Here is a 72089-nt window from a genome sequence, read left to right as displayed (position 1 = left end):
AATAAGGATTGCCATTGTAAAGGGCTCTAAAAACGAAATTACAGCATTCTATATTTATCCTTTCTCAATGGTTTGCTGATAAAATTTATGATTTTCTCAAGTCAGAAAACATGCTCTAACTGCCTGTGTGGCAAGTCTCACCTGTTCTTCCTGCCCCATTCATCATTGTCGGCCAGAATAATTCCACAGTCAGAATAGGGCTGACAGTGGCACAGATGATGTACAAGGAGGCTGTTCTCCTCTTTCCTCTCCTATAAATTCATCTGTCCTGTTGTTTTAAGGACAACTATTTTCTTTCACAGGAGAGCAAAATATCAGAAGCATTACCATCTGAAAATTAGTTTTGTATAATCTTTTTATCATAATTTAAAAAATTTAAATTAAAATATCCAAATTAAAAATATCCATTCTATGCCAATACTAATTTAAGTTTAATTTATTTTTTTCCTGGAAAGAAGATAGGTCACTGAAAAAGGAAGGGCCTCTATAATTAATGTCCCTGATTTGATTAATTTGGTTTTAAATGTCTTTCCTTTTGATATCTCAATCAACTTCTGCCATATTTGTGTTTCCTAAGACTTTTGATATCATTGTTTCCTTCCATCTTCTTTTTATTGGGTAATCTTGTCATACTAGGTTCTAAGTAATTTACTTAGTTTGTTGTGACTGTCTTCCTTTCCAAACAACAGGATGAAAAACCTCATCTCTGGGTCCCCTGAGTAGACTAATCTGATTTTTAAAAAAATAATCAACCATAAATCTGACCTCAGACACTGACTAGATATGTGACCCTGGGCAAGTCACCATTTTCCCCTGTTTTCCCATCTACAAAAAGATCTAGAGAAGAGAACGGTAAACCACTCCAGTATCTCTTCCAAGAAAACCCGAAATGAGGTCAGAGAGTCAGATAGAGCTGAAAATGACTGAAACATATTCAAGGAAGCATTTTAAGTTGTTTGGATCTTAAATAAGATAGCTTCATTCTTGTAAATACTTCAAGGTTTTAATTTATTTATTAGGTCATTATCATGGGAACCATTCTATTGGGGTAGATTGTACCCTTAAAGCTGAAAGGGATGTCAGAGGCCATCTAGAGTCCTCACACGAATGACAACATTGTATAATGAATAAAATGCTTGGGATCAGGAAAATCTGAGTATAAAACATACATTTTAAAGTTTTTTTTTTTTTTTATGAGATCTAGAGCAAGTCAATGAACCTTGCTTACATCTGTTTTCCTTATTCACAAATTGGGGACAATAATAGAAAATACTGCTTTGCATTGTAGGGAGGATCAAATGAGATAATATATGTTAAATAATTTGTCTGGGCAGCTGGGTGATTCAGAGGATTGGGAGCCAGAGGTGCTAGGTTTAAATCTGAACTTGGACACTTGCTAGCTGCATGATCCTGGACAAGTCACTTAACCCCCATCGCCTAGCCCTTACCATTCTCTCTTCTGCCTTGGAACCAATATACAGTACTAATGCTAAGATAGAAAATAAAGGATTTTAAAAATAAATAATTTGTCAATTTAAAGCCCTATATGAATTTACTTACTACAGCCAGTTGTGGAGAGAACACTGACCTTGAGGTCCCAGATCTAATTTCATTCCCTAGTCCTGCCATTTTTTGAAAATGCGACATTGGTAAAGTTACTTACTTTTAAATTAATAGATGCAGTTATGGTGGAGAGATGGACACAAAGTGTTGTTGACGCCTGAAATGACCAAGATATAGCCTTAGTTGGAATATTAGATCCCAGGGAAGTTTTGGAGGAGAGACAGACAGACAGACAGACAGAGACAGAGAGATAGACATGGATGGTAGTAGTCTCTCGGTAACCGAGGATGACGATTGTCTTTGTGCTTTTTCATCTATGGTGTATAGATGAGTGTGTACAAAGACACTTGTGTGTGAGGGAGATTTAAGTGGAAAAGTCGATGCACAGAGACAGTCCCACTCTCTCAACGTTGGAAGCCTGGGTCCAGTGGCACGAAAAATTGTTACACCTGGAGACTTCCTCAGCTGCATTGGATGGCCTTGTTGTCTTTTGTGCTCCAACATGCCCTAAGCACTCCACAGTGCTTTGCTGCGTCGCCATCTCAGCTGTTGAACCTTCTTATTGGTTTCTTCCGTCTGTTCCACTGAAGCAGTCTTCACATGCTGGGTGAGCAAAGCCCTACTTCACCAGGGGTCGACGACCCAATGGCTACCCTCACAAGGTTTAGCCGGCCTGTCGAAGCAGTTGCCCGGGGTGTGGCCGCTGCTGCATGCTAGCAGCTACTGGGAGACACAAGTGAGAACTGGGTGTCAGGTGGGGGTCAGTGGCTGGAGAGCTGCCCTAAGAGGGCATGACAAGGCCTCCATACCAGAGATACTACCCCTCCCTGAGCACCAAGACATATGCACACAGTGAACACAGAATGTGACAGAGAGACAGTGATATAGGAAGAAAGAAACAGTGACACCGCGAAATAGAGAGAGTGACATGTGGGCACAGGTAGAAATAGAGACAGAGAGACAAAGATATAGAAAGAGACTAATACCAAGACAAAATGAGAGGCATGGAAAGTAATTGAATCTATTAATTTGAAAATATTCAGGTCATAAAATAATCCTTTCTTCATTTCAGACATTGTTCAACTTATAATTTAAAAAGTTAACAAAATTGGAAAAGTGGTCTGTTCTGTATTTATTTGAAATTTCTTAAATGATTCCCAATAAAATCTCATAAATCTCATCTGCCTTTACTGTGAATGTCCCAGTTCACTTCTTCAGCCTAAGGGAATCTGAGATGAATAAATGTAGCTCATATTGAATTGATTGAATACTGGAATATCTTCTGCTAATGTATTTACCTGTTGCATAATTTAAAAGAAAAAGCCATTGCAATTTTTGAAGACATCTGTGTAGATTAGTTTATGTTAACAATGTCTCTAGTCAAAAATGCTCAAGACGTGTCCTAGTAGTAACACCAGCTAACATTTATATAATTTTAAGATTCTAAAAATTTAATCTTATATATTATCTCATTGAACACATCAGAAAATACATGTAGAACTAAAAGATTTTTACATTATCTAGTCCATCTCCCTCATTTTATAAATGTAGAACCTGTGGCCTAAGGAGTGTTGGCAAACCTTTTAAAGATTATGTGCCCAAACTACACTTTAAAGCTGCCTATAAGTCCTTCGCCATTACACCGGATAGCAGGGTAAGGAAGTTATCCCATTGGGCTACAGGATAGAGGGGCAGGGCTTGAAAATATCATCAGGCATAATGGAGAACAGGAACCCCCCCCCCCTCCATGTCAGTAAGGCACGTATGCCACATTTTTGCCAACATGAGCTTAAGGCTATATTGATCATGATGAATAGGTGTCTCATTCAATATCATATAGGGAGGAAGAGGTGGAAGTTGGACATAAGTCCTTGAAATCCAAAGTGTCATTTCTGCTGACCCTTGGTTCCCACACAGAATCTTCCCTTGACTCCTTCAAAGTCTTCTGAGACTGCAAATAAGGGGTAAATTTAGTGTAACTTTGGAGAAATTGGTGGGTTAATGACTTTTTTAGTAATTAAATACAAGTTAAACAAGGAATTATTTCCTTATATTACTATATGCTAACTGGGGATGGTGTGATATGTAGTATAAAGAGAATTATTGTAGAAGTCATGAAACCTGGATTTTAGCCCTATTTTTGACAGAAACTAATTGTAATAAATGGGACAATGTGGTTAAATTCTCAGCTCTCTAGGAAACAATCTGATTATGAGTTATAAAGAAGGTGCTGACATATATTGGCAGTGGCAGCTTTCTCGGAGTTCCTACTGTCAGTCAAATCGAACGTCCAGCCATAATCCTTATCCATATGTTACTATAAGTATCCATACTCAGAAAATTCAGAATTTCAACCTTGTCTGTCATATGTGAACACTAAAAATCCAATCATCATGAATTTCCATGAATGGGGGAAAAACCCTCCTAACCTGAAAATGAATATCCTAATGCTTAACTGGGGTAGGCTTAAGGGCATGCTGAAGTCAACTGTAACTGGTCCAAGAGCCAGCTTTAAAATTTTCAGTGTAAGAAGGGCGGGGTCAAGATGGCATTGTAGAGGCAGAGAAAGTTCAGACTTCTGACAACCTTTCCTTACCAATCACAAACTGAATACTCCTAGGGGACTTAAAATCAAACCTAACAACAAGACAGAGTGAAGGAACCCTCCTGCAGGACTCAATTCAAATGATATGCACCCCAAAATCCAGAATAGGAGAACACTCGGGTTTAAGGGTAAGGAAGAAGGAATGTCTCAGGACCCCTCCCCCACCTAGAGTGCTAAGCCTCCAGCAGCAAACTGGAAACTCTGGGCAGGCAAAGGCACTGGTCTGGAGGGAGTACCTTGTAGACAAAGCTGTGCCTGGCTCAGAGTGTGGAACACAGGTGGTGGGGAAGCAATTAGAGAAGGAGCACAGAGCTGGAAGCCTAGTTGCAGCATCAGAGACCCTCCATATCTCTCCTCCTTTCAGGAGGTTTTGGCCTCAGGGCACATCCAGCCCAAATTTAGCTGGACTTAATTCCATTAAAACTTAAGAGGGCAGGGAAGCTCAAGCTCCAACACCCCTCCCCCACAGACTTTACTGAGAGATTTGCTGACAAAGTTCTAAGAGGGAACACTGACAGAAAAGCCCCAAACCAAAAAACAAATAAATGAGAGGAGCAAGAATGCAGACAACTGCAGGGAGTAACGAAGGGGGTAAATATGAGCAAACAACAGAAAAAGAAAAAAAATTAGGAAAAAAATCGATATCTTCTGTACAGGCAATGAACAAAGAGCAAACAGAACAGAGAAGGAGGGAACACCAAACAATAAAACAGAAAGCCCACTGAAATCGGTACAGGCTTTGGAAGAACTCAAAATACAACTCAAAACACATTTAAAGAGGCTGAAGTCAACTGGAAAAAGAACTTAAAAACTAGGATAAGTCATCTGGAAACAGAAAACAGTGTCTTGAAAGCCAAAATCAATCAGCTTGAAAATGAGGCAAAGGAGATAAAAGATCAGAAGGAGAAGGTTGACCAAAAAACCAGGGATGAAATCCAGTCTTTAAGAACCAGAATACAGCAGTTAGAAACAAATGACTTCACAAGACTGCAGGACACTATAAAACAAAATGAAAAGAATGAAAAAATTGAGGAAAATATGAAGCATCTCATTCACAAAACAGAAGATTTAGAAAATCGTTCCAGGAGACAACTTAACAATCATTGGTCTACTGGAAGACCATGACAAAAGAGAAAGGCTGGACATGATACTACAGGAAATTATCCAAGAAAACTGCCCAGATATTCTAGAACAAGAAGGAAAAGTGGAGATTGGAAGAATCAACAGATCACCTCCTGTACTTAATCCCCAAATGACAATAACCAGGAATGTTATAGCCAAATTCAAGAACTATCAGACCAAGGAAAAAAAAAATATTACAAGCTGCTAAGAAGAAGTCATTCAGATACCATGGAACCACAGTGAGGATAATACAGTATCTGGCTACACTGACACTGAAGAACCAAAAGGCATGGAATATTATATTCCAGAAAGCAAGGGAACTAGGTTTACAACCAAGAATCAACTACCCAGCAAAATTGACCATATTTTTGTAGGGGAAAGTATGGTCATTTAACAAAATAGAAGAATTCCAAGCATTTGTAATGAAAAGACCAGACTTGAACACAAGCAGAGAAGTCAAGAGAATCATCAAAAGGTAATTAAGAAAGGGAAAAAAGAAAAAAAAGGAAAGAATAAACTAGATGGCTTTTAAGATCCCTTCCACCACTAAGATTCTGATTCATGCCAGGCAAGGATTTGGTATTTGTAGCAGAGTGACACTTCTAATTCTAATACTCCCTCCTTAGCCACTGCCAAAATATTTTCAATGAAAGTACTTACATTTTCAGAAGAATACCTTTCAGACTTTAGAAATTTAAAAGCCACAAGATTAAGCCTGGCTTCCCTTCCTATACTCAGCCTGTGCTTTCAGTGATACCCTTGGTGCACCCCTGAAAAGTGTACGTAAGTCTCTCTGGATGTCTACCTCTATACAATTTGGAAAATTCAGTTCATGTTTGCACAGTAAAAACTACAATGTGGATAGTACTTAGGCAGCATCTTCCCCCAAGTTCAAAAACAGGAAAATGATAAAAAAAATAGTTCTGTCATATTTTATTCCTCAACTCAACATATTTGGGGTTCATATAAAATTCCTCTCTAAATTTTTAAGGTATCTGCATGTCTCAGGCTTATAAAAGGCCAATAATTTACATGTGTCCTTCTACTCAATCATATAGCAAACCTGATCATTGCTTGAACTGGTTCAATAAAGGGAATTCCTTAAAGAGTCTAATGCTAAGGAAAGGATATGATTGAGGGATTCTTAATCTGGGTTCTCTAAAAAGATTTTAGGGGATGGGTCTATGAACTAGGATGGAAAAGAAGTTATATGCTTGTTTTTATTCTCCTCTAGCTCTGATTTAGCATTTCCTTCAATTATTTTTTAAAATACATTATTCTGAGAATTCCATAGACTCCATTTGATTGTCAGAAGGATCGATGACACAAAAAATGTAAGAGCTCCTTATATAATGCAAGCATTAATCCAAGTAAATCAAGCTTCCTAATGCAAAACAAAATCTCAAAGTAAGCATTTATTTTTGAAAAATTGACAAAGACTCTGAATGGAGAATTTTTTGCTTTGTTTAGTATTTAGATTTACAAAGGTGATTAAAATATTAGGAATGCCGAGTTATACCTCAAAAGAGTTTCCTACTGTACATTTTTCAGAGAGCTGGCAGGAAACCCCTGGATAGTTGTCCAGTGATAGATGTAGTCAAAAGGCACTACAATTCTAATCAGCTTCTTGCTCTGATGGTCCATGTATCTGAATGTAAGTTCAGGGTGGTTTTCTTTTCTTTGTTTTTACTTTATTTGTACCATGTTCTAGTCTAGTATCTAAGCAAACTTTAGTAATGTTTGTTTGAGTGAATGAATATGCTTCAAAAACATCAGCAGAGGCATCGGATGAGAGTTTATGAAAAGTATGATATATGTAAAGAATAATTTAAGGTAATTGATCAATCCCAGAGAAGTATTTCTATTAATTTCCCCTAATATTGTGTCTGTTAATCTCATTTTTTAATGAAATGGGTTTTCAGCAGAGGTTGATTAAATTATACCAATATGGCATATGCATGTTTCTATACATAATTATATATGGATGTAAATATTTGTCACGTATATAACATTTTAAAGTTTTCAAGGTGATTTATGAATATTATCTTATTTTGTGTTTGTAACAAGCACAAGAGGAAGTTGCTATTATTTTCCCTATTTTTTAGATAACAAAAATGAGGCAGACAAAATTTAAATCATTTTCCCACACCTGGTAAGTAAGTGTTTAAGGCTTGCTTATAGTTCCCTTAACTTAGACATATCCTCATGTGGATATTCCTTCACGTAATTTGGCCAACTACCCTCATGAAAATTACCATATTGGACAGTCCCATAGGAATATGAAGCTTAAGTAAGTTACTCTTGGCTCACAGCCCATTACATGGAATATCATGTCATCACAGACTGAAGTATAATGGCTTCAAGCAAAATGGAGTTCGACATAAACTCAATGTGTTCAATTCTCACTTCACTCGTTCTGAATCATTTGTTCATTTGTACCTTGCATATTGAATTAAGTTCAATTAATATAAATGAGATTTATTCAGTTACATGTCTAATAATCATCATGGACACATTAATTCACCATTACATTTAGATTATGGTTAATATAATTAATAGATCAGGCACAGATTATTGCCCGATATATGAGTCTGGGACTAGCTCCCTTAATACATTTTTGGGAGAGATGAAATTGAGAGACACAGAGACAGAGAGATAGGGAGAAAGAGACAGAAAAGAAAATAGTAAGAGGGGTCATATTTTGTATTGGAAAGATATAACTTTGGAGGCAGGAAAATCTGAATCCTATACTTCATTGTGTCCCTGAACAAGTGATTTAAACTCTTGGTGCTCCAAGAATAGAACTTGTAGAGAAATTACTCACCCGCAATGTCAGAAGCACTTTCCTTCTCTGGGATTTATTTTCACCAGTGAAATCACACTTTGTATTGTATATCACCATTAAAAAATACATGTGTGTGGAGAGATGCGCATATACATATGTGTACATAGATGCCAGTATATGTGCATGGATGCAGGCTAGCTTGTATCTCTCCCTACATCTATTGGTAGATAACCATAATTTACAAATAAATAAATAAATATATATATATATATATATACACACATATATATATAGAGAGAGAGAAAGAGACAGAGACAGAGAGAGAGAGAGAGAGAGAGACAGAAAGAGAGAGACAGAGAGACAGAGAGACAGAGAGAGGCAGAGAGGAGAGACAGAGAGAGAGAGAGAGAGGCCTGTGTGTAGATACTTGACTTGCATTCACATGTATATATATAAACAATTAAAATGCAGATATACCCCAAAATATAAATAACGTGTAATATACATGTTTACATATTGGCATGTTTATAGATGCGTATGTGTATGTATTGTCTGAGTGTTGACTAGTTTAATGCTTTTCCCTAAAACATGGAGATATTATGTATGAGACTTGCTGTGTGACATTGTGGGTCAGTCCTACCTCTGTGGACTTCAATTTCCTTATTTGAAAAATGAAAAATTGAAAAAAAATTTTGAAAAAAATTCGACTAGATCCCACTTAAGAATCATTCATCTTCAGTCCAAGCCGAGCTAATTTTCTTTTTCCCTGTGTTGTCTCTCCTTTGCCAGTAACAAATACAGTTAAGCAGGGAGAAAATGCTAACGTATCCAACAGCATTGCCATCTATTCCCTCTTTCAGATCTAGTTTAAGCCCTTTCCCTCCAGAACCCCTCCATGGCCCCATCATTCTAGGCACTCCTCTTAGGTGTATCCAAGTGAACTCACTGAGGATTTCCTGAGATGGCTGCTGAGTTTGGAAAGGCGAAGTAGGGGACGCATGAGCTTTTTTGATGATGTGGGATTTGATAGATTTCAGAGGGTCTCTTGTGCATCCGAAAAGGCTTGGAAAGCACGTTCCAGTTTTGTAGGCTTCATCTAGGTCTAACTATTGCTTTTAAGGCTGAACTAATTGCCAGGACTGGGCACTAAGTGATGCATTATCCCAGGCCCCTTAGCTGCAATTAGGACAATTCATCTGGATGCAGTCAGCAAGTATGTCAGGAAAGAGAAAATAACTCTGGCAGAAAGAATTAGAGTCTCTGGGAAGGTCTCAAAATGAGACCAGGCCACACGAAGCCCGTTAAATCAGCAAACAAAATGCCACATGTGAAATACCTGACATGCTGGCACAGTTCAGGACGATCCAGAGACCGATAAAGCAGTCCAGATTAGAGAGCTGTTCCCACATTCACCAAGGCCGAGAATGATGGATTCAATTAGCCAGCTCTACTGAAAAGTTGCAAACACCTGCGGGGAAATATGTTTTATTCAATCTAACAGCAAGTACCCATCTAATAAGAAGTAATTATTTCTCCCTTTCCAAATCCTTATTTTCCTTTGAGACTCATCTAAAGGTCCCTCCTTACATGACATCTTCTCTGACTAACCTGTTGTTCAGCTAAGTGCTCTCTTCTTCCTCAAATGACCTCATCTTTACTTAATCAATGAGTGTGCTCTGTTCCATCCTTCCAGGAGAGTGCGAGTTTCTAGAGGACAAACACTAGTTTAATTTTGACCTCGGAATCCCAGTGACTGGTGACTAAAAGGAGTCAGAGACAGCCAACTTGACTGCTAACAGAAAGACATGAAATGAGGAGAATGAATAGAAAACATTTGTACAAAAAAATAGTAAGTTTTGCTCTGAGCAGCTTTGTATTACATACCAAAACCATAGGGCTGTGCTGAGCAAAGTCATTAGTGCTGTCCATTTTAAAAGATGAAAAAAACTGAATCTGATTGATGGCTTAACATACATGATAAATGGCCAGGGGAGGGAAAAGGAAGTTTCTTACTTGATCCACATAACAACTCCAGAAAGAGGATGATATTATCATCCCCATTTTAGAGTTGAAGAAATTGAGGCAGACAGGGGCTAGTTGACTTATCAAAGGTCAAACAGCCAGAAAATATATAAATCCAATTTTGAACTCCTCAAGTCTTCCTTACTCCAGACTTAGCACTCTATCCATCACAATGCCTAGCTAACTGCCTCTGAAAACTTATCCCTGCTTGTCACTTCCAGGTGAAATATCAGGCAAGAAATGTACTCTACACCTAAGTTAGTTCAACTAGAAAATAAAGATATGGGTTGAGTTTAACTTCCAGAATCTCTTCAAGATCCAAGTCCGTGATCTTAAGAGAATGATTGAAAAGTTATGGAATTGGGATTTGAACGAGCACGATTCTTCGCTGTATAATCTCTCCATGTAGGTTTCATACACCATTCTATCAGTTTTGCTAGTTGAGTATTTTTCCTGCTTTCTGATATTTTTTGTGGTTGTTGTTTATTAATTTTCAGTAATATCTGACTCTCCATGCACCCTCTTAGAGTTTTCTTAGCAAAGTTACTGGAGTGGATTGCCATTTCCTTCTCCAGATCATTTTACAGATGAGGAAAGTGAGGCAAATGGGTTTAAGTAACTTGCCCAGGGTCACATAGCTAGTAAGTTTTTGAGACCATGAATTGAAAGGTTTTCCTGATTCCAACCAAAGTTGATACTCTATTTACTGTGACACCCAGCTATTCCTTCTTAAAACTTTAGTTCTCCCAATTTTTATGAGAAGTAAGAAAATTCTTTAAGTGGCACACTTTAACATGGTTTATGCTAAAGTAGAGTTGATATTTACTCTTCCATTTGGTTTAACAGCAGGGATTCAAAGTCAGTTTTAAACTTTTGTTAGCTTCATATAGGCAGAAAGCCTCTGAAAAGTCCATCAATGTAGAATTGATCTAGGGAACAACACAATGACAGGATACTTCATTACCATATGGAATAACAGAAATTATGGCATTTAATTTTTAACCATTTAAGTAAATTATGGCTCAGGAGAGAAAAACATCCTACCAGGAAAAAAATAGTTATAACATCTAAAAATATGGCACTTAAAAATAAGGTCTCCTTTTATTAGATTAAATCTTATTAGATGAAGTCTTTTTAAAAACCAAAAGATGCAATCACAATGTCAAGATCCCCTTTGGATTATGCTCATTTTCCTAGTGGTTTTTAGTCTTTTAAGTAGAGAAAAAAAGGGAAAATAAATCTGCAATCCAGCTCTCCCCACAGAGTAGTTGATTACTCTCATTTCAACCAATGTCAAATAACATCTTCCCATTCTATGCCTCCTCTCCTGAAATGGAGTTCATTGATATCTCAACCATGTACCATGGTAAAATAAGATTTTGAGAAGATTTTGGAGTCTTTTGTTACTGGTTGGTTTGTGAAAATGCCCACTGATGATGGTGAAAGATGAATATTTGGGGATGAATGATCTGTCTCTTGTTTCATCTCCTTCTGATGACTTATCTCTTTAGGCCACTAAGCTGGGGCGTATGGAACAAAACTTTTCATAAATTCAGCTTTAAAAACCTGCAATTTTTGTCAAGATAAGAGTTGATCCAAATAACTATGGAAGAAAAATTTCCTTTGATTTCATTTTTTGATTTTGTTTGGTTTTAAAATTTAGGCATGTCCTAGACCAGAAGAGCTACAAATAACTTTAGGTATCAACTAGGCCAGACAAGATGATTTCCAAGTTATTGTTTTGTGTTTTTCTGTCCTAGATTCTTTTGGCAATGTGACAAATTCTATGGATAATTGTTCAAAGTAATAGTTTGGAAATGATATGATAATATCTAACATGTTTGTAATGCTTTAGAAATTATAAAACATACATCATCTCACTTAACTGGCATTAAAATTACTTTGGATTAGGTGCTATCGTTACCCTATTTTTGAAAACGAGGAAGCTGAGTGTGGAAAAAGTTAAAATAGTATGCCCAGGATCCTACCTGGACTATGTCTAAGACTGGATTTTAAATTAGATCTTCTAGATTCCCAGTTCAAAACTCTAATCCACTATACCTCCTAGGTTGCTTAACTTGGAATTAAAAAAAAAAAACTATATCAATTATATTGAAATGTAATAAACAACATAAACATCTTTATAGGGTCCTGTGAAATTTATCTCTAGAAACCATGGAGACTATAGAACCCAGTTTAAACACTCGTTATGTTAAGGGCACTATATAAATAATATTTGTTTATTATTTACAAATACAATATATATTCACACACATATATGGCAGACAGATAGAGACCCTACCATTGTGATATGATGTAAATTTGAGATATGAAGTCAGAAGGTATGAGACTGATTTCTGGATTTGCAAATTGGTTGATCTTGTCTTTACTTTCCTCATCTATAAATTAGAAATGCTTTATTGGAATAATGGTCATCAAAGTGTGGGACTGGTAGATGGGAAGAATATTGCCACACACCAAGGATTTTATTATCAAACCACAAAAGGGATGGGAGAATGTCTCATATCCCACTATTTCCATAATTTTTGACTTATCTATGATATAATCACATTTAATCTCTTCTTAATTCCTAGGACCAGAGAGCTAAAGAAATCTTTGAGATCATCTAGTCCAATGGTCTCCTGAATGGTTTTATATCAAGTGTTACCTCTTTCCAATCTATCTTCCACTCAGTTATCAAAATGATTTCCCCAAAGTATAGGACTGGCCATATCACTACTCTACTCATTGAATTCCAGCGACTTACTGTTATTTGTAACGGCAACGTCTTCGACAGGCCGGTTAAACCTTGTGAGGGTAGCCATCAGGTCGTAGACACCTGGTGAACTAAGGCTTTGCTCACCTAGCATGTGAAGACTGCTTCAGTGGAACAGACGGAAGAAACCAATAAGAAGGTTCAACTGCTGAGATGGCGACGCAGCAAAGCACTGTGGAGTGCTTAGGGCGTGTTGGAGCACAAAAGACAACAAGGCCATCCAATGCAGCTGAGGAAGTCTCCAGGTGTAACGATTTTTCATGCCATTGGACCCAGGCTTCCAATGCCAAGAGAGTGGGACTGTTTCTGTGCATTGACTTTTCCACTTAAATCTTCACGCACAAGTGTCTTTGTACACACTCATCTATACACCGTAGATGAAAATGCACATAGACAATTGTCATTCTAGGTTACCAAGAGACTACTACTACTATACTGTTATTTGTAGAGTGAAGTGCTATTTCATTTCCTCCCACATTTTCTAAATTGAACAATTTTGCATAATATTCTATAATTATTCATTTATATCTAATTCCTAAATAAACCAACATCCATAGACTGGGGGTATTATATCCCCAATCCTTTTTTTTTCTTCATAATTAATGATAATAAAAAAATATGGAAACCATTGGACTAGAGCATCTTAACTATTTCCCTTGATCTATTTTCCTAGGAACTGAGAGGAATTGACTTTTCTTATATAACACTACTAGACAGCAGAAGAACCATGTTTTGGCCTACTTTTCATTTTGGCACTTTATATTTGTACCTGGAAATGCTATCAAGAATAGCAGCCTTTCAGAAGGAACCCACATGTTCCAAACAATTTATAGCAGCTTTCTTTGTGAATTAGAAATTGAGGGATCTCCATCAATTGGAGAATGTCTGTACAAATTGTGGTATATGATTGCGATAGAATGCTACTGAGCCAGAAGAAGTTATGAGTTGGCTAATTAAAAAAAATCTTGTAAAGAACTAGGAAGAGAAATGAACAGCAAAATGAATAGAAGCAAGTGAACATCATACACAGCTACATAATTAATGCTGAAAGAATAAATTTAGAATGTTGCCTCCAGAAAATGAACCAAAATTTGTAAATATAAAAGACTTAATTCATGTGAGCCTCTGCCTCCTGATGATACCTTCTATGATGCAGGATGAGTGAGAAGGAAGTGGGACACTTTGGGATAAGTTCTATAAATAAATGAGTGAACAAATCAACAAATATACAAGTGAATAAAGAAAGAAGAGAATGGGATATCCAGAAGGAAACACAAGCAAGAATGGTTTGAATGGAATTTATATTGTAGGTATGAGGAAAATAGCTAAACATATAACAGATTTGTCATTTTATTTATGTACAATCTTCTCTTTCTTTGTATTTGAAAATGCTTGATTTACCCGGTTTTGTAAAATTTGTAATTAAATAAAATTACAAATTATATATATATATATATATGTACATATATATATATATATATATATATAAATTTATATAGAGTTAGCCTTTTCCCTTTTGATAAAATATGGGAGATCATGTGGTTGATATAAGAAAAACTTCATTTGGAACCCTAGAATGAATTCAAATACTCTCTATTATTTTTTACATGTGGACAAAAATCACAAATATAAGAGAAATCCCATGATGCTCAGTTTTCAAAGTATCTTTTATCAGCCACTGATCAAAACAATTTGAATACAAAGATTGTGAAATAAAAATGAAATCTTTGACAAAATAGTATAGTTCTTGGCACATGAAACTATCTTAACTCAGTAACAGCTTCTTTCCATTGTAAAAGATAGTATATTTCAGAGGTGGCACTTCAACCCATGTCTTGGTCTTCATCAAAGAGGCAGGTAGGTGGAACAGTAGACTGAGCAGTTGGTTTGAAATCAGGAAGTTTCATCTTCATAAGTTTCAATGAGTCATCAGATACCAGCTCTGTGTGACTCTGGGAAAGTCACTTAATCTCTATTTTCCTTATTTATTCATCTGTAGAAAATGATGAACTGCTCTGGTATTAAAACTGCCAATTGGGGTAATAAATTGTCAGACCCGATTAAAACAACTCATTGACAATGACAACTTTATCCTTTATGCTTGACGTCTATCTCCTATGTTAGAAGAATATGTCAGGTGTTTTAAAGGATACTGTGTTGGAGTCAGGACTAAAATTAGGCTTCATATACTTTCTGGATGCTTGATCCTAAAAAATCCTAAAAAAGGTTGCTACCTCAGGGTTATCGTGTATGTAATCATTCTTATTTCCCACAAATCTCATGAGGATAAAATAATATTTTAAATGTTTTTGTAAGGCTGAAAGTACTAGATAAAAGTGACTTTTTCATAATACCAATGGCATAGCGAAGAAATAACTCAATATCAATTTAATCGATGATTTTAGTCAAACTATTTTACCTAGAATTATGGGACTAGGCCCTGAGTTCCTGCTCACTTGTCCACAAAACAGAGACAATGCTATCTTCTTTAGCTATATCAGAGATTGATTGCAAGGATCAGCTATGATAATGGATACCAAAGTCGAGTCAAATTTTCCTATTGTCATTATCCATTTTTATTCCTAGCACTTGGGAATTTGAAGTCACCCACTATTTCTTGATTTGGTGATCCTTTTCTTTTTAAATGACATTTATTACTGAAAGCATATTAAAATCAATGATTCCAAGATAAGTTTTAGATATGTTCATTATATCAGTATCAAAACCTTATCCAGCCATTTATTAAAGTTGACATGGAAAAGTCAAGTCACAAATTCTAGGAAATTAATATTTAAACTCCTAAAATTATTTTTCTTTTTTCGGTAGGCAAAGGACACTTATTCTAAAAGGATTTGTCAGGATTCAACCAGAAAGAGAAAGAAATTATTTGTTCTATATATGGAAATTTATTTCTCTTTTTGTTTCATAATTCTGATCTATGAATCACAGTTTTATCTGCCTTTTAATTTTAAAGAATATATTAATCATAGCTAATTATAGCTAACCTTTGTACAGTACTTGGTATGTGCCAGACATTGTGCTAAGGACTTTATAATTATCATCTCATTTTATCATCACAAGAACCCTGAGAGATTGGTGCTCTTATTATCCTAATTTTACTGATGGGGAAACTGAGGCAAATGTGTTAATTGACTTGCCCAGGGTCACATAGCTACTAAGTTTTGGGGACTAGAATTAAACTTAGGTCTTGCTGACTCCAAGCCCAGAACTCTAAAAGAAATGAAACCTTTGCCAAATGTAAACTGTTCAATGAGCCAAGCATACTTTTCCAATTTTGCTTCAGAGAAATTCAACTAGGCAAATTGAACTATAATTTCATCCATTTGGGAATTCCAATCAGTAAGGCAAATTTTAACCCATTCAGATCTAGTGTATTTCCTTGCAAATCTTAACCATGGTTCCCAAAGGTTTTTAATGGAAAATCCTCTTAGTAGTCTAGAAACCCTCCTTTATGTCTTCCAGTATTGAGGAGATACCAGTGAATCCTCTGATAGTCTTGTTCTGGCCATGTGAGTAGATCATCTTTTCTTCTCATAAAATTCCTCAGTGAGATCCTTTATTCCTCTATTGGTGGTATCTTATGGCCTCTTCACACCCATCATGGTCTATTGACCTCATATTTAATTAGTTGACAGTCTGGTGTTCTCCATTTCATTTCCTTATATATGCATCAATAATCTATAATGGGCAACTATTGAATAAATTGATCTTGGCTTTCCTGGAGAAATGGTTAGAAAGGAAGATGAGAAAATAATTAAGCATTTATTTTGTGCCAGACATTGTGCTATGCACCTAGGACAATATATATGTGCAAGATGAAAGCTAGCTCCTGTCCTTTTGGATTATACATCCTAGTGGGGAAAAAATATGGAGAAGGGAAATAAGGAGTGTCGGACACAGGGGATGAAGGTAATCAGTGTTGGGGAACTGTTTTGAAGTCCAGAAATCAGGAGGAAGACCACAAAGTGAATGAAAAATTACCTTTTGTTCATCTGCAAAATAGAAGCCCCAGAAAGAACTCATTAGTGAGAGAAGGGAGTAGACCTTGCAGAAGAATATTCTAGGTTGAAACAATCATAAAGTTCTGTATTCCCGTAAAAGAGTTTTGTAATCTTGGAAGATTATTTAGGTGACAATTTAAAGTGAAATTGCATATATTTTATATTTGTTTTGCATATGTGTATAGTCATATATTTTATCCCCCCATTATGATATTAGCTGCTTGATGGGAGATTTGCTTCTTACTCACATAGAAATGTTTTAATGTTTGCAATGCTCTTCTCATTGCCCCTAAGCATCTCTCTCCTTTGAGCCTTACAACAATCTTGTGAAATAGGAACTGTGAGTTTCTCCATCTTGGAGATTATTTTTTAAATGAGGGTTAGGAAGTTTGTATTGATTTCCCAAAGTTTTATAAGAATATGAGGAAGATATGCATGTCTTATAAAAAAAAAGTCTGTCAGTCTATCCAACATGTTGTGCTGGAAACTTACATTTATAATTTGTCCAAGTTTTAAAAGATGTTTTTAAAAAGCTGATATCATTCTACAATCAGACAAAGGGAACATTTTCATTTTGGCAAAAAATACATTATCAACCCGGGTATCTATTTTAATTTGCAAAAGAAGCATTTCATAGCTTCATTCTCCCTAGAAACAAAAGAACACCTGAAATTAGAAGTGGGCAGATGAAAACAAGAATAAATTCTTAGTAAATCATTTGTTGGAAATAATCAATGTTTTCTTTTGCTTGATTTTTTAATTAATAAAAAACTTTTTGGACTTAGCTGGAAATTTTTATTTAAATAATTGGTTTTTTTAAGCACCAGGTAATTTTTTATGATATTTAAGCAAGTTTCCTTCATTTATTCAATTCTAAGCCTCAATCACTATTTAAATATATCTTTCTTTGATGATATATGCTAAATAAATTATTGTTCTAGTCATCTCGGTACACACTATCATTTGGGATATGACATTTCTGACTTTTATTGCATGTTCTTCCTTACTTTGCTACTTGGATCCCATTTGAATAATCCTCAAACTCTTCCCAGTACAAAAGTCTAACTTTTCAACAAATGTCAACAAATGTGTCCATTGAAAGATTCTATTTCAACAGAAATTTCAGAATGTTATAGTCTGGGATGAATCAAAATGGCAGACACTGGGATACTGGAAAATTGAATTCTGGCTATTAGTAAGCAGCACTGTGGTTCAATAGGGGGAAAATTACTAATCAATTACTAAATAAAGATTACTAATCCAGGAAATAGAACAAAGATAAGAATATCCAGATCTGAGGAGGAAAGAAGGTGATCATATGAACATATTGAGAGCCAATAAATCTAATAAACTTTTATTAATTGTCTGCTTCATGTGTGGTACTGTGGTAAATGCTGGGGATATAATTAAATAAAAGACACTGTTTCCCCTCAAGATTTTTATAATTTAATGGAGAAGACCACACACCAAACATGGCAGAGAAAGAGATTGTATGACTCTAGGGAATACCAAATACAGGGGAACCTTCTTCTGAGAAGTTGGAAAAAAGAGGCAGTGCTGAAAATGCACAGTGGAGTGAGTGCAAAAATGCAATTTTTACCCTCTTTAAGGAATGCTTTGGTATTTGGGAGGAGCTTGGTATATTATCCTACAGCTCCCTGGCTATACATTCATATTTCTTTGTTCCTTTAGCTTTCAGTACAGTTCTTGGCACATAGTAAATTGGATCATAGAAGCTTTTTGATTGATTGTGTTTATCAGTTTGGTTACATTATTGTTGTCTTCATTCTATCCATTTTCATTCTCATCATCTTCCTTTAAATTCAGTAAAACCAGAGAATCTGCTTTCAAAAAATGACTCGGAATAAAATTCCTAAACCTGGATATTGACAATGCTAATGAAGCTTCCACTACTTAAGTCTTTCATGGTCTAACATCACAGTGTCAATTATTCCTTCTTATATATACAGAATTAATCACTAAAAATTTTTTATCCTGAAAGGGTAAGGCAAGTTTGATTATTGATCAATAACCTCATTTTTTCAGACAGAAGCTTTTTAAAACTATTACTTACAAACTCTCACATTTAATGATCATGAGAAGCACATTTTTCCACTCAGTATTCAGAATTCCCTCTTTAAGCTCCTCAAAGGTAAAAACATCTTCATGCTAGTCCTTGAATCCTGAGGACCTAGCATTGCCAGGTACACAGTAGGATCATAATAAATCCTTGCCTAATTGAAATTTATAGAATTGGAAATAACAATTGACTAGGAAGCAGGTCAGGCATCACCCAGACCCTCCAGACCCTTCAACTTTGCAATAGACCTGCATTATCTCCAGTAATTCACTTCATTGTCCTGGACCTCAATTTCCGTATCTAAGAAGCGACCTATACAATTTCTTGCCTCTAAAACTCTTGAGTCCATTTGATAGTTATGATTAACTTTAGGCTGAACGTGCTTAAGACTTTTTTTTTTCATCTTTCCATTCAATGAGCCTTCCATCTATCTGTTAACACTTCAGAGCCAAACTATTTAATGTAATGTCATAGAACACAGTTCTAATTGGTGGTTGTTTTCTGAACACCATTATTGCCATTATGTATATGGTCTATTGTCTATTGATGTTTTTATTTTTTTTTTGAGGTTTGTATAGTTCTTTATTTTTTTTTAAATATATTTTATTTGATCATTTCCAAGCATTATTCGTTAAAGACATAGATAATTTTCTTTTCCTCCCCCCCCCCACCCCCCATAGCCAACGCGTAAGTCCACTGGGCATTAGATGTTTTCTTGATTTGAACCCATTGCTTTGTTGATAGTATTTGCATTAGAGTGTTCATTTAGAGTCCATCCTCTGTCATGTCCCCTCAACCTCTGTATTCAGGCAGTTGCTTTTTCTCGGCGTTTCCACTCCCATAGTTTATCCTTTCCTTATGAATGGTGTTTTTTTCTCCTGGATCCCTGCAAGTTGTTCAGGGACATTACACCGCCACTAATGGAGAAGTCCATTACGTTCGATTATACCACAGTGTATTAGTCTCTGTGTACAATGTTCTCCTGGTTCTGCTCCTCTCGCTCTGCATCACTTCCTGGAGGTTGTTCCAGTCTCCATGGAACTTCTCCACTTTATTATTCCTTTTAGCACAATAGTATTCCATCACCAACATATACCACAGTTTGTTCAGCCATTCCCCAATTGATGGGCATCCCCTCGTTTTCCAGTTTTGGGCCACCACAAAGAGCGCAGCTATGAATATTTTTGTACAAGTCTTTGGGTCCATTATCTCTTTGGGGTACAGACCCAGCAGTGCTATGGCTGGGTCAAAGGGTAGATATTCTTTTAGCACCCTTTGGGCATAGTTCCAAATTGCCCTCCAGAATGGTTGGATCAGTTCACAGCTCCACCAGCAACGAATTAATGTCCCTATTTTGCCACATCCCCTCCAGCATTCATTACTTTCCTTTGCTGTTATGTTAGCCAATCTGCTAGGTGTGAGGTGATACCTCAGAGTTGTTTTGATTTGCATCTCTCTGATTATAAGAGATGTAGAACACTTCTTCATGTGCTTGTTAATAGTTTTGATTTCTTTATCTGAGAACTGCCTATCCATTTCCCTTGCCCATTTATCAATTGGAGAATGGCTTGATTTTTTGTACAATTGATTTAGCTCATTATAAATATGAGTAATTAAACCTTTGTCAGAGGTTTCTATGAAGATTTTTTCCCAATTTGTTGTTTCCCTTCTGATTTTAGTTATATTGGTTTTGTTTGTACAAAAGCTTTTTAGTTTGATGTAGTCAAAATTATTTATTTTACATTTTGTGATTCTTTCTATATCTTGCTTGGTTTTAAAGCCTTTCCCCTCCCAAAGGTCTGATATGTATACTATTCTATGTTTACCCAATTTACTTATGGTTTCCTTCTTTATGTTTAAGTCACTCACCCATTTTGAATTTATCTTGGTGTAGGGTGTGAGGTGTTGATCTATTCCTAGTCTCTCCCACACTGTCTTCCAATTTTCCCAGCAGTTTTTATCGAATAGTGGATTTTTGTCCCAAAAGCTGGGATCTTTGGGTTTATCGTATACTGTCTTGCTGAGGTCGTTTTCCCCCAGTCTATTCCACTGATCTTCCTTTCTGTTTCTTAGCCAGTACCAAATTGTTTTGATGACTGCTGCTTTGTAATATAGTTTGAGGTCTGGGACTGCAAGGCCCCCATCATATGTGTTTTTTTTCATTATTTCCCTGGATATCCTTGATCTTTTGTTCTTCCAAATGAACTTTGTTATGGTTTTTTCTAAATCAGTGAAGAAGTATTTTGGTAGTTCAATGGGTATGGCACTAAATAGATAAATAAGTTTGGGTAGGATGGTCATTTTTATTATATTGGCTCATCCTATCCATGAGCAGTTAATGTTTTTCCATTTGTTCAAGTCTAGTTTTAGTTGTGTGGCGAGTGTTTTGTAGTTGTGTTCATATAGTTCCTGTGTTTGTCTTGGGAGATAGATTCCTAGGTATTTTATTTTGTCTAAGGTGATTTTGAATAGGATTTCTCTTTCTAGTTCTTGCTGCTGAGCTGTGTTGGAGATATATAGAAAAGCTGATGATTTATGTGGGTTTATTTTGTATCCTGCAACTTTGCTAAAGTTGTTGATTATTTCAATTAGCTTTTTGGTTGAATCTCTAGGATTCTTTAAGTAGACCATCATGTCATCCGCAAAGAGTGATAACTTGGTCTCCTCCTTGCCTATTTTGATGCCTTCAATTCCTTTATCTTCTCTAATTGCTACTGCTAGTGTTTCTAGTACAATGTCAAATAGTAGAGGTGGTAATGGGCATCCTTGTTTCACTCCTGATCTTATTGGAAATGCATCTAGTTTATCCCCATTGCAGATGATATTAGCTGTTGGTTTTAGATATATACTGTTTATTATTTTTAGGAATGACCCTTCTATTCCTATGCTTTCTAGTGTTTTTAATAGGAATGGGTGTTATATTTTATCAAAGGCTTTTTCTGCATCTATTGAGATAATCATGTGGTTCTTGCTAGTTTGCTTGTTGATGTGGTCAATTATGTGGATCGTTTTCCTAATGTTGAACCAGCCCTGCATCCCAGGTATGAATCCTACTTGATCATGGTGAATGATCCTTCTGATCACGTGCTGGAGTCTTTTTGCTAGTATCCTATTTAAGATTTTTGCATCTATATTCATTAGGGAGATTGGCCTATAGTTTTCTTTCTCTGTTTTTGACCTGCCTGGTTTTGGAATCAGTACCATGTTTGTGTCGTAAAAAGAGTTTGGTAGAACTCCCTCTTTGCTTATTATGTCAAATAGTTTGTGTAGTATTGGGATTAACTGTTCTCTGAATGTTTGATAGAATTCACAGGTGAATCCATCAGGCCCTGGGGATTTTTTCTTAGGAAGTTCTTTGATGGCTTGTTGGATTTCAATTTCTGATATGGGATTATTTAGGAATTCTATTTCCTCTTCTGTTAGTCTAGGCAGTTTGTATTTTTGTATATATTCATCCATTTCTCCTAAATTGGTGTATTTATTGCCATATAATTGGGCAAAGTAATTTCTAATGATTGCCTTAATTTCCTCTTCATCAGAGGTGCTGTCCCCCTTTTCATCTTTAATGCTGTGAATTTGCTTTTCTTCCTTCCTTTTTTTAATTAGATTGACCAGTACCTTGTCTATTTTGTTTGTTTTTTCAAAGTACCAGCTTCTTGTCTCATTTATTAAATCAATAGTTCTATCACTTTCGATTTTATTAATTTCTCCCTTAATTTTTAGGATTTCTAATTTGGTTTTCTGCTGGGGGTTTTTAATTTGATCGCTTTCCAGTTTTTTCATTTGCATTTCCAATTGATTGATCTCTGCTCTCCCTTGTTTGTTAATATAAGCATTCAGGGATATGAATTTACCTCTGATTACTGCTTTGGCTGCATCCCAAAAGGTTTGAAAGGATGTTTCGCCATTGTCATTTTCCTCGATGAAATTATTAATTGTTTCTATGATTTCTTCCTTAACTAAACGGTTTTGGAGTATCATATTGTTTAATTTCCAATTGGTTTTAGATTTGGTTTTCCATGTACCATTACTAATCATTATTTTTATTGCCTTGTGATCTGAGAAGGCTGCATTCATTATTTCTGCTTTTCTGCATTTGTGTGCTATGTTTCTGTGACCTAATGTATGGTCAATTTTTGTGAATGTGCCATGTGGTGCTGAGAAGAAGGTGTATTCCTCTTTATCCCTATTTATTTTTCTCCATATATCTATTAATTCTAATTTTTCTAAGATTTCATTCACTTCTTTTACCTCTTTCTTATTTATTTTTTGATTTGATTTATCTAAATTTGATAATGGTTGGTTTAAGTCTCCCACTAGTATGGTTTTATTGTCTATTTCTTCCTTCAATTCTCCTAGTTTCTCCATTAGAAATTTGGGTGCTATATTATTTGGTGCATACATATTGATTAATGATATTTCCTCATTGTCTATAGTCCCTTTTAACAAAACATTATTACCTTCCCTATCCCTTTTGATCAGGTCTATTTTTGCATTGGCTTTATCGGATATCATGATTACCACTCCTGCCTTCTTTCTATCAGTTGAAGCCCAGAAGGTCTTACTCCATCCTTTAATTCTGACCTTGTGGGTGTCAACCCACCTCATGTGTGTTTCTTGAAGACAACATATGGTAGGGTTTTGGATTCTAATCCATTCTGCTATTCGTCTACGTTTTATGGGTGAGTTCATCCCATTCACGTTCAAAGTTATGATTGTCATTTGTGGACTCCCTGGCATTTTGATTGCCTTCCCTAATTCTAACCTATTCTTCTTCGGCTCTACCTTTTAGTCCAGTGATTTACTTTGAAACAGTCCCCCTTGTCCCCTCCCTTGATGTTTCCCTTTTTAGTCCCTCCCTTTTTCTTCCCTCCCCTTCCCCCCTCTCTTTCCCTCCCTTTTTGTTCTCCCTCTCCCCCTCCCCCCTTGGTTTTCCCTTCTCCTTACCCTTGTTGGGTAAGATAGGATTCAAGATCCCAATGGATCTGGATGTTTTTCCCTCTCAGAGTTGATTTCCCTGAGATTGAGGTTTAAGTAAACCCCCCCCCTCTCTTCCTCTCCTTCTTATAGGAGTTTTCTTCCCCTCCCCTTCCCATATGAATCTTTGTGTGAGAATGATTATTCTATTTGGTCTTTCTTTACCCCCTATTTATATATTACATTTTCCCCACATATTAGTATACATAGGTTGATATAAATGTAGTCCTTATAGAAGAGAGTTTGAGTAAAAGAAGAAGATAACATTTTCCCCTTTCCTTAATATTTACCTTTTCATGTATTCCTTGCTCTTTGATTTTCGGTATCAAACTTTCCACAGAGCTCTGGTCTTTTCTTTGCAAAAAGTTGGAAGTCTTCTATTTTGTTGAATGCCCATACTTTCCCTTGGAAGTATATAGTCAGTTTTGCTGGGTAGCTGATTCTTGGTTGGAGACCCAGCTCTCTTGCCTTTCTGAAGATCATGTTCCATGCCTTACGATCATTCAGAGTAGAACTTGCAAGGTCTTGTGTGACCCTGATTGGCATTCCTTTATATCTAAATTGTCTTTTTCTGGCTTCCTGTAGGATTTTTTCTTTTGTTTGATAGCTTTGGAATTTGGCAATTACATTCCTGGGAGTTGTCTTTTGGGGGTTTAGTGTAGAAGGTGTTCTGTGAGCTCTGTCAGTGGCTGTATTGCCCCCTTGTTCTAGAATCTCTGGGCAATTTTCTTTGATTATATCTTGTATCACCATGTCCAGTTTGGTGTTTATTTCTGGCTTTTCTGGGAGTCCAATTATTCTTAAATTATCCCTTCTCCCCCTATTTTCCAGATCTATCACCTTGTCGGTGAGATATTTTATGTTCTCTTCTAATTTCTTGGTATTTTGGCTTTGCTTTATTGATTCTTGCTCTTTTACAGGATCGTTGTCTTCCAGCTGCCTGATTCTGGCCTTTAAAGCCTGGTTTTCTTTTACAGTTTGGTCAAACTGGTTTTGTAGATGCGTGAATTTCTTTTGCATTATTTCCAACTTTTCCTCCCAGAAGGCTTCCATCTTTTTGGTCATTTCTGATTCAAATTCTTCATAGGTTTGTGGAGAGTTTCCATTTCCTTTGGAAGGTTTTGGAGCATTTTCTTTTATATTATCTTCTATCTGCTCTGTATTTTGTATTTTGGCTCCATAGAATGTGTCCAAAGTCGCCCCTTTCTTCTTATTTTTCTTGGTATTTTGGGGCTTCTGTGCTTCTGTGGAGTTTTCCATCTCTGAATGTGGAGGATTGGCTTTTCTTGTCTCTGTCTGGTGTTCAGAAGCTTTAGTCCTGGGCAGATGGTTCTATGACTTTCCCTGGGTTAAACTGAATATGCCTCACTGGAACTGGAATGGAAGGGTCGGACCACGTTGCTTTCAGGAAGTTGCCTTCAGAATTGCTGGCCGTGAGGCTGTTTCTTCGGCCTGCGGGGGGATGGGCTGCAGCTAACCCAAGCTCCCAGAGCAAGGACTTTCACTGAGACTTGGATAGCAGGATCCAGCCCGTGAGGCTGTCTTGCCCGCCCTGAGGGTTGCTGTTGTTTTGACCAGCTCTCTGCAGCGGAAGCCCCAGGCAGTAACTTTCACTGGGACTGTAGAAGGCCCTGAGGGTTCTGCTCTCTGAGCCCAGCCGGCAGGGCTGCGGCTTCTGGGAGCCTTGGACTCTGCGCTCCTACCCCTGAGGTCCGAGGGATCTCGGGTTCTGGCTTTTGAGGGGAGCCGTACCTTTTGAACCCGGTCCAGGTCCAGGAGGAGGGTTCCCAGGGTCTGTGCTGTTGATCGTTTTGAATTTCGGCGCCTTAGGAGCTTATAGTTTGAGATTGGTCGGGAAGGTTTTTCCGGAGATCTGAACTTGAGCTTTCTCTAAGCCGCCATCTTAACCGGAAGTCCCGTCTATTGATGTTTTTATACAAATTTGTGTGTCTCTCCATGATCCTTAGAGACAGCCTACTAGGACAGAGGATAAAGTCTAGAATCAGGAGGACCAGAAGTAATATCTGGCCTTAGATACTTACTAGCTCTGTGACAATGGACAAAGCAACCTCTCTACTCTTCACCTCCCTCAACTCTATAATGGGAATGATTAAAACACTTACCTCCCAGGGTTACTAGGAAGATCAAGTAAACAAATATTTGCAAAACATTTAGACCAGTACCTGGCATATAGTTGATATTCTATTAAAATGGCATATAGCACTGGGCCTACAGTCAGGGAGACATGTGTTCAAATCCAGCCTTAGATATTTCCTAGCTGAAAGACCTTTGTAAGTCACTTTACCTTCAAGAAGTGGGTGAAATATAAAACCCAGTGGAATTGTGCATTAGCTAGGGGAGAGGGTTTAGGAGAGGAGAGGGGAAGAACATGATTCTTGTAACCATGGAAATATATTATAAATTAACTAATCAAATAAAATTTTACAAAAAATAAAAAATAAAATAAAAGCTATGTGACCACCAAAAAAAAAAAAAAAAGAATCATGTGAAAATCAAATGAAATAATCATTATAAAGTGTTTAGCACAATGGCTGGTATGTAGTGAATATATAATCATGACCGCTTGTTATGAATTGCTCATGTGGATTTCTTGATGACACTTTCTCAAATGAATGGATCAATGCAGAACATCACCTGATCAATCACCATTAGAGTTTTTCTTATGGTGTTACATCAAAACTGTTTGTTTGTTTCAAAACATTTTTTTATCATCTCAAGAAAAAGTATTACAAATCTAATCCTTTTGGTGAGTAAGGGGGTGTTAAAAGTTAAAAAAAATGGTGAGCAAAGGGTAGCAAAATACAATTGTCATTTGGAAATTTAATTAGAAATATGCCAATATATTTAAAAATTGAAAGGATCTTTCAAATGTTTTTGTTTTTTTGGTAAATTTGTAGCATTATTTGTTCTGATGCTATTAAAGGTTAAAACTTCACTAACACTGTGAGGACATACTATATAGGATGTCTGAAAAGGCAAGAAGGAGACAGGTTATGAAGGTTTTAAAATCTCAGGGTATTTTCTATATAATCCTGGAAGTAATAAGGAGACACTGTATGTTATTGATTTGGGGAATGATGTGGTCAGAGAAAAAAAATTTCTAGGAAAGTCACTTCTGTGGAAGCATACCTTTGTTCCTGTGGGGGCGGGTTGGAGGGACACAGTTATTACACTGGTGACTTTGATAGTTTACTTCTCTAAAATATAGTGTTGCTCAGAGTTCTGGAAGAAGAGATTATAAAAGTTGACTCAAAGTCATGAGGCAAGAGCTGCTCATAAGAAAATGGAATTCAATAGAACACTGGAATGAAGAAATTATAGTATGAATGCCTCAGTGATTTACATCCAGAGAAATTGAGAACTCTTAGGCTTATAAGAAGTTAAGTATAGGCATTGGAACTCCTCTGTGATTGTGGAACAAATATAATATCCTGGATTATAGACAGAATATGAGAATTTGATTACTAGGCATACATTATGGTGGAGTTATTGGTAGAGAAGAGTCAGAATCAACTGAAAAATATGAAGGAAAAGACAGATTTCAGAATGTTGTTAAAGAGAAAACATAACATTTTGGATTGTCACATTTAGGCAGACAGATTGGCTTCATGGAGTGCTTTCTAGTGTCATAACCTATAATCAAGAAGAAAAAGCAGTACAGAAAAAAATTGTTTTCTCTTTAATTTTGTTCTGAAAAGATACAGTATGCTTCCGTTCATGGTCAGTTATTGTAAAGTGCTGAAGGAACATAAAAGGACTTCGAGAGGATTTTGGCAAACTTTGGGATCAAAGTTGAGTTCCATTCCATTAATATCAACAACAAAAATACAAAATGACAATAATGATGATGATGATGATGTTGATGATGATGATGATGATCAGTGCCTTCTATGTGCCAGACATGGTGCTAAAATATATGGATAAAAAGTAAGGAAAATAAAGATTGTTTCTGTCCAAGAGGCTTGGAGTCTTGAGCAAGCAGAGCTGCTAATGGAAAATGGAGGATTCTTGGTATATTCAGATGACAGATCTCTATAAAGATAGGCTTTGGGAAGCACTTGATACTCCATTTCCAGAGATGACTGAGTGACATGAGACGGCACTAAATATCAAAAACAAAGTCAACCAGCACTTTATGACATTTCATATGACCAGCTGATTCTGGATGACTCATGATGTTTCAGGGAGCTGAAACTCATTTGTCCAGCAAACTTAACTAAATGCAAGTAGATCTCCCCCCGCCCTCATACACACACGTATACATCACACAATTGTATCATACATTTATAACAAAGTATATAAGTTAATTATTTGTATTTTTAATTCAAAATGTCATTGTGCCATTATATAGAATCCAAGTCCTGAGGTTCACAACTTTTTTTCTTTAGCTTCATTTTCATTATGCTCAGCCCAGTAAACTAAAGAAATGTAGCTGCTTTGGAATGGATGAGGTTGTGAAGGACTTTGAAGGAATGTGTAGATGTAAACTCCATAGAGGAGAAGTCTTAGGAGAGACAAAGTATCCTTCTTTCCCTTTTGGAAGAATTTCATTTGGAGGAAAGATAGAAATTGTTACTGGTGCCTCCAGAGAGCAGATAGTAGATCACTGGATGTATGATGCCAAGAAGCTAGTTTAAGCTTAGTGTTAATAAGCACTTCCTAATAATTCAAGTTATTCAAAGGTGGAAAGGACTACTCTCTCACATATATTTAAGCAATGGCTGAATGACCACTTGTAAGGAAGGCATATTGTATATTGGACTTACTTTTCCAGGTATGTGTTTATCACGGCAGCCCTTGTAGTCCCTCTCCAAGGCTTGAGAATCAGAGATTGTGTGACTATTTGTGTCTTGAAATGTCTCGCAATATTAATCTGAAATCTAAGGCCTTCTCAGCCCACAAAGACAGAATCGATCCCTACAAGGCTGATTCATCACTTGTAGTGGATTTCACCGGTAGTTTTGTATTCTCAACTGTATGGCTATTTAGTTTAGGTCACAAATTCCTCTATCGACGTGTTTATGCCTTAGGTGGTTCAGCTCTTCATTCACTCACAGAATGCAGGGGTGCATATTTTTATGCAATTTGAAAAGGATGCAGATTAGGGAACGTTCAAGATCATGTGAAACAGGGGCAAGCTTCCAGTCAATTAATAAACCAAACAACAGATATTTATTCCATGTTTGCTTTCCTCTAGGGCTGTGCTGGGTAATGGGGATATGAACACAAAAGGAACTCAGCTCTGTCCTCAAGGAGCTTCCATTCTACCCTGAAAACATGGCAAAATATGTAATACATTAACTCAAAATTATGTAAAAAATAAATACAATTTATATTTTCTCTTGGAAGGAATGTATGAGCACTTGGGGGATATGGAAAGACTTCATGTGCAAGGGGGCATTTGGGATAAGATTTGGGGAAGTGGAGATGAGAAGAGCAAACATTTGAGGGATGAGGAATAACAAGTGCAAAGCCGTAAAGAAGAGTCAGAGTTTCCTGTGTGAGGGAAAGAAAGAAAATGTAAAGGGGATAGACAATAGATTATAGGCAGGAAGGAAATGTGGATCTAGATGCGAAAGGTCTTTGAATGCTAAACAAAGGAGTTTCTTTTTGAGGGAATAGGAAGACACTAGAGCTTATTGAACTGTGAAGCGAATGGTCAGACTTGGGCTTAAAGAATATTGTTTTGGCAGGCTTCTGGTCCAAGAGTTTCAGTTTAATATACTAAAAAGAAATCATAAATAGGATGATTAAGACTTTTCTTCATTCAAGAAATTTCTCTAGGTAGAGTGAAGATGAAAATTTACATAACACTGATCATACTCTCAGGGAATTTACAAACTGTTCAGGGAAATATGAAAGGACATGGGCAATTTATCAGAGGGAGACCTGTGCCAAGGAACAATTCATGCAAAACCAAGGAGGACTTTGAGAAGGGAGAGATCACATTCATTGTTTGTATGTTTTGGATTAAGGCAAAACATCTCGAGGAAAAAAAAGAAAAGATAGCTCCTGAAACATGCTTTTAAAGAGCAGAAAAACAGCAACAGATGGAGAAGGGAATGGCCTTTGGGTTGCCATAGTGAGGCCATTGTCCATAAAGAACTGATCATAAGATTAGGGTGGCCTGAATTCAAATCTTACCTCAGAAACTTAGCAGTTCTGGTGCTTTAGGCAAGCTATTGTCATTTCTCTGTTCCTCATTTTCTTCACCTCTAAAAGAAAGAGATTGGACTAGAAGTGAAGGTCCCCTCCAGTTCTAAATGGATGTTGGATAACATTAATTCACTAAATCCATGAAGGAAGTGAGGGTCAATATGGATTAAGTGATTTGTAAAAGGTTACATAATGAATTGTTGATAAATGATTTCCCTAAAATCACAGAAGTAGTAAGTCTATGGAAATTGGGTCTGAATCAAGGTTTTTGGAGATCAAGCTTGAAACTTTCCATTGTTCCAGTCTGACTAGAATAGAACAAATGGAGATTTTGGGGAAGTTTATACAAACAAAAATCATATAAACCACTCCTCCTTTCTGCTTTAAAATTCTGTAATATTCTATGGCAGAGGCTAAAAAGAGAAAAGTCATCCATATAAATGAATTATTTTGACACCAAGTGAACTATTGGCAGCTTGAGTTCTCTAAGTGTTTGGTTCTCTCTCCCACCACCACCCCACGGTCTGTGCAAGGCCATTTTCCCAGATTCTCTACCACTTCAACACATAGGTATTCTGATAATGGGTCTTCAGGAGGTGCTAAATATGGCTTTCATACATTTAGGATCCCTCTGAGCTGACTGGGGGCTTGGGCCCTCTTTCAGGTCATCTAATGTCAAACCTGGGGAACTCCATGCCAACCCATGCCCCTTTTTATCTCTTTTCTCCTTGTGCCAATCAGATATTTTATGAGTTTTATTAGACTACAAAATTTCAATAGCAATATAAACAGAATTAAATCTGCTTTATTTAATCTTCATGGCAACCTTATGGAACAAATGATCAGTGGAGAAATGATGCTAAATGACAGTCACATCCACCATTCAAAATCCTGCTTCTTTACTTGCATGGCATCATTTGATCCTCAGAGAAATTCTGCATGTGATGCTCTATAGTCAACATTGTGCCATTTGGAGAAATAAAAATCAGACACCAGAGATATTAGGTGGCTTGCTATAGCTGTCTGCATGGCATCCCTGCCTCACCTCCTCTATTTCAGCCCATTTCTGCCTTCAGCTATAAAACTGATCTCCATAAAACACATCTGACCATTTCACCCCCTCCTCTAGTTCCTTATCTCCTCCAATAACAAATGTGAAGTGATGTTTAGCTTTTCAATCTTTTACCCATAATATAAATAAATATAAATAAATAAACATGAATCATTTCCTGCTTTCGATGACTTTTACATGCTTTTATTTTAGCTTTCCATGTACTCTCTGACACTAGGCATCTCCTTGGCCCTTGAATAGGATACTCCATTGATGGACTCTGCCTTTTTATTGGCTGCCCCATGCCATACCTTAGATTATACCTCTGCAAAATGGATTCCTTTTCCTTCTGAGAGTAACTACACCCATGTATAATACTAATTAGTCTGTTCTTTCTGAGATTATATCCCACTTGTGATAGATTAGAGAGCTACAAATGTAAATTGTTGTTGCATGTTTTACCCACACACACACACACACCATTTGACTATGAGCTCTTTTGAGAAAAGTGGCTATTCTTTCCTCTCCTTAAATCCTCAGTGCTTATCATAGGTGACACATTGAAATGTGTTAATAAATGTTTGTGTTTCACTTGACTTACCCAGAGCCATAGTTAGTGAGTGGCAAAGACAGGATTTGAAACAAGTCTCTACTCTAGTCCATTATCCAAATGCATGCCAAAATTCTTTTTATTCTAAGGTTAACTATGCAGGCCTTAATGAACTAGATTTAATAGGCCAGAAGAACTCCATTAGACATAGCTGGAATGGCTAGAGAAGTCCTTCTTTTTATAGGAAATGATAGGAATTAAAACAGTTAGTTGCTACTATCTTCTGATTTGCAACTCACATTTGTGCCCCTGGGCCATACAAAGTTTGAAGGCATATCTTCATTGCTGGTCACCATTTGTAGAAAGTAAATGTAAAAAGACAGAATGTCCAGAGGAGGGAAATCAGGATATTGAAGGACATTGAGTCCTTTCTATATGAAGATGGGCTAAAGAAATTAGGAGTATTTAGATTAAAAAAATGATATGAAGGAGTAAAATGTTACCTGTGTTAGAATGATATTTAAAATTTCAATATCCCATATTCTTCACTTCTCAGAGCTTTAGTCCCTTACTACAACCTGCAGATTGCACATTTCAATCAGTCACCTGGAAAGATCTCAAACTCAACATATCCAAAACAGAACCCATTTTCCTTTCTTCCAAACACAACTCTCTTCCAAAGTTTCCTCTTTCTCTTGAAATTACCAACATTGTTATGGTCTACTATGTTTGCGAACTTATTCTCCACTCCTCAAACTACATGTTCATTTAGTTGCCAAATATCAGCGTTTCTCCTTCTATAACATCCCTCACAGCTGACACCTTCTGTCAGCTGAAGCTGTGATCATCTTAGCTCATGCCTTCATCAGCTCTCTCCTACATAGGTTATAATAACAATTTTATAATTGATTGTGCATAATTTCCCTTCCTCCTATTTTTTGTCCACATAATTTACAAAAGAGCTTTTCTTAAATATTGATCTGTCACTCTCCAGCTCAATGAATATCAGTGGCTCCATATTGCTTCTAGGATTTAATATAACTCCTTTCTTTACCACTTAAAACATTTTCCTCTCCAACATTCTGCCATATAGGGAAATTTGTCTTTTCTATTTTTCAAATATGGTGCTCATCTCACATTTCCCTTTCTTTACACTGGCTTTCTTTTATGACTAGGATTTTTGTCTTCCTTATTTCTGTGTCCTATAAATCTTCTCTTCCTTTAAAATTCAGTATAAGCAAAAATGTCCAGATGAAGGTTTTCCTGATCCATCCAACTCTGATAGCTTTCTGAACCACTTTGCATTCATTCACATATGTTTCCTTCATATTTATTTATACATACTTATTTATGCTTTTGTTGCAACCCTAACTCTCATTTGAATGTAAGCTCCTTGGGAATAATGATTATTTCATTTCCTGTAATTATTTTTCCCGCACCCAAAATAGTTGCCTGGGACATAGTTAACACAAAGATGTTCCTCCTGGAGTGAATGATCTCTTTTCAGCCCTCAAGGATGAACTGGTAGCTGTTGGAGAGTGCTCAAATCAGGCTGATGTAAAAAAAATCCTCACAATTAGAACTTTTATCAAAATAGAATGAATTATCTGATAGATAGGTGGTCTCCTTTCCCATGAAGCCTCTGGTAATGCCTAGATCATCAGCGATCAGTTATGATATAGAGGAAAATAGGTTGAAATTCTCTCTCTCTCTCTCTCTCTCTCTCTCTCTCTCTCACACACACACACACACACACACACACACACACACAGATACACATACACCTATAATACTGTATGAACTAATCACAGCAAAAGACAATTTAAATTTTGTATTTTTCCTACATCGTGGTGTAGGGCCTAGAACAAAGCTCGTGATCATTACATGTTTCTTACATGTCTCTTGAACTAGACTCTACTGCATGTAGTGAAACCCAGGACATAAGACATGGTTTGCCCAAGAGTATAGATTATATGAATGATAGATTTAGCATTTGAATTCATACCCACTTGTGTTACATTACAAGTATCATATTATTCTTCTGACCATTTCTCTTGGCAGAAAACAATCTTAAAAGTCCTATGTGAGATACTCATGGGATTTCATACATGTCTAAATTTGGCATTCTCCAAACCAGTCTCAATATGGAAAATTGTGATATGGCCCAGTCTACCTTTTTTCCCACTTTAGGTTTTCCTATTGGATTATTTTGAAGTTACCTCTTTCAAATATTTAATTACTTCCTTGATACCTTACTGAGTTCACTAAGAATTATCCAGTTATTCCCCAAATGATGAAGGTGGGAGGCCTGAACTCAAGCTGCTGAATCAGGCCATCCACTTAACACATATTCCCTCAAACACAAATTTCATCTGAAGCCTAGGATTGGCTTCAGACAATGTTGTAGAGATATTCAATTAAAGAATTATTGAAAAGTAGCTACTTTAAAAATCGTAAAGAAGCCAACCATCAGACAATCATGGTGGATGGGGTTAGGATAGATGAGGGTACCTGAATTACAATGTGGCTTATGAACAGATTGTAGCACCATCGACATGGTCTTCACGGTGAGGCAAATGCAGGAAAAATGCCTTGAGTAGAACCTGAGTCTCTACATTGTCTTCATAGACCTGACAAAGGCATTCCACACAGCGAAAAGGGACGCATTGTGGGTAATCCTCAGCAAGCTCGGTTGCCCAGCAAAATTCATCAAACAGATCCAGCTCTTTCATGTCGACATGACAGGGGAAGTCCAATCTGGTGGAGAGACTTCTGATCGCTTCAACATCTCCAATGGCATGAAACAAGGCTGTGTCCTCGCTCCAGTACTATTCAACCTATTTTTCACCCAAGTATTGTGACATGCTGTGATGGATCTAGACCTGGGCGTCTACATCAAATACCAACTGGATGGCTCACTATTCGACCTTCGCCACCTGACTGTAAAAACAAAGACAACAGAGAGACTCATCCTGGAAGCTCTCTTCGCAGATGACTGTGCTCTCATGGCCCACCAAGAAAATCATCTCCAAACCATTGTGGACAGGTTCTCTAAAGCAACAAAACTGTTTGGCCTAACTATCAGCCTCAGAAAAACAGAGGTGCTGTTCCAACCTGCACCAGGGAGGCCAACTAACCAGCCATGCATTACAATTGATGGCACACAGCTTTCTAACATCAACACTTTCAAGTACCTGGGCAGCACCATCACCAACGATGGGTCCTTAGACCACGAGATTAATGCCAGGATCCAAAAGGCCAGCCAGGCACTCGAGTGGCTGTGCTCCAAAGTCCTCCAACACAGCGGTGTAAGCACTGGGATGAAGCTCAAAGTGTATAACGCAGTGGTCCTCAGCTCGCTCCTGTACGGTTGGGAGACATGGACACTGTACCAGAAGCACATGAAGCAGCTGGAGCAATTCCACCAACGCTCCCTCCGGTCAATAATGAGGATACGATGGCAGGACCGAATCACCAATCAGGAAGTCCTCAACAGAGCCACCTCCACCAGCATCAAAGTCATGGTCCTCAAAACCCAGCTACGATGGTCTGGACACGTCATCTGCATGGACCCACAGCGAATATCAAGACAGGTATTCTATGGTGAACTGTCCGCTGGATTCAGGAAACAAGGCCGACCAAAGAGAAGATTCAAGGATCAGCTAAAGTCCAACTTGAAGTGGGCTGGCATCACACCAAAGCAACTAGAACTCGCTGCCTCTGACAGAAGCAGCTGATGAACCCACATTAACCATGCCGCCGCCACCTTTGAAGATGAACGATGTCAACGTCTTGCCGCTGCACGTGAACGCCGACACCAGGCCACAACTGCACCTCCCATAACAACTGGCATCCCATGCCCCATGTGCCACAAACTCTGTGCCTCAGCCTTTGGACTCCAAAGCCACATGAGGGTACACCGTAGATGAAACTGCACAAAGACAATAGTCATTCTAGATCACCGAGAGACTGCCACTAACTAATATATATATGTGTGTGTGTGTGTGTGTGTGTGTGTGTGTGTGTGTGTGTGTGATCCGTCACCTATCATGAGAGTTACATTCCAGAGACCCCCACAAGAGGTGAAAATCTGAGAATTAGCAGTGTTATATTTATTTTATTATTTATATATAATGTGAGTCTTTATAAACCCTTCCCACTCTCCCATAAACCTTTTTCCACACTCTTGTTAACCTACTGTTCCTGAGGCAATCATCACTCAGGATACAAACCATAGTGATGTGGTGGGTCACCTTTTATTCCATCAACCAATAATGTGCCATGATAAGTGTAACTCCACAATACAGAAATATATATATATATATATGTATATATATATATATAACCCATGATACAGTGAATCCCAGTTAATTGAACTGTGATATAGTGAGGGATGACTGTCTTTATATATATATATATATATATATATATATATATATATATATATATATATATATATATATATATAGAGAGAGAGAGAGAGAGAGAGAGAGAGAGAGAGAGAGAGAGAGAGAGAGAGAGAGAGAGAACACTAATAGTCACCTCTTCTTCCTTTACACAGTGCCAAAAGTCGTTGCTAATTTTTTTTTTGGTCAAACTCTGAGGAAGGACATAGGCATTTGTGAACCAGTACCTTTAGTAATCTTTGGAGAATGTAACTATAACTAAGAATGACCCCAATGAAGAGGCTAATTCCTAAGCTATGGTACAATGATATTTACTGAGATCTTTTAGTTTGTCTTTTTTTTTTCCCTTGATGTTTTAAAAATAAAACAGAGATTATCAAAGTCAAAATGTCACAGAATCTAAAAATATGTTAAAGGTTTAATAATAATAAAAATTTAGAAACACTTTACCTATGTAGTCTCAATTTATCTTCATGATAATTCTGTGATATAGATATGATTATTATTCAACTAAGTTTTCAGATTAAATGAATGAAGGTGAGAGATCTGAAATGACTTGGCTAGGTTCACTTAGCTATCACAAGTCAAAGTCCAGATTAGAATTTAGGTCTCCTTAGTTGGAGGCTCAAAATTTCAGCAACTAATCCACCTACCTTGAAGCCCATACCTAAACTCCAATCTTTTATAAAGATCCTAAAGAGTGGGTGGTTGAAGAGCCACAATAAAAAAGAACCCATTGACTCCCAAGACAACTCCCTCAATTCCTGGGCATCCCCATGTATTTAAGAATTCCCACCCACAGTCTTGGCAAATTCTGCTTCTCTGTAATGTCTGCCATTTAGTTCTATTTCTGACTTGGAATTGTGGCATAAGAGTAAGCAACATGGTCCAGTGGGAAAATAGCTGTATTTGGAATGGGTGAGTGGAAGGGAATGGGATAATCTTGTATTTAACACTAACCCTGTGTCAGGCACTGTGCTAAACCCTTTGCAAATATTTAATTTAATCCTTTAAATGGTCCTATAAAGCAAATATTGTTATTTCTCTATTTTACATTTCAAGAAACCCAGATTGAAAGATAAACTATTTGCCAGGGTCATTCAGAAACCAAGTGTTTAAACCTGAGTGAACTCCAGTCTTTCTAACCCTGGGCCCAGTGTTCTATAGACTGGGTACCTAGCTTCCCCTAAGAGGACCAGGTTGAATTTCTTGCTTATTCCCTTGCTACATGTATAACTTCCACAATCACTCCATTCTTTTGTCCTCTGTTTCCTTATTTTTTAAAAAAGGAACAATGGGGACAAATAACCTTGAGTATTAATTTCATGGCTGTGCCTAACATATTTTCTCTTCTATATAATAGTCTCTCAGATAGGTACAGGCAGCTATCATATCCCTCTGGATCCCCCTCTTCCTGAGTGCCTACAACCATTCTTGCAAAGTCATAATCTTGAGATCTTTCATTCTGGTGTCCGGCTGCTCTGTCGTTGTTCACTAGCTCATTACTAGGGTAAAAAGCCTGGGGTAAGAGGCACCATTTATTATAGAAGCTTGGTAGTTCAGAGAGAAAAAAAATGTTAATATCCTAACCAGTGTTTAGAGCTAGACTGTCTAGCATTAAATATCAGTGGCCAGAGGGATAGCTACCATTTTCTTAGAATTACTTATCTGTAATTTGTGATAAAATCACTTCTGCCAGTAGCAACCCATGAAGGTTATGTCTGTATCTTAGGAACCATATCACTTCATGACTGGGGTCAGTGACATTCCTTTTATCTGCTTGGGCATCAAGGACTTCCAAATAAGGCCTTGGATGTGTCACTACCTCACTACCCAGAGCTTCCTCTGCTTTCAATAGAAAAAAAAAGATCTATTCCATTTGTACAACCATGGTAGCCTAGGATATTAATAAAACAGGTTGAATGAGCTGAAATTACCAGCAGTGTGTGTCACTGTGTTTCCATGGCAAGGAGGTGAAAGGTTACTTAAAGATATTTCTTGCCAGTTGACATTAAATCCAGATGGTATGTGGAAAGATGCTGGATGAAAGTTGGCCCAAGAGTCTTTCAAGGGTGTGTGCTCAGGTAAGTGTATGTGTATATGTGTAGTATTTTGTGTGTATTTACACAAAGAGGAATCGTTAAAAGTAATTCTGGGGATCATTGAACACACATTCATCTATTTTTCATTTTTGATCAATAGGCCAGACCTACAATATTTCTTTGACCTCCTGGATGACTGTGCTCTGTCTAAAGGTCTGGAGCCCAATTTACACATTTCCATTTCTATTATGGGATTTTCATATGTGTCTACCCATACATTTTCATTGGTGATCTGCCCAATAGCTGTTTTCCTTGGGCCCAAAGTTACCCACATCCCAGAGACTTCAAGGTACATATTATTTCATGAGAAGTACTCCTCTAAAATTGTAGCAATGTATTCAGTAGATCTTAAATCTTTACTAACTCAAATGATGGCATGTTTTTAATGAGATTCTAAACAGAACTCTCTAGCATGAGTTTTTTATTTCCTCTCTTTAATCAAAAATGGAATTAGGATGAAACAAGTGAATGTAAGTCATTCATAAAGTGTTTATTAAATGCCTATTATGTAGCCAACACTAAATTAGGTACCACAATGAAAGGCATCCCTTCCTTCGGGAGTCTTACATTCTGTTGAGGAGAAATAATATGCATGTGGATAAATATATACAAAAACCATGAAAAGGAGGTTTGGGGAAAAATCAGGCCATATGGAAAAGTTTCAAGCAGTCTTTCACCTTCCCTGAGCTGGAACTCAAATTGAACAAGAGAGATATGGTGGTCCAGATTACCATTTTGCAGAAATTGCTCTGTCTTAATGACTCTAAGATTCATTTAAGACTGTTTGTTGTTTATTGATTTATAGAATTCTGGTCTTGTCTCTTATACTACTGAACTGGTTTCTTTATTATATTAGAATAAGATGAACTGTATGATTTTAGAGTTTAGGGAGACATTATAATCAAGTTAAACCCTTTTGTTTGACAATTGAGGAAATGAGGCCTACAGCTGTTAATTGATTTGTCCATGACCACCTAATCAAGAAGTGTCAGAGGCAGAATCAGAATACAGATATTTTTGACCCAAAGTCCATCACTCTTATCTTCTATTCCACATTGTCTCTCTAGTTATATAAAAAATGATTCTTTGAAGGTCTGTGAGAAAGTATAAGTGGGTCTGTCAAGTGCAGCTTCTTTTGTCTCTGAAAATGAGTTCCTTGTAGTGTCATAGAAATCATTTAGCCTGGAATTTATAACCTGGAATTGGTGGAAGCAATTGGTATATATATATATATATATATATATATATATATATATGTTTCAAGGGGTTACACATTTAAGGTAATATTTGGATAATTATATTTAGTCAAATTATTTTCCCTTCTAATTGTACATATTTTATTTGGTGATATAATACAATGCTACCATCATCAGAACTCTGAGAAAATGTCCATATATTTTATCAGACTTCCAAAGGAATCCATGACACGAATAAAGATAAAAGCTACTGATCTATGCAAATATATTCATTATATATATATATGAGAAACCTGAGGACTAAGAAAAGGAAGCCAATCACATAATGTCATGTGGTATGCAAGAAGTAGAGGCAGGATTATGTCCCTGATGTTTGCTGAATTGATCATGGGAAATGATATTTACATAAATAAATTATATTTCATTTGTAATTTTCTAATTTTTGCCATTTATTACAAATCACCTGTTTCATGTATCAATGTAAGTCAACTCTCTACTATTATCTCTCAGATGCCATGGTTTGTTCCTATATTATGTTCATTTCATTTCTCTTCAAGAACCTCACATAGTGAAGGCAAAATCGAAAACCGTTCATTATTTTGTTATTCTGTTCTTTTATTTTGAATAAAGGGTTAGATGGAGTAATGGTAAGCAATCCATTTAATTCTATAGGTTTGTATGCAAAAATTCTATATTAGTATGTAAGAAGACTTTGATTTTATGAGGTTTAGGAGCTCCCATCTTCATCCTCAGAAAATAACCAATCCTGGACAGACAACAAAAACAACAACAAAATCAGATAACCATTGTCTATGGGAACAATTCCTTTAAAGAACATATAAAATGAAGAAAGAAAAACAATTGGTAGATATTTTAAAAGGTGAAAAATTAGTATCTACTTGACAAACTTTCCAACAATAAGTATTGAGCAACAGGGGGATAGATTGCCAGATAGATTTCCAAATTCTTTAAGGTCAGATCAGATGATAGTCCCATCAGGAATTGGAAATAAATCTTGTTTAGTTCCTGGTTGGACTTCATGGCCTCTGAGATGTTTTCTCATTCAGATCAGGTGATTCTGTCACCATTTCTATCCATTTGATTTGTACATAGTTACATAGAATAAATCACAATTTCATCAGGGTGATAACCTAGTAGCTAGCTAATTGGAACCAGCATCTATATTTCTTTGCTTCATCATTATGCTTATGACTGAATAAATTGGGTCTAGATTTTTCTCCCTGTTTAATTTAAGCAGTTGGTAAGAAAAATAAGAAATCTCTTCCTTACTTTTAAGGTGCCCGCATTCAACATATACACAGAACTCTCACCTGAACTGTTTAGCTCCTCATCTGTAACATGAGATTTTCTGTGCAATTTATAAATTGAGCCAGTCACAGATTTTGTTCCCTATTGGGTCTCTCTTAAAACAGACATCTCTCCTGCAGTAGATTGACTCCAGATATCGATATAATAGAAGATCACTTGTGTAATGAAAAAGAAACACACAAGAAAATCATGGTTTCAGGTATTTCCTGTGTATCTTAGAAGAAGATTTATCCCTGGACAATTGTACATTTAAATCTTTACTTACAGAACCTTGACCAACTATAATTCAGGACTGTAATTTTATATGGAGTGAATGAATTGGACAGAGGTTTAGGTCATCCATTTTACTCTTTTGTAGTCTGAACAGCCCAGTATTGTCAGAACAGTATTTCCAGAATACTACCCTAATGAGTAGCCTTCACTGAGCAAAAATAAACACCCAAAGAGCATTTCTTTGGAGACTCTATCATGCTTCTCCATTTGTGACATTCTGTCCACATATTGTCAGGCCTTTGTAATGAAAAACAAATAGTTTAGTGGCAAGAATGGAGGACTAGGAATGAGAGACGAGTTTAAGCATGTCTTCATTACTTACACCTGAAAGATCATGGACAAATCATTTAACTCTGCAACTGTCAGGTTTTTTCCTTTGTAAAAAGGAAGATAATAATGGTTATATTACTGATCTATGATGAGGAGGAAAATAATCTTTATTAATTTGCTAGAAAACAACAATTTAAAAGGCAAATAAATGCGAAGATGGGAATAACTCTCCCTTATTTATTCTGCATATTTTAGCCATCAGGAATGTATACACACCCACTTAATCCTTAAATGGGAGGAGAGAGGTCTATGATTCACATGTGCTAGTGAGAGACAAATATAAAACAACTGACTTCCCCCTGCACAGTCTGAAGCAAAGTTAAAGCTGCCATTAGTCAATGTAAAAGTGGACCAAAGGCACAGGAAGTAATGCAAATAATTGTCTTTAAACATGGTGGTAACTTCCTGTGAGGGGGTCTTCCCATTTGAACTTGGCCTTGGAGGACCTTAGGCTTGAGACCTCAGTCTGCTTGCCTTTGTACTGACACGTGAGTGAGTAAAAAAGGCTGACTCCCATTCTTTGGCTTTTCTGAAGGCACTAGCTCCAGAGAGGCCCCTCATCCTGGAGAAGCCTTGTGGCTAGAAGCCTTGCTTAATTAACCTCTGTGACCCCCTTTGCTGGGACCTCTTAACTACTTGCCTGGTTCAGACCAGATCAGAGTAGTTATATCTCTCTCTCACTCATTTTCCTTACTTTCACTCTCTGTATTTATAAACTACCATAAAAGTCATTCTTACTTGAGTAATTCATTTGGAATTAAATAATTAATTCTTGGTGACCATATGCTTAAATATTCAGTCCAAACCTAATTTTATCCTTTACATACACTCCAAAACAAAACTAGCACTCCCTAATAAAGTATTTTGATTCAAGTTTCAGTTTCCTAAGTAGGTAGAATGTTCAAAGGAGTTTGGGGGAATAGAGGAAAATTTGGGGGTTTGGGGTGCATTTTAGATTGTTTAATTTATGGTTGGAATGAATATATTTAATTGGTCACCAGGGATTTCATTTCTAAATCTCAAAAATCAATTACTAAAGTCAGAATGGAATTTATGGCACTTTATTTTTACAATTAAGGGAAGATATTAAGGAAGAGAGAAAGAGAAGAAAAGCAGAGAGAGAGAGAGAGGAGCGAGTTCCAGTGAGTTCCAGCTTCCTCTGAGCCAGTTAGGAATTCAAAGGCCCCGCCATGAAAAATGATTCTGAAGAACTATGGGGATTTCTGGAGGCCTCTAGAAAAGCTAAGGAAAGGAAGTCAGCCTTTACACTCACCATAGGTCAGAGCAGATTCATTATCAGCCTCAACTCTAGTTGAACTGCTTCTTACAGGAGGTTCTACTCTAAGTATGAGTCTCCACTCCAAGGGTCTTTCTTCTTTCCAAGTGTCTCTCTCCATTCTAAATGTGTCTCTTCAATCCAAGAGTGTCTGTTTGTGTCTCTCCTCTTTTAAAGACCTCTTTCTCTTTCATAAATGTTTATATCTAACAATCATAGCCATTGCTTCACTCCAGGACCGCCCACTCTCTCACACATGGCTCACAGCCATCCCACTCAATGTATGAAAAGGGTGTTCATACCTTTTTTATGGTTAAAATCCAAAATGGATAGATCTCCTTCTCAAATTTAAGTATTATACATACATTTTGAGGGGAATAAAAATCTAAAAATAGACAGAGGATTACAATTTAATCTTCACAATCAAGGAAGAGCTAAGTACCTTCATTGTTATAATCATGGGAGAGCTAAACCCAATCTTCGCAAGGTCAAAGAGATATATTCATGCTATTTTCAGTTTCAACAAACCATTACAGTATCTTTGCCAAGAAAAGCCCTAATGGAGTCACAAAGAGTTGAACATGACATAAAATGACTAAATAACAAAAATAATGATAATAATCATGATTTTTAGAAGTTCATTGCAAGCAATTATCAACATACTTTAAAAATAATTTATCAACCATATACTCCTTTTTAACAAGCATTGCTACAACATACTATTTTAAGTAAATAATTTTATGAAATAGTTTGAGCTTTTTCAACTGAATCTATATTCATGCATGAACATAATTCTTCCTCTATCATGATCACAAAATAATAAAAACATCATGTGATACTAATTTTAGATTTGAAAGGAAAATGATAGACAAATAATTCAATGCTGTCCCTTTTATTCATAATGAGACTCAGTGAGATTTAATACCTTCCCCTAGATCAAAATGTAAGGAATAAAATTAAGAGTTGGACTAAACATATGAGAATTCTATGATAATACTGTGGTCACCGATTTTTTAAATTAATACAGCCCAAGTTACAATGACATTTAGCAGCTTTTATTTACAAAAAAAAAAAGATGAAGGGATTAAAATTAGAGAAATGTAAAAGAGGGTAGAGTAAGAAGTATAGTTTATCACCCTAAATGTTTGCTCTGGTCCCCAGCTCAACCCATGCAGGGCTCTTTAACCTCTCAGTCAGAAAACTTGCTGGTGAATTGAGCAAGGATTCAAACTATACTTCTAAAAATCTTCTAACTAAAGGTGCATAAATATTGTAATTTACTAAGAGGAAACTATAAGAGATAGAGATAAGAGGGAAATATAAAGGAGAGAGAGAGCAAAAAAAAAAATGTTTGCTAGGCACATTAATAAAAATCCAATTAGGGGGCAGTCCCCAATTCCATTTTCACAAAACATAGTATCAGGAAGTCGGGGAAATAGAATTTGAAACCATATTGTGTGACTTTGAATCTAACACTTTTAGAGATACACCATATATATTTAAAAAAATAGGAAATCAGGTACTCTTTTTCTAATTTTAGCACACTCAGTATACTTCAAAGTTTCAGAATACTTTCATAGCAGCCTTTTCTGGGTAATATATTTCAGCTCCATCATTTTACACATCAAGTAACTGAAATCCCTGGAGTCAGAATGATGTGCCCAACACCACACCATACAAAATAGATAGCCAGGATTTAAACACAATTCTGTAAATCCAAGTTCATATCTCTTTCCACTCTACCACAATGCATTCAATAAATATTTATTAAGCTCACAATATCTACTAGTGCCTGGGAAAAAAATTCCCAGTCTCTACTGCCTACTACTAGCTTACAAATGTATCTGGTAGTTTCTTTTCCTACAATGTCAAAGCCGATTCTTATTAATAAAGATCAACAAATGACTTTCCAGGTACATTGCCATAGTGGATAGATGCTGACCTATAAACATTTTCTTTACCAAGATCTGATTTCAAGGAAAGGAAGCAAAGATTTAAGTACTTCCTAAGCAATAAGAAAGATAGTCCCTATCCTTATAGTTCTTACATTCAACTGTCTAAAGAGAACACATACGAAGGACTTGAAAAGCACATGTGCAACAGTTACAAGGTTATACCCATATTAGAGCATGACTTTCAGTTCTTGAAAGTCACAAGAAGTTTCAGGAGGGGAATTAATTTTTGTTGGTCTGACTCTACTAAAAATAAAAATAAAAAAAGAAGACTTCCGGGTAAACATGGCTGCAATCTAGAAGCGACTCGCTTCCCCTCCCCGGCGATGAATGAAATAGACTACCTCAAAAGAGCATAAAAATCACCTTTGGACAAACGGAGGAATTCTCCTGTACTCCACAGAAATGAAGGTACTTGGGGTTTGGACATTCCCACACTATAAGGAGGAGGAAAAGCTCACACAAAAACGTGAACTGAACCTCTCCTTACCCCCCCCCCCACCAAACCAGAGTAAGCTATCAGAGCTCTCACTGTGACAGCGAGTGAGTGAGGAGTGTCTCTGTCTGGGGGGGGGGGTCACACCAGGGTCCTTGGGATCTAAAGATTGTAAGGAAACAACCTCTCAGGGCAGTTTCATAGGAGAATCCTGTGCTGAGCACAGGGGGATGAGCTGAACTCAGGGAGGTTGTGCTGAACATCTGGGCGGAGCTAAACACCTGGGCAGGCTGAGCTGATTGCCTGGGCAGTTGGGCTGAACAAAGGGACCCCCACTCTAAGAAACCTCGGAGGCTGGGAAGAACTAGTCTGAGGCAACCTAAATTCACAGAAAACCCGCACATATCACACAGACCCCAGACCAAAAAAAGAAAGTGTTATAAAACCACTAAAGGGATGGCTCACATGTCCCAAAATCAAGCCTCCAAAAAGAAAGGGGAGAAAAAGTGACTATTGAAAACTTTTATGGATGGAGTACCCAAGGAAAAGAAGAGATTGAGGATGAAATCCAAACAAAATCAGAACAAGCCTCCCAAAATGGAAACTATGCACAAGCTCTGGAATATCTCAAACTGGAGCTTACCCAAAAGATGGAAACCTTTTGGGAAAAAAATGGGAGAAAGAGATCAGCAGTCTGATAGACAAGACTTCACAATTGGAGAAATAGCTGCAAGCATCTAATAGAAGGGCAGACAAAGCTGAAAAGCAAAACCAGTCCCTAACGTCTAGAATTAAGCAAATGGAAGACAGCGAGAATACAAAACAGCAAGTATCAATAAAGCAAAGCCAAAAAATTAATGAATTAGAAGAAAACATGAAATATCTCACTGAAAATGTCACAGACTTGGAAAACAGAGGAAGAAGAGACAACCTCTGAATTATTGGTCTCCCCGAAAAACCAGAGATAAACAAAACCTCTATGCTATTCTACAGGAGATTATAGAAGAAAATTGCCTACATCTTCTGGAGCAAGAGGACAAAATAGTAATAGAAAGGGTTCATCCCCAGGATTGTAATCACCAAATTCAAGAGCTTTCAAGAAAAGGAGAAAATCCTACAAGAAACCAAGAGGAGCTTCAGATATAGGAGGGCTCCCATAAGGATCACACAGGACTTAGTGGCAAACAGACTAAGAGTCCGCAAAGCATGGAACACGATATTTAGAAAGGCAAGAGAGCTGGGTCTCCAACCAAGAATAACCTACCCAGCAAAACTGATTATATACTTCCAGGGGAAAGTGTGGGCATTCAACAAAATAGAAGATTTCCAAGCATTTGCTAAGAAAAGACCAGAACTTAGTGGATATTTTAACATCCAATCACAGAAAGCAAGAGAAACATGAAAAGGTAAATATGAAGGAAAGGGATAAGGAGATAAATCTTATCTTTTTCTTTATGTCAAACTCTCTTCTATAAGGACAACATTTATATCAAATTATATATATTAATATGTAGGGAAAATGTATTCTGTAACTCTCAAAAATTGTATGCATCATTAGAGTAGTTAGAAGAATCATACATAGGGAATGATTGGGGCATCAAGAAGATTTGGTGAAAGGGGGGCAAAGAAAGACAAAGGGAGGGGGGACATGTGACACCCAGTGTAATCACGCGTCGGCTATGGGGGGTGGGGGGAGGAAAAGAAAATGATCTTTGTCTTTAATGAATAATGCTTGGAAATGATCAAATAAAATATTATTTAAATAAAAAGGAATGGGTGTTGTATTTTATCAAAGGCTTTTTCTGTGTCTATTGAAATAATGATATGATTTTTGTTGGTTTGCTTATTGATGTGGTCAAAAAAAAAAGAAATCAAAACTATTAAAAGCACATGAAGAAGTGTTCTAAATCTCTTTTAATCAGAGAGATGCAAATCAAAACAACTCTGAGGTATCACCTCACACCTAGCAGATTGGCTAACATGACAGCTATGGAAAGTAATGAATGCTGGAGGGGATGTGGCAAAGTAGGGACATTAATTCATTGCTGGTGGAGTTGTGAATTGATCCAACCATTCTGGAGGGCAATTTGGAACTATGCCCAAAGGGTGATAAAAGACTGTCTGCCCTTTGATCTAGATATAACCCTGCTGGTTTTGTACCCCAAAGAGACAATAAGTAAAAAGACTTGTACAAGAATATTCATAGCTGCACTCTTTGTGGTGGCCAAAAATTGGAAAATGAGGGTATGCCCTTCAATTGGGGAATGGCTGAACAAATTGTGGTATATGTTGGTGATGGAATACTATTGTGCTAAAAGGAGTAATAAAGTGGAGGAATTCCAAGGAGACTGGAACAACCTCCAAGAAGTGATGCAGAGCGAAAGGAGCAGAACCAGGAAAACATTATACACAGAGACTGATACACTATAGTACAATTGAAGGTAATGGACTTCTCCATTAGTGTCAATGCAATGTCCCTGAACAATCTGCAGGGATCTAAAAAATACTATTCACAAGCAGAGGATAAACTGTGGGAGTAAAAACACCGAGGAAAAGCAATTGCTTGACTACAGGGGTTGAGGGGTTATGACTGAGGAGAGACTCCAATTGAACACTCTAATGCAAATACCAACAACATGGAAATGGGTTTGAATCAAGAACACATGTGATACCCAGTGGAATCATGCATTGGCTATGGGAGATGTGGTGGGAAGGGGGTAGGGGGAGGATAAAAAAATGATCTTTGTTTCCAATGAATAATGTTTGGAAATGACCAAATAAAATAATGTTTAAAGTGAAAAAAAAAGAAGCCCATGACCAAGTGATCAATACAAAAAATAGACAGCGTCACAGAGGGCTGCTTCAGGATGAATATATCATAGGAGTGAATCAATATTCTAGGCTGAAAATGCCCCAGATATTAAGGTAAGTCCCAGAGTTTGATGGCAACTTAAGTATAGTTCTCGCTCAGATACATGTGGACTTAGAACGATAGAGATTACCTTGCTGCAGTGAGAGACCATTTTGATTTTATATCAATATCAATATCTAGCTAGCTATCCAAATATATATGCACATTAGCACTTATATATATAATTATGTATATATGTATATACATACACCTACTTCTATATTCACCTACCTATATATATATATATATATAAAGTATATGTATACACTTTAAGTATATTTTATCAATATATATTTCCTCTATTATTTAGCGAACTACTTAAGGATATGAAATTCTTTATTTGTCTTTCTATCTCTATAACTGAGCACAGTAGCTGATACATATTAAGTATTTAATAAATAATTGTTGATTCGTTCCTTGACTATCAAGACAATCTCCCTTGATTTCCTTTCTTCCTTTTATCCCCAAACCATGTACTAATTTTCATAGAATCTGAGGTGTCATTTCCCCATCCATCTGTTCTAACCTTTTTATTTATAAATGACAAAACTGGAGTCAAGGGTGATAAATGACTTGACTAGAGTCACCTTGGAAGTAAGTAAGAATGAAGGGTGATATTTGAACCCCTGTCCATAATCTCATAGGCGATGATCATTTTATCTGTCATAGGGAGTCACAAATTCCTGATGGCTCTTAAAAAATATTTGTTGTTTTTTATCCCTCCATGCTGTTTTCTGTCACCAAGGGTGCAACAACAACACAGGGAGTGGTTAATTGGCCATTTCATTCTGGACAAAGTATCATCCTTTTTTGATGCTGATATTTACTCAGCCACAGTGCTAAAGCTTCCAATCCTAATTACTAACTCACATTCCCAGACTAGCCAGAGATGAAGCATTCACAAAATAACTCTCCACATTGTTATCTGCACTGGCTTCTGGTTCCATTGTAAATTCTAAAAATGGGTTAGAGATAGTGTGACTATGGAGATTCAGAGCTGTCACCAGAGGCTTTCTTGGCCCTTCTTGCATTCTGTGATCCCTGATAATGCCAGAAAAAATTGGAAACAAACTCTCAAATAGAGGTTTTGTCTTTCCATATCAGTGCTCTTCAATTTACATTTGTATTCTTTGTGTGTTGGCCTGGGATTATATGGCAAGGAGTAAGGAAATTTGAGATCTGTGCTAAAAGCAAGTCAGATAAGCTATCCTGTATAGTAATTATAACAATTCTTATTCTGAACATTTTAGAGCATACTGCAATCTTAATGAATTTATTCTCGAAGATTCACATGTAGATTTTTTAATCAAATTATTACTTATGTCAAGAATCTATTGTTATTAGTCAACAAACTTATACTATATAACAAACTTATTCATGAAAAATTCTAACAATTGAGAGAAATCTTTTTTCACATTGGACAATGTCAACTTGAGATAAAGTAAAATGTGACCACTAGAGATCAGGGATTCTTTTATTTTTTTTTAATTTTTCTGAAATAATCAAAAAAATTTAAAGGAATGAGAACTGATGTCCTTGAAGCCCACAGCTCATTACTAGTGTTTATTTGAATTTTTCAATGTATGAGAAAAAATGCCCACATTTTTAAAATTAAGTTAATTTACCATTGATATATCACAGTAGGATCATGCCCTCACTCACAGCTTCAGGCTCTATTCCTGAAAGGACACTAGAACTCTCTCAGTCAGTGATACCAGAGCATGTGGAGATGATAATTGTTATGTATCTACCAACTAGGGCTCAGACAGCTTAAACACTAAACCTTTCCAGTGATACGTTAGAACTGCTCATTTTCAGAAGGACAAAAGAATCATGACCTAGTGAGGGACAGGGATGCTTATGTTCTACAATAGGAAATCAGAATCCAATAAATAACACTAATATGTGTTATAGTTTTTCTCTGCTCCTCCGTAGGAATAAATTGACAAAGAAATAATGAATAAGTCAATGTGAGGACAGAGGTCAGAAAATCTTAAAGGTTGGAAACCCAATCATAGAGTAAATGCAAGAAGGGACTTAAGGGAGGAATTCTAATCCCATGCCACATGCTTACTACCTAAAATGTTGATGTTTTGCATTAAATTGAATTGAAATGAATTAATTTCTTTTTCTTCATTTCTTCAGTTAATTGAATGTTCTCATGATATCCTAAAGGATTTAATTCAGTTTTCAAAGGCACCTTCTTGATCAGAGAATAACATTAAGAAAAGGCTTCTCTGGAAATTGCTCTCAAAAGGCACCAAAGACTAATTTACACATGGACTACTTCAGGTGGTTTTCAGTCATTGTCCTCTGCAGCACTGTACACTACACATATTGGAATCATAATAACAAATATACATAAACTTATACTGAACATGATTAGCCTTAGTCTTAATATTTACTTCTCCAGTGGATGGCATGACACAACAGTATCAGATTGCCTGTCTCCTTTCCTCAACTGATCCTCTTTCTTTTTCCTCCATTAAATATGTTTTCACAAAATAATTTTCTTCATCATCCTCTTCTCTCCTTATGGCGCTTTCTCCCTTTTGAAGGTCAGCTTCTTAATGGTGAGAACTATTTGAAATTGTCTTTATAGGTACCTGCTGTCTGTTGGGCTCGAAGGATACATACACCAAGAATGAACTCATTTCTGCTTTGTAGGATCATATATTAATTAAGCGAAGAAATAACCAAATACAAATGCATAAGGAATAAAATCTATATAAATACAATATAACGAAAGAGGGAGGATGCTAGCATTCAGACATCTTGACCTGGATATCCAGTAGACACCTTTAATGTAATATGTCCCAAACTGAAATAATTATATTTCCCTGTAGAACTTTTCTCAGCCTGCTCTTTCCTATTACTGTGTAAGACAGCCTCATCCTCCCAGTTTCTCAGGTGTATAACAGAGTTATTTTATTTCCCCACTACCTATATCTCACCTCCCATTGCCACTGGGTTGCCAAGGCCTATTGATTTCACATTTTTATCATGGCTCAAATATATGCCTTCTCTCCTCTAATACGGCCACAATTCTGATATAAGCCATCATCATCTCATGCCCAAATTGTTATGATAGCTCACTTATTCCTCATAGACAATTTACTATATCAATTTCCTCATCTTCAAAACTGGTGTCCCCCTCAATATTTCCAATTACTCAAATGCTACTTATGCTTTAATATTCAAGGGAATAGTCATGTCCTACAAGAAACATTTTTCATCTTATAATTTGGTAATTTCTTTTTCTGTAATTTTTTTCATTATATTTTTGGTGGTATTTCTATGTGCTTATCACATGATAGTGACCATCATTTTTAAATACCTTATTTTCTAATTTAATTGGTAAGTTTCTTTATGGAAAAAATATGTTTTATTCATATCAGTGTCTTCCACTTATAGTAGATTTTGCATAGTACATAGAGTGCTGGGATTGGGGACAGAGATATCTGGGGAACCTAGGGAAATAACTCATCTCAAATTCAAGGAATTTTCTAATAAGATATAGATAAATTGTTATCTGTATAAGAGAAGGAAAAACAAAATAATGACTCTAACTCTAATTCTGATCAAATGACAGCTCTTTTGAGTTTTATCTATTTTCTATAATACCTACAATAGGGTTCTATTTATATATGGTTCTAAGCAATTATCTCTATTACATATTATATACATATGTATATATATACATATATTTAAATGCAAATATTTTATAACACATTTTAAATATGAAATTTGCAATTATTTGAAGAAATTGATGAGGCATAAAATTATCTATAGTATGGGAAGAGATTGCATACCACATGGAGGATAATACTGAGGATAAATGTGTATATAATGGCATCAAATTCTTACAACAATATATCATGGAGAATGAATCCTGAAAAAATGTAATTGCATTTACCAATTAGAAAGAAATTATTATTACTATCAGAAAATGGTCTCAGTAATGTTTTGGACATTAGGTAGATTGCAAAGGATAGTGCAAAAAAGATGAAGAATTAGAGAAGAAGAAAGTAGATTATTATTTCTATGTTCAAAACTTTTGATTTTGGGCTTTGGATTGTAAAGAATTTTTTTTATAAATAATGCTACCTAAAACTACAAAACTTCTTACTAGATATCTCCATGCCATACCAATGTGCTTCAGCCTCCATTTACCAGCTGCTACTCCAGCTTTCACTCTGTGACATTAGGTTTTCTAACTAGTGAGAATTCATCATAGCTAACTACCAAACCCACTATACTGTAGAAAAGAATTTGTGGCAGGGTGGATCAATGAACAAGACTAGGGGTAAATGACCTCAGCAAGTTATTGTTCGATAAATAAAAAGATCTCAGCTTTTGGGACAAGAACTTAGTATTTCCCAAAAACTTATGGGAAAATTGGAAAACTTGGAAAACAGTATGGGAAAAATCATGTCTAGATCCACATTTCACACCCTATAAAAAGGTGAAATCAAAATGGGTAAATGAATTAAATATAAAGAGAGAAATTATAAGTAAATTTGGTGATCATAGAATAGCATAATTGTTAGAATTGTGGGAAAGGAAGGAATTTAGTACCAAGAATGAGATAGAGAATATTTAAAAATTCCAAATGAAGAATTTTAAAGCTATAAAATTAAAAAAAGGTTTTGTACAAACAAAACCAATATAACCAAAATTATAAGAAAAAGAACAAACTGGGGAAAAATATAACAAAACTTTCTGACAAAGGTTTAATTTCCTAAATATATATGGAACTGAGTCAAATTTACAAAAAAAAATAAAAACAAACAAGCCATTCTGCAATCAACAAATGGTCAAGGGATATGAATAGAAATTTCTCAGATAAATCAAAACTTTCAATAATCACATGAAAAAGTGTCCTAAATCTCTTCTGATTAGATAAATGCAAATAAAAACAAATCATAGGTACTACCTTATACCTAGCAGAATGGCCAATATGGCAGCAAAGGAAAGTGATAAATGTTGGAGGGAATCTGGTAAAATTGGTACACTAATTCACCACTGATGGAGTGGTGAATTGGCTTTAAAACATTGGCTGCTCTTTGATCCAGCCATACCACTGATAGGTTTGTACCCCAACGAGATAATAAAAGAAAAATCCTTTCACAAACATTTATAGCCACATTCTTTGTGGCTGCAAAATATGGAAAATGAGGGGTGTCCATTGATTTTGGAATGGCTGAAATGGTTGTGGTATCTGATAGTGATGGAATACTATTGTACTGAAAGAAAAAATGAACTGAAGGATTTCTATGTGAACTGGAAAGACCTCCAAGAATTGATGCAGAGTGAAAGGAGCAAAACCCGGAGAACATTGTACACAGAGACAGATACATTATGGCAACATCAAATGTAACATATTTTTCTACTAGCAACATTAAAGTGATCCAGGACAACATGAAGGAACTTATGAGAAAGAATGATATCATCCAGGGAAAGAACTGTGGGAGTAGAAGGAAAAAATATAATTGATCCCATGGTTCAATGGGGATATGATTGGGGTTTTGACTTTAAAAGATCACTCTATTGCAAATAGAGTTAGGGTTATCACAGGTAAAAATGAGATATGGCTAAGATGCCTCTCATTTTCTCTAATTTTGTTCTGTTTGTGAAGAGAAATTTAGATCCTTGTTAATATTGCTTTTACCCAGGGAGACATTTTTAACCCAGCATCTGTGAATTTGCACTTTTTTAAGGGTGTTTTATAATTTTATATTGTATTTCAATATGATTTCCTCCATAATCCCATATATTTAATATTATATACTTATAAACATTTTTGAAGAATTTATAGGCGTCATCAGACTGATAATGGAATCCATGCTACCAAAAATATAATAATCTTAAGAATCATTGAGATATAAAGAATATTTCAAGAGGTATTATGGTGGTCATATTAGAAAGCAGTTATGATTTTTAGCACATACAAATTGATGTTGAAATATTATACATAAAAGCTTAATTTGATGATGAAGTTTATATGTGATATACATATATATTTATATCCATAGAATGACTTATAGTTTCACATTGATTTACATTATCTTTTTTTGATGTTTATAACCACAGTTTATATATATATATATATATATATATATATATATATATATATATATATATATATATGTTTTTATTATCCTATCAGATTACACATGGTCTACTGTGCTTATTTGGGGGTTGTATTTTTAATATTTTCAATTTCATTTATGTATTTATACATCCATTTATTTGTTCATTTATTCATCTATTTGTTTACTTATTTAGATATATATTATAGTCACTTTATGAAGAGCATTATTACTTGGTCAATGTCTGTTGGAGCCTACCTATCATAGTGAAGGATGGAAAAGTCTTAAGTTCTGAGAATTGTTTGAAGGGGCTGATGTGGAAGATGGATTAGATTGTTCTATTTGTCCCCAGAGAACAGAACCATGAGAAGAAGCTACAGAATTAGAATGTGACTTTCTAGAGGGGGAAAAAAAAATTCAATTTTGTCTTAAAAACCAATGGAATAAACTGCCTTGCTTGGAATATAGAATCTTCATTCTTTTTTTGGTCTTCAAGGAAAATGTGAATAAACAGTCATTGGGAAAGCTGCAGAGGTAATAATCAGTCCAATATGAGTCAGACCTGATGACCTTGAGGCTCTTTCCAAAACTGACACTGATATCCACATTTGACTGATGAATTTCAGAAAATAAATAATTAATTCTCTCAAGGTTATCTAGTTGGTAAATGGCCAAACCATGGCTCTAGAAGATTCCACATACAATGTTCTTTCCATTATATAATTCTCCTGTTTTACAGAGCCCTAATTTTTTTTTTTTAGCCTAGAATTTCAAGTTTGGAAATGAAGACTATCAAGTTGAACCTATACCAATATAAGTTTCATTTCTTCAACATATGTGTCACATATTCATTGTGACTTTCAAAAATACCTTTACTGATGGGATACTTGCTAATTTCCAAGGCAGTCAGGCAGGCCACTCTAAATGAATATCTCAAATATTATTTCTCCTTTTATGTCCTTTCTAGGCTTAGTTTCTACATAATAGGAAAAAATATAATGATATATTTAATTCTGAATTTCAAAGTGATTTTGTTTCTATATTTCACACCCACACTTGGGTTTATCTATGTTTTAATTTTAATTCAGTTTAGGGTATTGTTCAACTCTCTATGACCAGCTAAGGAGAAAATTTTCAGTGCTTCTTAAAGGTACTGACTTGGAATCCCTCAAAAATATATTTTGAAGGCTGTCTACATGATTTGTTATTATTATTCCCATATTTTAAAATCCTATTTTGGTATTTTGATTTGAGCATTATATGAAGATTGTTCCTTGCGCTGAAGAAAATTAAGAATGTAAATAGATCTTATACAGGCTGAATCATTTTTGATTTAGAATGTTGCAATGGAAAGAATATGGTTTGAGGAAGAGGACCTGAGTTCAGATATTACCTTTGCCAACTTATTATCTAGTCTTAGGTTATTTATTTATCTACCTAGTCTTTAGTTTTCACTTTGGGTCAAATTAGGGAATTTGCTTTGATGGACTCAGAGGTTCCTCTCATCTCTAATGGTCCCATGATTTTAAAGTGGGAAAATTATACTAGACCTTAAGTCAATGTCCTGCAGCTAGGAACGTGGTTTAAGGTACCTTGGAGTTTTTGGATTGTTTAAGAATCATGGCATCTATATTACAGTGCTTGAATTTTATAAAGCACTTATATTTTTCTTACTTGATAGTGCAAGAATTGAATATAACATTTCTACCCAGTATATATATTTTATAAAGTTTATTGGATAGTGTAGACAACTATTCCTATAAGCAACCTGACCACGTGGTACCTATCCTGTCAGTCTCTTTCCTCTTTCCCCCCATCACCTGCCTACTCTGTTCTCTTCTCAGTTCTCCCCTGATTCTCTCGATTCTCTGGCTCAGAAGCCCTAAAACTTGACCTTTATTGATGCACAGCATGTTGACTGATGCAAAACCTGGCACAACTGTGGGATTTCAGGAATCTTTGATAGACAGGTAAAGCTCCTCAGGAGGGGGAGGGGATCAACTTTCTTAACACAATAGTCACAACAACCCTATGAGGTAGATGTTAAACTTTTTGTTTTGTATATGTAGAAACAGGATGAGACCAATTAAAATGCTTTAATAAGGGTAGTACACCAGTTAAACATCCAAAGAAGGATCTGAATCTTTTTTCCTCATTTTATATACATTGATATAGCCACTACACAAAAATTCCTTTTTCTGGAGATCTTAGAATGCCTGGTTTGTTTTCTACTGCAGAATTTCATAGATGGAAGACCTCATGAGTTATATAGTACCATCTATAATAGAATTCTCTTTGTTACACTAATGGCAAATGGTTATTAAGGCTTTAAGATTAAAAATATCCTCTCTAATAATGGAGAACTTGCTGCCTTCCAAATTTTAGACAAGAGTGTAAAGACTTTCTATTGTCTACTGTTTATCTAGAAATTAACAGTTTTTACTCTATGATCTAGTTCCAGTACTACATCACAAAATATTTTATTCCATTATCTTGCATTGGGGGCATATTTTATGATTAATTTCACATTATTATTTCTTACTCATCTTATGCACTATGATTATATGAGTGGAAAATCTATGTAAAATTTCATTTCTGTGTTTTGATATGGATATACACATTTCACTTGTTATACTGATAAAATGTATTTGGTGCATGAGATGTTGTAGCTAATGCTTTTTTTAGAGATGTTTGTTCATCTCCTTTCACATCATTGAATTTCAGAAGTTGAGAGTTGGCCAAGATATCCAAACTTCTTTGAGATTTCTAAAGACAAAGAGTATCAGCCAAAGGCCACAGATTGTTCTTTTGGTCAAAATTTATTGTTGGCAGTTTTTTTTTCTTTTGTTTTGTTTTCTGATGAATGGGTACCTTGACCTTTCTCTATTTTTTACCCTTTTTCCTAATTCTTCCTTCTTGTGTCAATTAGGAAAGAGTCAATCTCTCTTTCACTTGGCAACCATATAGATAGTTTGAGATTTATTATATCACTCATTGAGTCTTCTCCATTCAACATTAAACATTTCAGGTTGTATGAATTCATCCTTCATGATTCTGTCTGCCCTCCTCTCACCAATCTATATCTAAATATCAGACATCATATGGAAGCTAAATATAAAAGTAGCATTTTATTTGGATGAAATTAGCACAAAGATATTCTGAACAGGAAACTAGACACTGGACATGCCTATATTCCAAAAATAATTGGGAAACAGGAGGAGTATTTGGCAGTCACTAGATAAGGTTCTTTGATGGAAGATAAAGAATATCCAATCTAGAATCAAAATACTGATATTCATTTGCTAGATCTTCTACTTATTTTCTGTGGAAATGTGAGGGAATCTTACAATCTTGCTATAACTTGATTTTCTCATCTATAAAAATGACAGGTGAATAGGTAACCTTTGCTTTATCATTTAGAGTTTAAATTTTTCCAGCTCTAAATCTTAAAATTAGAAGAGCCATTTTTAAAAGAATCATTCCTTTAGATTTTTGCTATTTGGTGGGTATAGCTATAAACTGCAGAACAAAACTGAAAGAATGAAGGAGAAAAAAATAAAAATGAAAATAGAGATATTTCCACTAAGATTTAGTAGCAATAAGATATCATCACTAGCAAATTAAAAATTAAATTATGCCTATGAATTCATAGTTTAGTCATTGGAATAGTGCTGGTGGCAGACTTGGTTTTCACATAGAACTGAGTTGGGGAACCTGTGGCACATGTGCTGGAGGGGGCTGCTCCCTTAACCTTCTCCACCATGCCTGAAGATTTTATTTTTCACATCACCTACCCATATTCCCAGTAGCCAAGTGGAAATGTTTCCTGCCTCCTCTGTCTCAGGTAAAGGGGTGGCTCATGTTTAGGGTGCGGTTTGAGTATGTAATCTTTATAAGGTTCATCATCACTGAAATGAAACACATTGATGAAGGTATGAGAGAAGCAATGCTAGGTGATAAAAATTTAGAAAATTTTGTTCCAACCAATTTTGTTTAAAAAAATATAAAACATAAATGAAGCCAAAATGGTGGCTAAAGAGCAGCAAAAGACTGAAACTGCTATGAATAACCTACCAAACTCATCTTTAAAGAGTGTCTATAAAGGATAGGAGCCACAACAGGAAGAGGGAAGGGGGCTCTCACACTGAACACAATATGAAAGTTAGCAGAGAAAATGGATTTCTATGATAGGGGGAAGAACTATAGGCAAAATTGTAAGTTGAAAAATGGAGGGTGACCAACCACACACCTAGCACACAGACTCAGAACCAGGGTGTAGGTAATGGCCGAATGCTGGTTCTGGGGTCATGCCAATTGAGGAACACTTCAGACTTACCCCTTAAAGTACCAAAACCTGAGAGATAGGTCCAGAGTTCCATTGGTAATTCTCAGGTCTCTATGGCAGCAGTGAAGGTAACCCCAGAGTATAGCTCTAATAACAAAAGCTTAGAAACACCATGATCCTGATTCAGGTGGTTACACCAATAGCAAGAATAGCCAGATTAATTGGGATATAGAATCATACTTACCCTATAGAGAAGTAAAATAGGTATAAGAAAGGGGGGTGTAGGGAATGGAGTAACATAAGGGAGGGAAAAGTTGGAGGGGGTTGATTAAAAGACTCTTTAGAAAAGTAGGAGATGAATAAGAAGGAAGGTGATGGTAAGGGGAGTAAAATAAGGAAGAAGAAAGGAGGATGTGATTATCAACAAAACATTGGTGTGAAGGGAAAGACTAAATGGAGAAAGAACAGGATTAAAAGAGGTAATCAATATGTAGAGTAATTCATAGATGGTAATCATGAATGTGAATGGGATGAACTCATCCAAAAAACAGAAGCAGATAGTAGAATTGATTAAAAACCAAAATGCTACTATATGTTGTTTACACAAAACATATTTGAGAAAACTAGACACACACAAATTAAAGGTAAGAGACTGGAGCAAAATATATTGGGCATCAACTGAGGGGAAAAAAGGCAAGAGTAGCAATTATAATCTCAGTCAAAGGTAAAGCAAAAATAGGTTTGATTAAAAAGAGATGAGGAAGGTTATTATGCCTTGATAAATGGCAGTCAATACCATGAACCAATATCAGTAATTAATATATCTATGTATAAATGCATCAAATGCAATAGAATCCAAATTTTTAAAGAAACTAAAGGAGCTCAGAAAGAAGGGAAGTGAATGCAATTAAAAAAAAATAGAGTTAATAAATATCTAGAGAAAATTGAATAGGGAACACTTTATTTTCAGCAGCACATGGTACATATACAAAGATTAACCATGTACTGGGGGGGGGGCAATTACAAACAAATACAGAAAAGCAAAAGATATTAAATGCAACTTTTTTCAGGTTATAATATAATAAAAGTTATAATTCATAAGTGCTCATGGAATAGGAAAATTAAAAATTAATTAGAAATTAATCTAATTCTTCAAAAATGGTGGGTCAAGGACAAAATCATAGAAATGATCATTGATTTCACTGAAGATAATGATACTAAGGAGATTGGATATCAAAATGTATGTGATATAGCCAGAGAAGTAATCAGGGAGAAATTTATATCCCTGAGTACTCACAGCAAAAAAAAATAGAGAAAAAGGAGACTAATGAATTGCATTTTCAACTAAAAAAACAAACAAACTAGAAAAAGAACAAATTAAAAATCCCTATATAAAGACTAAATTAGAAATAATAAAAAATTTAAAAAAAAAGAATTAAATAAAATGTTAAAGTAAAAGAACAATTGAACTAATAAATAAGACTAGGAACTGGTTCTTTGAAAAAGCAAATAAAGTATTATTTAATTTGATTAAAAAAAGAAAGGAGATTGGTACCTCAAAGAGATAATAGGAAGAAATACATGTAAATTTTTTTAAAGCTATATTCTTTTTGGAGGCAAAAAACTGGAAAATGAGGAGATGCCCTTTGATTAGGGAATGACTGAAAAATTATGGTATCAGTTAGTGATGGAATACTATTGTGCTAAAAGGAATAATGAACTGGAGAAATTCCATGTGAAATGGAATGATCTCCAGGAACTGATGAAGAATGAAAGGAGCAGAACCCGGAGAACATTGTAAACAGAGACTGATACACTGTGGCACAATCAAACATAATGGATTTCTCTACTAGCAGCAATGCAATAATCTGGGACAATTCTGCAATGGGGATAGGTTAGAAGCCTTGCCAATAAGATCATAAGTGAAGCAAGGATGTCCATTATCACCACTGTTATTTATTATTCTACTAGAAATGCTAGTGGTAGCAACGAAAGAAGAAAAATCAATTTAAGTAAGTAGGTAATGAGGAATATAAAGTACCAATTTTTGCAGATGATATGGTATTATATTTAGAGAATCCTAGAAAATCATTCAAAAAGGTAGTTGAAATTATTACCTTGGCAAAGTCACAGAATACAAAATAAACCCACATAAATCATCAGCATTTCTATATATTTCAAAGAAAACTCAACAGCAAGATATAGAAAACAAAATTCCATTTAAAATCATTCTGGACAAAATAAAATATTTGGGAATCTATCTGCCAAGACAAACACAGGAATTATATGAACACAACTACAAAACATTTTTCAACTAAATAAAACTAGATTTAAACAACTGGAAAATGTTAATTGCTCCTGGGTAGATTGAGTTAATATAATCAAAGTGACAAACTTACCTAAATATTCAGTGCCACATCTATCAAACTACCAAAAATTTTTTTTATAGAATCAGAAAAAATAATAACAAAATTCACCTCAAGGAACAGAAGGTCAAATGTATCAAGGGATCTAATGAAACAAACTGTCAAGGTTGGTGGCCTAGTAGTACCAGATGCTAAACTGTACTATAAAGCAGTGATCATCAAAACAATCTGGTACTGGCTAAGAAATAGAAGGGTGGATTAATTGAATAGACTAGGAGTAAAGAACTTCAGCAATCTAGTGTTCAGTAAACAAAAAGATCACAATTTTGGGAATAAGAACTCACTATTTGATAAAAACTGCTGAGAAAATTGGAAAATGGTATGGCAAAAATAAGGTTTAAATCAATATATCACACCTTATACAAAGATTAGTTCAAAATGGGTATCTGGCTTAAAAATAAAGAGTGATATTATTAGTAAATTAGAGGAACATGGAATAGTCTATGTGTCAGATATTTTGAGAATGGAAGAATTTAATACCAAAAAAAGGAAGAACATTACAAGATGTTAAAGTATAAATTTGATTATATTAAAAAGTTTTTGTACAAATAAAACCAATGCAACCAAAATTAGAAGGGAAGCAACAATCTGGGCAAATATTTTTGTAACAAATTTCTCTGACCGAGGTCTAATTTCTCAAATATACCAAAAACTAAGTCAAATTCATAACAAATCAAGTCACTTCTTAGTTGAAAAATGGTCAAGGGAAATGAATAGGCAGTTTTCAGATGAAGCAATCAAAATTATAATCATGTAAAAATGTCTTAAATCCCTCATGATAACAGAAATGTGTATCAAAACAACTCTGAGATATCACTTTACACCTAGCAGAGTAGCCAACATGATAGTAAAGGAAAATATTAAATGTTGGAGGGGATCCGGCAAAGTTGGTACACTAATGCATTGCTAATGGAATTTGTGAATTGATCCAACCTTTCGGCAGGACAATTTGGAATCATGCCCGAAATACCTTCAAAGAATGCATGCCCTTTGATCCAGCAATGCTACTATTAGATTTATATCCCAAAGAGATAAAATAATTCTGGGCAAGGATCTCTTTGTACAAAAATATTTATAGCTTCCCTTTTTGAGGTAGCAAAATTTTGGAAAATGAATAGATTCCCTCTGTATAAGGAATGGCTGAAGAACCTGTGGTACATGATGGTGATGGGATACTATTACTCTGTAAGGAATTATGAATTTATGGATTTCTATAAAAACCGGAAAGACCTACATGATCTGATGCCTAGTGAAATAAGCAGAACAAGGAGACCTTTATACATAGAGACTGTAACATTGTGGAATGATCAAAGGTAATTGATTTTGATACTAATAGTAATGCAGTGATCCACAGCAATTCTGTGAAAAAGCAAGGTATCCACATGTAGAGAAAAAAGAACTGTGGGAGTAGAAATCCAGAAGAAAACATGATTTATCACTGGTCAATATGGGCATGTGATTTGGGGTTTAGGTTTTCTTTAACAAATATGAATAATATGGAAATGATTTTGAGTGATTATATATGTAAATATGTATGTATAACCCAGTGGAATTGATTATCTACCTGAGGATGGGGGAGAAATAAGGGGAGGGAGAAAACATGACTCATGCAATCATGAAAAAAATTTAAAAATTAAAAATTAATACAAAAACAACCTTGATAATGAGTAGCATCATGTAGCTAGCAGGTTACAATATAAACCCATGTGGTTTTCTAAGCATTGAAGACATGCATTTAGTACTTATTCAGGGATGAAATTTATTTTGCCTAATTATGCATCATTTGTTCAAGGATTTTTTTGTTTGTTTTATTTTTCTCTGTTCAGTGAAAGGAGAGAAGATAGAATCAGGTAATAAGTACTTATTAATTGAGATTTTTTTTAATTTTGAGAAAAACAGACATGATAAAAATACTTACAATCTCTGGTATTAGGGGACATTCAAACTCATATATAATGTGAGTTTAAGATTCCTAAAATTTATTAAATTTTGATTGGGTGCCAAAAAAAATATTGTGAGCTCCTGGGAGCAAAGGTCCACAAGAATGCCTTCATGGAGTCAGAAAGACCATCCTTCAAAGAGGCCTCAGTCATCTACTAGCTGTATAACTGTGGACAAGGCATTTCAGATGCTTTATTTTTCTCAATTATAAAATGGGAATAATAATAGCACCAATCTTCCTTCCCCAGGAGTTATTTTGACAATGAAATGAGATGATATTTGTAAAAGTACTTAGCAGAAGGGAATTGCAAATGGTAGGTACTATTTAAATGTTTACTCTTTCCCCCCAGTATTCATAATCAGGTATTTTCCTTTGTATACTCTAGTGAGACTTATGTAGTGGAAAAAAATTTAATTCAAGTGATATGGAGGCTATGCTTAGGTTTTCTAACTTTTTAGTCAATCAAAATGTGTATTATCCATTACCAACATTATCTCTCATAATTCTAAATTTATTTAAAGTTTACTATTATCTGCTTTAACATTCTCCCAAAGGTTTGGGGGCAGTTCCTAGGGGTACTGGATCAAAAGCTGATTAGAAAATTTGAAGCTTAATATGAACCTGTTATTTCTATAGTGATCATATTTTCCCCTTCTCATTTTTTCCCTTATTCTCCTTACCCTTTCTTTCTCCTTGATTTTTGTCTTCATTCTTGGACATTCACTAAAGCAATCATCCCCCTAGGAATTAGATATGAGTTACTCAAAGTAGCAGGGACTGCCATCATCTACAAATCTCTTATTACATATGAACTTTTTTGGGGTCAGTAATCCTGGGCAGCTCAGAAGTATGATGACCTCTTTCCATATATTAAGGACTTCCAAACGTGGTTATATTTTATGGGAAAAATCGGTTTTCTGTTGTTCCTAGACTTTCTCCTGTTTTCTTCCTCTCTGAAGATGAACTGTTCTTAGTTGACAGTGGCCTAACTGGATTTTCCAGATTCCATTAGATTCCATTACTTATATTATGTACTTAGCTTGGTATTGTGAAAGCTGTCTGTATTTCCTGCTACTTCTCCCAAAGGGGATACATTTTTCAAATAATTGGCAGAGGGAGAACTTGCAGGGTGGGGGGGGGTGATACCTTCTTCAAATAAGTTTGGAGCTCTCACTTTTTTCTACACCTTCTCAAATTGTGCAAACATCTTCGGAATTGCTGTCATCTTTTAGTCTTTTAAGATTTTCAAAGTTCTCTTGCCTTGTGGCAATATTCTCTTTCCTTTCAAAAACAGAGATGATGATTTCTAAGAAGGCTCTTATTTCCGGATGCAAAATAGGAAACTTTCAGGGCACTTAAAAGTATAGAAGGGAAAAGAAATTCCTTAAGAAAGATGGCTTCTAAGTATGCTTTGCTTGAAAAAGACTCAAGATTCATAGGCAAACTTGCCAAGTGCATCAAAAGAATTTAAAAGCTTCAGAATTGTTTCTATGAGAATCTGAAAGTTCTTTAACATTCAAATCCATAAAATTTTATTATTCTTTCTAACAACTAGAACATTTTAGAGGAAACTTTCCCTTGGTCTTCATGTCAACTTTCTGATTCAAACTTGAGCTATATTCCTTACAATACTTATATCTTTTTTCATTTAGAATGTATAATATGTGTTTATATACATATGTAATATATGTGTATGTATGCCTATAATTATATCTAAGTATATAGAAAGATATATATATATATATATATATACATATATAATGAAACAAACATGTTTATTATATATTATAAAGTCAACACATAACATATATAATAAACTTCTGCATATTCATGTACATATTTCCATTTATATAAGGGCTTATGCATATGTATGCAAGTACCTACATACATTTATAGCTAAATTTTATGAACTTAATTCAGCTTTTAGCAAGGGAAGAGTATTATTTCAAGAACTAGAAATTAAAAGAGACCCATTTGATAAATAATTCCTGACATTAGGAATATATTAGGAATATATTTAACTTGACATGCATACTATTTTTCATTTATTAATTTATAGTAAACATGCATATACACTACAATATATGAAATAATTTCACAAAAGAATGTGTGCCAACACCTAGGGCATCACTACTATTCATAGGAAGGAAGCAGCACTTGCCATATGCTTTGAAGAATTCTAGGGGTTCTAAGAAATGAGGCAGCTAGATATCACAGTGGGAAGAGTCTTGAATTAGGAATATCTGAGTTCCAGTCAACCCACACACCATTACTAGCAGTATGACCCTGGCCAAATCACTTATCCTGTGTTTTCCTCTATTGCTACAATCATGAAATGGAAATGATAATGTTTCCTATTCCACAAGGTTGCAGAGAGAATTAAATGAGGTAAAATCTGTAAAGTGCTTAGCACAGTTCCTGACACATAATATTTGCATAATAAACATATTTTAATAAGAATTTTGAGGAATGGGATGCATTTTTGGACAGAAATATCTTAAGTCAAAGAACTGTTAAATTCTGTGAAAAGATTGGATGGTCTTGATTCGTTTTCCACCATTTCCAATTACTGCTTACGTGACTGAACAAATCACTTAAATTTTCTGGCTCATGGAGTTATCATTTGGGAATAAAGGAGTTGTATTGTTGATCTGTAAGATACCTTCCAACTCTAAATTAATGGTTCCATGAAGTAACAGAGCATTTGACTGAAACACTTAGAAGAGTCCAACTTCCATTGCTTCCTCTGTGTGATCATGTGCAAGTCATAATTCAATGGATCTCAATTTCCTAATCCATAAAATGATGGGGATGGGTTTAGTGGCCTTTGAGATCCCTGTCAAGATGAGTTCTGTGATATAATAACTATCATTCACATTTATCATGTTTCCATCACCAGAGTAAACTCATATACTGACTCATCAACTCATTTCTTGATTTTCTCCTTCCATCACATCCTATTCTTATTTGTTTAGCTTATTTTCACTCTTTGGAGATTGATGACAACGTATTGTACTTTAGGGTTTACAGAAAATGAGACTTCTTTAGTGAATAAAGTCTACTGCTAAGTTTACATCTGTGGGGCTGACGATAGACTCACATCATCCAGACTCAGCATGAGGACAAGAACATGATTTAAGCGATACCTATTAGCACTTGAATTCCTCATTGAATGCCAAACAGTGAAATCTTTGATTCATATTTTCCCCAAATTGAGCCTTTGAAATCTTTCCATAAATTTCTTTAAGGTTCATTGCAAATGTTATTTTCTGAATTATAAGGCTCTTACTAATCTCTCCAGGGGTTGCTGCCTCTTCTGCCTCTCTTTACCCTTGTATCAGTTCAAAGCATGCCTTTGTACCTTCCCTGTCTAGGCTATAAACTTCTCAAGGGTAGGGTCCAGTTCTTTTTCCCCCTACAACTCAGTAAAATAAGCATTGTTTTATTCATTATATAAGCAATATGAATTATGGAGATTTCCATGTGATTTTGAATCTCAAATTTTCTTGTTGGTAATTATTTGTGGATCATATTCTTTGGAAAAATGTATTGTTCCTGACTGTGAATGTTTTTATCATGTGCAAATCAAATCTTAGTGATCTGAATTTCTTTATACTCTAATGAGAAAAATTTTCTTAACCCTTCTTCTTCATCCCAAAGGTTAGTTTCATTTCCCCTTTAATTTATTATTTACATACTTGGCTATTTATATAGTTTTTTCCCCTTATTTTAATATGTACTCCTTGAGAGGAGGGTTATTTTTGACTTTGTATATATTTGTTCATTTGCTTATTGTTTCTCTCCATTTAAGCATATGCTGCTTGAGGAAATGGATTATTTCATTTGTATGTTTGTATCCCTAATGTCTACCATAGCACTTCCACACCTGGTAGGTCTTTAGCAGATGTCTAGTGAATAGATCAATTAATAAAATGTTATTTTAGATAGTTTACTAGTAGGGGAAGATTTTGTTGAAACCTTCATCTGGATATAGTTTTTCCAGAAAGGGCAAATCACTTGATGTATATCAAATACTCATTTGTAATGTTTATCACTGTCATATGACATTGTATGTTATTGATATTGCTTTATTTATCTATATAGAAATTATAGCTAATATATATTTGGTTTATTTATAACTCCATTTTGTCAGAAAAAAATCTATAGCTGGAAAATATCTGTCTTTTACCTATTTAGAAATCAGTGTTTTTCTTCTCTCATCTGCTCTGAAAAGATCTCAGAGTTTTTTTTCATGATTCTATATATTTGAAATGGTCAATTTCAGTAGGAAGCATAAGAGTGACTTATATATATTTGTATTCCCATGTGGCTTTGCTGAGTTCTCTTATTTCTGCATTTCCTATATATTGGAATGGTAGCCATTCATGAAGATCCAAAGAAGATTGAAATAAACCCTTTGCTCATTTTAAAGCAATGAAACCCTGGCCTGTGTGTAAAGGTATATTTGAATATGTATGTGTATATATGTATGTTATATATATATATACATATATGTATGGAAACATATACATAATTATAATATGCACACATGCAAATACTCCATCACCTTCCATCTCCCCTTTGAATACTCTGGCTGAAACCAACTTAAAACCAGGCATATCTCTAAAAATAGAGTCAAAAGTATTATAGTGATGTAAAATCAAGATATTGTGGCTCAAGTCTAAGAAGTTATATAGGTTTATTTTTCAAGCTTCTTAGACAAATATTGTAGAATGTGAATGCCAAAAAAAAAAATGACCCAAGTCATTAACACTAAACTTTGGAATGCATTCATCATTTTTTCCTCCATTTAAACTGTAGACATTCCACTAGCCACCCATATATTCCCCATTCCATTCTGTTATCATGCAGGCAAAATTCTGCCCAGTCCTAAGAATTTAAGCAACAAACTATTGGAGGACATTGAGGAGTGAAAACAAACAAACAAACAAAAAAAACAAACAAAACAAATTGGATCCCACTCAACACATTTTTCCAAGGCCCTCTCAAATAAAGGCACAGATTTTTCCCCTTTGTCTAATGTCATATTTGAAGTCTGACAGGATTATTCCAATCTGAACTTGTTATTGGTTTAGCCAAGTATGTGCAAAGTGACTTAGTACAACACTTACAATGGGTAGAAAATATCTGCTTCGTTTATACATTAATGATGAAGTTGAAGACCAATTCTAATAATAGTGGGAGTGTTGGTAAAATCTCAATGACTGTCAAGAAAATCAAGTCAGAACAGAAAATCAACAAAAAAGTTGATTTCCATGGGAATGACACAGTCTTGGTTGTACATTAGGCCATATTTCATAAGTATGGGAAATTCAATAATAATTTAGTAACCCATCAGTCCTCTCAAGTTTTGTAGTTTCTACTAAAAGTAACTTTCATAGTTCAAAAGTTGATATATGAATTACAAAAGGATAAGAACCAAACAGATAACTTTTTTATCTTTACATTGTAAATAGCAAACTAAGACTAGATGGAGATGATTAACACATGTCTTGAGACATTTTGTTATTTATAACTCAATAGATATTACTTATATAGTGGAATTTTGAGTAATAGATGAAGTTGTAAAATAAATGGCATTCTGGGTGGTTCATTCTTTCCAACACTCCAAATCATTACTTGTCTTCATTAAAGGGAATAATTATAGATTTTACATTGAATCTAAAGTTGGAGGAAGTGAGATTAAATTTATGCATTTTTGACTTGCTACATGAATAAACTTGTAAAAGTCCTTTCCCCTCTTTGGGCCCCACTTTTCTCATCTGGAAAATAAAATAATAAAATATTATTTCAAATATCATTGTTGAATATGTATAGATTCCAATGTATTTTTGGCCCATTTAGTATTTTCCCCAAATTTAAAAATATTCAACTCTGGTGAATAAAAATTCATCATTAGAAACTGATATTTTGGATATTTTTTTATTTTAGTGTGTTTGTTATTCACAATATTATAAAATCATTTGAAATATAGGCAATATTTTTTTACTCTTTTCCATTTAAATTTGGTCTTCACTTCCACTTCCACAATATGAAGAAAGCAGGAATTCTCTGCCATTTACCTACTGATTAACATTTTTTCATCAGTTCCCTTGATGTTCTTAAATTTTTATTTTTCCAATGAATTATAATGCTATTTTTCTATCCCTATGATATAATTATTTGGTAGTTTGGTTGGCAAGGCACCCAATAAGTACACTAACTTAGGTAGAATAATCATTTTTATTATATTAGCTCAGTCTAGCCATAGGTTATTAACATATAAACTATTTGTCAGAGTATTTTTATAATTGTGTTCATCTGATCCATGGGTTTGTCTTTACAGGTAGATGCTAAAATGTTATATGTTTGTAGTAACTTTAAAGAACATTTTCTTTCTATTTCCTCCTTCTGGTTTTTGTTGGTAATATATAGAAATATTTGTGATTGAAGTGAATTTATTTTATATCCTTCAACTTTACTGAAGTTGTTAATTATTTTCACTACTTTTTAGTTGATTCTCTAAAATTCTCTAGGTATGCCATCAAATCATCTTTAGGGTGATAGATTTATATCTTCATTCTCTGTTTTTATTCTTATTGCTATAGATAACATGTCAAGTGTAATATTTTATTGAACTCTTACTTTCTGTCTTATAATCATTTCTAAGTATTGGTTCCAAAGCAGAAGAGTAGTAATGTTTAGGTAATTGGGATTAAGGGATGTACCCACGGTCACAAAGCAAGGAAGTGTCTGAGCCCAGATTTGAACTCCCATCACTAGGTCTGGTACTCAATCCATTGAGCCATTGTGCTGCCACTCTAGTATAATATAGAATAGAAATTATGGTAATTGACATCCTTATGTAATTCCTCATATTATTTGAGTGGATTCTAGTCTATCCCCATTAAACAAAAGTCTTGTTCTTGGTTTTATATATCTATATCTATATCTATATCTATACCTATATATTACTTATTTTAAAAAAAAACATTAATTCTTATGTTTTCTGGTGCTCTTTTAACAGGAAATTTGTGGTATATTTTGTTAAAGTATTCTTTCTTTGTCTATTGAGATAATCATATTATTTTTGTTGTTATTGATAATGTAAGTTATCCTGATAGTTTTGCTAATACTTAATCTATACTGTCTTTCTGCCCAGTGGCCAGATCACTTATCTCTGGTTTGTGAGCTTTCAAAGTAGCTACTGCTTCTGTCACCCACACCTAATACCCACCATGAGAAATGTATCCACATGGGCTCCAGTCCAGACTCCTCCCTGTGACAAACGTCTTTTTCCACCCTCCTGTTTTGTCTTAGAAAAATGTTTTACTCTGACCTTTTTTTGTCTCCTTCACTCCCAAACTGTTTCAAATCATTGTTTTAAAGTTGTTTGGAGGGGCATGTTGAGAGATATTGACTGAGTGGTTATATATTCCACTATCTTGATTCCATTTCAAAGACTTTTAAAATATAACTCATTTGAAGACACTGGACATAACTTTGTCCTAATGATTTTAGGTGAAAACTTCTAGGACAAGTAGTATTACTATCTTGGGATGATGACTACATTCTGGAAAAAATATTTAATTTCTTTATAAAACTATTATGTTCCTACCAACAATTCAGATGGTTAAAAGCTTGGATTCTAAGGCTAACAATTTCCCTACTTGGCTTAGGTCATAAATTAATCTAGACTCTCAGACAGGTTCATCATTACTTCAAGAGCTGTAATTTCACCACTGTTGGTACTCACTGAACCAATCAAGGTCATGTACCCTCTACAATTGGATAGATAATCTTCAAAGTTTAGTCTATCTGTAAAATTCATCACTTTTTGACAACTTTGTGATGAGCTTCTGCAAATTTAATTATGATGATAAATAGATAACCGATTACAAGACCAAATAGGGAAGTCAATTTATATATTACAACTCATCAGGATCTGTTCCAGAATATTTTCAGGTGGTCTAGCCTTTGATAATGCTGAAATTTCTATGCCAAAATGAGTTATCAGAAGAGGATTATATTGTAGAATATCACACAGTAGTAGTAAAATTTGATCATCCCATAGACCTGGGTCAAACATATTAAAATTTCTAATGGAGAGGACTAAAAATTTAATGTGAACTGTACTCTAAGATAGTACTGTTCTTTACATTCATTGCTGCTTATTTAAGTTTGAAAAAAAACAGGTAATCACAAGCATTGAAAGAATTGATTATACTACTACATTGCTGGTGACATAATCACAAATATTTGTTGAAAGAAAAATATTCAAAGGAGACTTGCATAATAAAAATTGAAATGATGCATCCACAGAGAGGAACTCATGGAGAGATGTCCACTGAAGATAAGAATCACATGAAGGGTTTGGGATATTATTTGTGGAGGAAAGGAACAATTAGGAGATAGATGTAAAAACTGTATTCATGAACTTGAAGGATTTTCATGTTGGAGGGTATTTTAGATTTTTTAATCTAGTTATAAAAGGAAGAACTAGAAGGAGCCAGGGATCAGTATTGGACTAGATGGTCTCTGAGGTATGAAGTTCTTTATTTAATCACTCAGAGATGTGGTGGTAGAACATCTTAGATCTGATAATAACTATAAGCCTTTTTTTTTTCTTAATGAGTACATAGTTTCATTTGGGGATTTGCATTGATTGTGAAGAGGACAACTGATAACTTTTCAGGATGTGGCAGGATTGAATGTAAACATACTTTAAAATGTTTGGTAATGAATCTTGGACTTTGTATTATGATGAAGTAAAACAAAATTCTTTGACATACACGACTATATGAAGAATCAGTAAACACCTTTGTTATTTTTAACAAAACTTTGGAGGATGTAATTTTATTTAAATAGCTTATAAAATACCTAAGTGTTTGGTACCTTTTGTGAAAAAATAACCACAAAAGAAAATGTGGCTCTACAAGAGTTGTTTTTCCATTTTTCATTTTGGAGGTTATAGTAAGATCATCAACAATGTATTAATGCTTTTTTCAGAATTCCATAGATTTTGTTTTAAGTTTGGAACAGATGGCTTTGAGATGATGATATTATAGAAATGATTTATGTTGAGGTATAGTTTGGAATGAATGGTTCTAAGGGTCCTTCAGAGGACATTTTCCTAATTCTATATAAATAATAATAAACTTCAAATTTTAAGCTATCATTTTAACTGCTATAGTCACAGGTAAATGAGAGTATTATAAGTAGTTCTAGATTTGGTGGTAGAGGACCTGGACCTGGTTTCAAATGTGAACTTTGCTCTTTTTTATCTAAATTAAGTTAGAAAAGTCCTTCCACTTAAATTGATTATATTTCAACATTTATCAAATTACAGATGATAAGATGACTTTGAATGTTTCTTCCAGCTATATAAAAGAACAGCTATATG

The sequence above is a fragment of the Monodelphis domestica genome, chromosome 1 (genome assembly GCF_027887165.1).
Source record: "Monodelphis domestica isolate mMonDom1 chromosome 1, mMonDom1.pri, whole genome shotgun sequence".
NCBI lineage: Eukaryota > Metazoa > Chordata > Mammalia > Didelphimorphia > Didelphidae > Monodelphis > Monodelphis domestica.
The sequence above is the reverse complement of the archived record's forward strand: the minus strand, read 5'-3'. Positions refer to the sequence as shown.